Raw genomic sequence first — 68984 nt, 5'->3', positions numbered from 1 at the left:
CATACCATAAAAGATCTTTTAATACTCATAGAAAGTAATTAAGGATTTAAAGTTTCACATTACTTTTTTAAAGTTTTAAAAACAACAGGCAGCTCTGTAACTTTCCAATTATCCAGCTCAAAATCTGAAGGACAAAGGTACACGAACAGCTCTTCACTTCGACTCTTCTTTTCTCCATCATCCACCATTTGAATGGCCAACTCTGAAAATTTTTCCATAAATCATGCACTTGGAGCTCCCGATAAATCTGGATAAATGTATCCTCCCGAGTGAAAAGAATCATAGAGGTGTGGAATGACTATGGGCTCTGACTCTAGTTCATATCCCTTAAGATTAGCTATCCTCTTATCTCTTTTCTCATTCACCATTCTTACTCTATCCCCTCTTGTCGGCTTATATCCCAAGCCAAACCTGTCTCTCTTTTCATATATGGTCGATGGCTTCGTAATTTCTTGCAGGTTCTTCCTAAGTCCGACTTCAAGTCACCATCCCATCGTGGTAAGCTGTTTGACTACCATTTTAGTAGTCGTAGATAAGTGTGGTGAATACAATTTAGATCTTTCAGCTATATATGTTGCATTTGCAATCTCGAAGGATTTATAAGAGCATTCTAAAGCTTTATCTGTTGATTTCACATAAGGAGTGTTTCTCGGTTGAGTTACCAAAAAATCTTTTTCTCCTACCAGACATGTTAGCTTTTCTTCAACAATGAATTTAACTTTTTGATGTAATGAGGATGGGACAGCACCTACCATATGAATCTATGGTCTACCCAATAAATAACTGTATGAAGGAGAGATGTTCATAACTTAAAATTTCACATTGAAAATGCATGGGCCAATCTGTAATGGCACTTCTATATCTCCTAGCACCTCTCTTTTGGTTCCATCAAAGGCTCTCACTATCATATGACTAGATTTCATATAAGATCCATTAACAGAGAGTTTTGCCAGAGTAGTCACAAGCTTAACATTGATGGATGAGCCATTATCAATCAAAACTTTAGCCATTATATGACTTTTACATTTCACAGTAATGTGAAGAGCCTTGGTACTTCTTCTACCTTCAGGAGGAATCTCTTCATCATTAAAAGAGATATAATTTGAAATCGTCAGATTACCAACAAGCTGCTCCATATATTCAACAGAAGCATTGTGAGACACATATGCTTGATTTAGCACTTTCAGCAAAGCATTACGGTGTGACTCTGAACTGACCAATAATGACAATAGTGAAATTCTAGCTGGCATCTTGTTAAGCTGTTCTACCACGCTATACTGGCTATGTTTTATTAACTTTAAAAATTCACCTGCTTCACTCTCAGATACTGGCTTCTGATATTCTTTTTTCTAAGGTTGTGTCAAGACCACTCTGACTTTCATTTTTTTCTCCTCCCTTGGCTTTCTCCTTTCTAGCTTTTTCTAGAGCCTCTAGGGTATAGCACCTACCACTTCGAGTTATACCTCCTACACTCATTATGTTGGTAGCATCTAGGTTGACTATGACATCATAATCATACTTCCAAGGTACTGCTTTATCATTTTGATATGAAAAAAGGCCAGAAACTTTAATTGTCACCACCGATCGAGAGATGGGTTTTTCTTACTTCAGTGTTGGCTTATCATCATAATAGATAGTTATCGATCTACGCCCAAACTTATTCTTTGAATCAATGATAGACACTTTAACCAACTCTTCTCTCTCTTGGTAAAACTTCATTTGACCCTCATCCATCAATTTTTGTACCTTTTGACAAAATTGGTGATAATTCTCGATAGACTGCCCCAGAACACCTTTATGATAATTGCAATTTTCAGTTGAGTTAATTGCTTCAGAGTAATTTTGAGGTTTTATTAGCTTCAACATGTCAGCTTTGACCAAGGCTTCAAACACTTTAGCCATAAGAGTTTTGACCTCTTCTATTCTTCTTTTCACATAGCTTGTTTGCCCATCAACCAAAGCATTTACTGATGGTCTGGTATGATTTGGTTGAGGGTTTCCATTGACATTTGGAGTCCTTTGTTGGCTGGTATCAAAATTTAATACTCTTTCATTGATTAACCCATGTACTTTACGTTTTAAAGCAGTACAGTTCTCAGTGGAATGACCTGGATTCTCATAGTGATAATCATAATTCGTAGTGATAATCACAATACGAATTGAGGTTATACCATTTGAAAAATGGAGGTTTCATAGGTTCAACAATGACAGGAACAAGTAGATATTTTTTAACAAGTCTGGGATACAAATCTGTATATGTCATGAGAATGGGATCGAAAGTGAGTTTTTCTTAGGTATTTCTTGGGGCTCTTGGACCACTATCAGGTCTCTATTCTGGTCTTGTAGGTACAACAAGACGGTTATAAGAATAGGTGGGTATTTGAAAAGATGGCTGAAAATAGGATGGATAAGTTGGTGATTGTAGTGGTTGGTATGGCTGATATGGATGAGGGATGGATGTAACATTATTTATGGAAGGGTAATGGGTTTGATAGACTGGTACAGAGTAGGGTGTGAAACCTCTGAATTGTTGCCCTATAAAGTTTACTGCTTGGGCCTCATTCTCTTTCTTTTTGGGAACTCCACCTTTTCTTGCTCCACTTGTCTCTCCTGCATCGAGCTTACCATTTTTTATGGTATTTTCAATGATCTCACCTGATATCACCATATTTACAAAGTTTTTAGTTGCATTGCCTATCAATCTCTCATAGTACGGTGCTTTCAAGGTGTTCACAAATAAAACTATTATTTCTTTCTCAGTGAGAGGAGGTTGAACTTGTACAGCCACGTCTCTCCATCTTTGTGCATACTCTTTAAAGTTTTCAGTTGCTTTTTTTCCATACTTTGAAGGGACAGATGATCTGGATCCATATCCGTGACATGCCGATATTATGTAAGGAATGCCTTTGTAAGTTCTTACTAAGAACGAATATGAGTCATATCTAGTTGGACATACCATCTAACTACAGAACTCGTAAGACTATCTTGAAATATGTGTATTAACAACTTCTCATCTCGAGCATATGTTACCATCTTTCGACAATACATGGTGATATGGGTCATTGGGTATTTTGTGTCATCATATTTTTTAAATTCAAAAACCTTGAATTTAGGTGAAATTACCACATCTGAAACTAAACAAAGGTCAGTCGCATCTGTGGAGCCATAAAAATTCATTCCCTCTATAGTCTTAAGCTTTTCTTCCAATGACTTCATCTTCTCCCTGGCACTGGTATCTTCTACCTTTTCAAGTGTCTACATCCCTAACTTTTCTCTTTCCTTGGGATCATCCAAATCTGGAACTAAGATTGGCTCAGGTGGTTTTTCTATCATAATGGGATTAACAAAATTTTAAAACTATCCTGGAGCAAGTGTGGATGTCATTCCTGGAAAAAGATTAGGATATCCACCGAGAGTAAGAATTGGTACTCTAATTCCTTGTAAAGGTTGATTCAGTCGTGGCTCAAACCCTAAAGGATAGACAGGATCTACCATATCTGACGATTGTTCTTGAAAGCTAAGATTTTCTTCTACTGCTTTTCCCTTGTCAAATTTCTTGAGTATATCCATTATTGTGCTCAGATCCCCTCTTAGTTCTTCTTGAGCTTTCTCAATTCTCTCAAATCGACTTGCCTGTTCTTGCTTCATGATTCTTGTCTGTATCCTGGTGTTGTATGAATGACGAGTAGGTTGAGCCAAAATTTTTAATGGGTGAGCTATTCTTGAACCTTTATCACCATAAAGTTTTTATTTTGAAAAAGAAAAAAGAAAAAATTAGAATGCTATGTGTTGAAAATTTTATTTTTTTTACTTATTTTATGAAAAATTATGTATATGATGCATGAATGCAATTGGAAGATATTTGTTCTTGGACGAATTTCAACATTAAAATTTTATTGATCCTATACAACTTTTATTACATAAGATTTACCATCCTAGAGTTATATCCATAGAAGCATTTGACTTGCTCATAATGGTCATTCGTCTCATCTAGAAAGTTCACTAGGCGCTGTCCATATTCTCCTATGGGATTGACTTCTCTTCTTAATGCTTCTACCTTTTCAACCATCTCTCATGCTTTCCTCAGTGCCTTGCAAACTTGATTAGTCAAGTGCTCTATGTACTGTTGCCTCCCTAAGCTTTCTGCCTTCCATCTCATGTGAGCATCATTTTCTAAATCACATGTGAAGATCCAATCTTTTTTCCTTCTATGTCACTCATCTATCATTGCTGAAATATAGCTTTTATGGTATTGTAGTTGTATCTCTAACCCTTGGATCACCTGGTGAAATGATTCTTTTTCGTTCAGTACTTTGAAGTGCTTTCTTCTCTCTTTTATAAGCATGACTTTCAATCTTTCCTTTTCGTTTTGGCATTCCACCAATCTTACTGAGATTGTAGAGTATAATCCCTTCAAATTCTGACATTCTTGAGAAATTTTGGTGGTCTCCTCTTGCTTTTCTTGAGCTTTGGCCTTCCATTGGTTTATTCCCTCTCGGAGCTCATCCATTTCACGTTGTCGGCTAAGGTAAGACTTGATAACTTTTTCAGTTTTGAATTGAACTCGTAACCTTTTATTTTCTTAGTGTAGATCTTTCAAATCACTATTAGCCAGATCCCACTTTTTTATGACTTTTTCTAATCTGCTCCCTTATATTTCCGTTTCATATTTTAATTATCTTACTTTCTCGTGAAGTCTCAAATTTTCTCTTCTTATTCTTTTTTTTTCAGTTTCTAATTCTTTTTTGATAAGCTCAACTTCTGATAATTGCACCTTTTCTGAAAGATTAACTAATTGATATGAACTATTATCAGGAGGGAGTACTATGTCTCTAGGCCGCATTGCTTTCCAAATCTGATAATCAGAAGTGACTTTATCGATGAAAGGCCCTAACCTCATTCTTTGTGTTCTCTTCCATGCTTGGATCAACTGCTCCAAGGTTCTTGATGGATTCGATTCCCCATAAATGAATTTTACTTGGACCAGGCCATGAGTAGCAGGAACAAACTATTTTACACCAAATTGCCTAAGTACCATCAATGAAGCGTAACTTACAATGCCTTATAGCCCTAATAACGAAATCCATGGCTCATTTCCTTCACGATACAACAAGGGCATATGAGGCATCTAAGGCGTCATCCATTCGATTTCATCCCCAGTAAGCCTTTACAAGAAAATGACCCATTCTTTCTTAGTCTTTAATGTCGGCCATTGGCTTTTACAAAACTCTTCAAGCGGTGCCTTATTTCAAAGATATGGTTTCGAAAATGCACTCTTCTCACATTTGAAATGACTTCTGACCCATACGTATAATAGAGATGCACATCCTATGAATCGTCCTTTCTTATTTCATCAATAGAAATTCAATGACCTGATGGTTTCAGCTAGGACTGCTGGAGCGGGATTAATTGCTTAGATTTTAATTTGCTCAAAAAAGTCTGTCACAGTTATCTCAATATAACTCAAAGTCTTCGAAAAGATTACCATGCCATACAATGCTAGAGCAAACACATCCATACCTTAATCATTATCCAAATGCTCCTGAATGAAGTTTCGGAGAAAGTCCCAATGAATGTCGAGATGTTCACCTTTAGACTTCGTAAAGGAATCAATGGTTTCTACTTTAACCCTCATAAGCTTGGCTAACTTTTTACGATAACCTGATTTTGGCTTTCGGGTAAATACTTTATCTGGACATTGTAGTTCTATCCCGAGCAAAATCGAATACTCCTCGATAGTTGGCACCAAATCTTTCTGATTAAAAGTGAAACATCTATAGGATGGATCCCAAAACTATATAGCTGCTTTGACCAATTGTTCATTGATGACTACTGAAATGAGGGATGCAATCTGCCCATATTTTTTACAAAAACTTTCTTTTCTTTCTTCACTTAACTGACCTCAGACAGTAGATAACTCTTTTAAATCATTCTGTGTGATATCTAAATGCACTTTTTTAGGTAATTCAGACACATAACCGGTAGGCAAACAATCTCCGTTCTTTTGTTAAGCTTCTTTCGACCAAACATGTACTTTATTATACAACTCACATGGCACACTGACTGAAGATGAGCAAATCTGTAGTTATATGGGATCCATGAAAACTTCTTGAGAGAAATATGTCCTAAAGCAAATATCTCGATGCAAAACTGTATGATATGATTAATGCAAAAAAGAAAATGAAACAAAATTGAGTTAGTGTGGTTCGAAAAAAACATTTTTTGTTTTTTTAGTGTTTTGAGATTTTCTTTTGTTTTGTTTTGTATTATACTATACACAACTTTTATTCTTAGGTATTTTACTACAAGATGATGGACAAGGCTTAACATAAGACTGGTTTCCTAGGCTTATTATATGCTGGATTTGGATTAATAGAGTCTAAAGATTCTCAAATTATTCCTCACTGTCGTTCATGTTGGTCTAGTAAGGCATCCCGATCCTCACCCATTACAGGCTACGAACGAAAAGGGTTCAATTCGAGTGGAAGTATTTCGCTTGCCATTGTGGAGGTTATCACCTCACGAGAGTATAGGTACTTTACTTCCTCTTATAAAGGACGGAGCCTGGGTATAAAGCTCATGTATGAGATGCATCGTGCCATTGTGTGCAAATATATCTTAATTTATTGAGAGCAATATATACAAAAAAAATAAAACATAAGAGGCATAGTAAAAGAAATATGTGTGAATTTTTTTCCTTTTTATTTTGATTTGTTTTTTTTTTTTGTTTTTTATTTTTTTTACTAAAAATGAAAAATAAAAATTTAAGAAATTGATTAAGACTGTTTTAAATCAAAATTTAAGGATAACAAGTAGTTAATTTTGGCCTGACTCTCAAAAACAAAAGGCGTCCCTAGTGGAGTCGCCAAGCTGTCGTAACGGTTTTGTGTTCGCCCGACGAATTTGAAAACAAAATAAAAAATAATGGAGTCGCCACCAATCTTTTTTAGCTAGGTGCGATTGGACACCTATTAAAACATATCTTTTTAATTAATTAAAATTTATTAAAAAGATAATTTTAGGGTCTGCGCAACTGTCTGGGTTCGGGAGTCAGTTACGTGTGAGGAAGGATTAGCACCCCCACAGCGCCCGTTAAAAAATGGTACCAATTAACGTGTTATCCTTTGATTATGATAAAAATAGTCCAATTTTCGGTGTTTGAAAAATAATTTCCTTGATTTTTTTATTTATTAAAAAATTTATTCTCGAGAAAAATAAATTAAAACCTTTTTATTGAAATAATTCTTAAAATGTTTCAGTACGTTAGTAACATTAAAAGAACTCTTTCTCACCTAGAGATTTCTTAAAGCATCTCTACTCGGAATACTTTTAGAATCTCATCTTTGGGAGGTCTAAATTTACTTTTCGTAAAAAATTATGTCATGTATGCAATGCAAATAATAATATGTTGATGCACACATCTTTTTCAAAAATTTTATTAATTGTTTTATTAATTTTTTTAATTAAAATTAAAATTTTGAAGAAAAAGGAATTTAATTATATTGAAGATTTTCTATAAATATTCCAATACGCTGTAATATTTTACAAAAATTCTTCTCACCTAGAGATTTCTTAAAGCATCTCTACTCGGAATACTTTTAGAATCCCATCATTGGATTAAATTTCTTTCCTTCCTATTTTTATTACATATTTTTAATTTATTAATCAATTTTTATTTATTATTAAAAAAATTTTTTTATAGTATTGAAAATTTTTTTTATACATACTCCAATACGCTGGTAATATTTTAAAAAAATCTTCTCACCTAGAGATTTCGTAGGCATCACTACTCGAAATTCCTTTGAATCTCAGCGTCGGATAAAAATTTTCTTTTCCTATATTTTATATTACTTTAGTATTATTATTAAATTTATTTTTATATAATTGTTTTTAAAGTTTATTAACATAATTACATAAAAACAATTAACCACAATTTCATCAATTAGTCTAATAAATATAAATATTTTAACATACATAAATATTAATAAAATATTATATATAAAAAATAAAAAAAAATTTAAAAAAAATAAAAAAATATTTTTTTTACCTGAATTGGACCGGTCAACGATCTGGTCAACGCTCGGTTCGGTTCGGCGATTCGGCTCGGTCTGGACGGTACAATACCGGTTCGGTTCGGTCTGGGCGATTCGGTTTCGGTCCAATCAGACTGGTCAGAGGCTGATGAAGGAAACTGATCGCGGGTCAGGTGCGCGGATCTCGAGTCAAGTCACGGGTCGACTCGCGGATCCTCTTTGGTCGAAACGACATCGTTTTGACCCTATGCTCAAAACGACGTCGTTTTGCTTTTAATGATTTCTATAAATAACTGAAAAAAAAAATTTTGCTCATTCTTTCAGTTTTTCAAAAAAAAAAAAGGGAAGAGAGCTCTGGGGTGAGCTCGTCGGTCGGTCGTCGGACCACTGTGCCGACCTCCGTCTGGGTTACCGTCGACAGTCGTTGCCGGTGGTTTTCGATCATCAAAAAAGGTGAAAATTCTTTTGAAAGTTCTCTACGATGCGATCTTTCCAGATCCGATGTCCTTTTTACCGGAAATAACCTCGATCGACGTAAATTGGGGCTCAAAGTTTCGGTCTCCTTTCTTTTTTTTTTTGACAGAATCAACTGATCTCTCTCCTTTTTTTTAGGTGGCTTTCTGGCGCTGGATTCCCCGTTTCAGGGGACTGTTTTTTTTTTTTATGTTTTTGTAAAATTTTTTTTTTTTTACAGAAGCTGCCCTTTTTTTTTTGGCTTTTTTTTTTTGCCTCCCTCCCTTTTTGGTCTGGTTTGCAAGCTCTATTCATAGAGCATGTTGGGATTCAAATCTCAGATTTTTTGAGATTCGAATCCTATTTTTCAACTAAAAAATCACACTTATCGTCCGTGATTGGTGGCTTGTCGGTCGTTGGCAGCTATCGGTGGTGCTTTTGACTTTAGGGATTGTGTATTTAATGCAATAGATTTGAACCAGATAAGGATGAAGAAAAAGGAAAAAAAAAAGGAAGAAGAAGACAAACGCAGAAATGGGAAGAAAAGAAAGAGAAGAAGAAAAAATTAAATAATAATAATAATAATTAAAAAAATGGTGTTTAAATAATAATAAAATAATAATAAAATTTTGGGTTGCCTCCTAAACAACGCCAATTTTGGTTAAACTTGACCATTTATAAAAATCATCTTGTCTCTTTAGAAAGGAGTTTACCTTACTACCTCATTCTTAGAGGAATGACATAAACAAAATTGATTTTAAAATGTGTACTAACTATCCTAGTAGGAATAATATAGACAAAGCTTGAGTTCTTTATGGGGTTGACATTGCTGAAGCTAAGGGTTGCCAAATGGTTTTGAATCATAGAGTCAGAAAGCTTATATACTAGGTCAAACTCTCTATATTTACATCATTTTCATCTTTAAGAACACCATACTCTTCAAACACAAACTTCAACATTTTGTTTTTAAATATAAGGGTAAAGCTAGAGTCATAAATATCTATTAAAACCTTGGCAATCAATAGGAAAGATTTTCCTAACAATAATGGAGCTTCATCATCCTTCATTTCTAAAACAACAAAATCTACAAGGAAAGCATATTTACTAACTTTCACAAGCACATTTTTTACTATCACTTATATTAATTTAGCATACTGATTAGTAAATTTAAAGTTGAACTTTGTAAGCTTCAACTTTTCACACCCTAGCTGCATAAAAATATTCAAAGCCATTAAAATTATATTAGAGCCAAGATCATAAAGAGCATCATCAAATTTTAAATGTTCAACTTTGTAAGGAATAATAAAACTCCCTGGATCTTTTTACTTTCTAGGCAAGAGTTGTTGAAGTTCAAGGTTTTAATCATTTACAAATGTGGCTTTTCTTAATTCTAGTAGTTTTTTTTTAAATAAGCATTGGAGAAGGTGGTGTTATGTTGAAATATTGTCTGTATATTCTGACAATCATTCTTGGTCTTGTTTGCACTTCTTTCTCTACTTCTTCCTCTCGATATTCTTCTTGGCTTGCTTCTTTTTGGATTACCCCTTTTGACTTGCTTCATTTTGGATTATTTTTTCTTGAACTATCCTCTCAATCTCAAGCTGAATGCTTTCTAATAATGCTCTCCCTACTTACAATAGCATTTGCCATTTTTCATCAAACCCTTTAACATATTTTTCAAGATCTTCCTCATGTCCATCTTAATATTTTTTACCTTAGGATCTTCTTCATAGGGTTCAATGTTTTTAAGGGATTCCAGTGCCATGGGATCAAATTCCTCTAGAATTTCTCTTTCAAATCACAAGAGTTCTCCATATTCTAACATGTCTTCCTTTCTCATAAAATCTATCTCAAGTTGTTTTACAAAACTGGAGAGGTTTACCACTATAGGTTCATCTATAAAATCATTTTTCTCATCAGAATCTTTCATTCTATCATTTCTCAAAAAATAGATAGTATTACAACCTTCCTTACCTTGTCTTTTGAGGCTGGATTCAATGTTACTGGTCAAGGTACCTTAAAGTGGTTGGCTATAGCTTGGGTTAACTGATCTATTTTGTTCTCAAGGTTTTTAATTGATACAGCTTGACTTTGGATATTGGCATTATTGACCTGCATCAATTAGGTCAACATATCCTCAAGAATGGATTTCTTTCGTAACGGTTGGTTGTAAGTTGATGGATTAGGGCGATAATTGTTGTTTTAGTTGTTCTTGGATTGGTGGTTTGGTTGGTTCAAAGAAAAATTATAGTGGTTTCACCATCTAGGGTTATAGGTATTACTATAGGGATTGGGGTTAAACTTAGCTAGTTGGATGTATAAGATGGGTTTTATCTTAAATTAGCAATTTTCAATGCAATGGGGTCCTTCACATATATCACAAGTCACAAAGTGGTTTAGGATTACATTCACATGGTTGATCTGGGGTTGGGCTCTTAAAGCTTCTATTTTTTTTTTTTTTTTTGGTAAGGGTGGCTAATTGGGAATTGATAGAAGTGATAGTATCTATCTCAAATAAACCAGTAGGTTTTTTTTTTATTTTTCTCTTCATGTCCCATTAATAGTTGTTAACAACCGTCTCTTCAAGCAGTTCATTTGCTTCTTTAGGAGTCTTGTTCATAATTGTCCCTCCAGCAACTGAGTTTAAGGTAGTTCTCATTGGTGGTGTAAGACCATTGTAAAAAATATGAATTTAAAGCCACTGGGTAATCTATGGTGTGGGTATTTCATTAATAACTTTTTGAATCTTTCCAATGCATCGTATAATGTTTCACCATCTATTTGCAAAAATGTGGTGATCTAATTCCTTAACTTGGTGCAAAAAACTTTACTATAAACTTTTGTACCAAATCATCCCATGTTGTGATTGAGTTAAGTGGTATGATGTCAGCCAACTTTTCACTTTGTTCCTGAGAGAAAAAAAAAATAATCTTAGTCTAATAGCATCATAAAAAACATCATTATAACGAAAAGTATCACATAATTCAAGACAATTGAAAAGATAAAGGTTAGGATCATCAGTAGGTTGCCTCTAAACTACACAGAAGCTTAAACCATTTGTATGATTGAAGGCTTGATCTCAAATTGTTGGCTTGAATGACTAGTCTTCTAATGAATGATTGAAAACCATCAGAATTGGGAACTGCATAGTCCCTTAAGGTTTTTTGAGCTTCATTATTTGCATTTGTCATTAGTGTTGATGTAGTGCTGTTAATTTCTCTTTTCTTCTTCTTCTTAATGTTCTTTCAATTTTTTGATCAATTGGAGCTAAGTCAACACTTTTGGATCTGCACATGCAAATAAGAAAAAATCAAAGAAAAATTAAAGCAAATAAAAGAAAAAGAGTCTAAATTATAAAAGTTTTAAAAAATTTTAATGACATTGAGAACACAGCTATAATCCATGGGTGCAACACCAAAAGCTTAATTGCTACTTTTTGTATAGCTTGCAACAGATCAAGTAATAAATAGAAATATTCTAGTATTATCTCCTAAAGGATTATAGATTGCAATGTTGGATAGCTCTCCAAGTACCAATGGTGAAAGCTTAAAACTTTATATCTAAATAATTAAAAATTTAGGGGTTGATTGCAAAATAAAGAAAAGAAAAGATTAAGAAGCAGTGTAAGCTTAGATCTTGATTTCACCAACTCTTACTTGGGAAGTAAAAAAGTATAACCACAACTAGATCTAAAAGAACAATAAGTAAAATCTTAAAAACAAGAAAAAATAAGATTGTTGAATGCTTGTAAAGATTTTGAAATAAAGATTGCACAAAAACTAAACTTGTATATCATCAAAGAAGAACAGCTTAAACTCATAGAGAATTAAAAAATGCTTAAATCAAACTTGTAAAAGAAAAGATTGCTAGAAAGTAAAAACAATGCTTAAGACTAGAACAATGAAAGAAAATATCCTAGAAAAATACTTCTTGTATTCAAATAAAAAAATTTAAAGAAACAAAATTTTGTTATTGATAAATATGTCATCTAAACTAATAATTAAACTAAATTAAAAAGAAAAGAACTAAGAAACTAAAAAGAGAAAAGAAGAAAGAGATAAGGGATGGGGCGTAAGGCTTCCCTATTTATATTAAGGAATTCGGAAAACAGTGATTTGGAGATGCTTTTTGGGTTAATCGGGAGTGCAGTAATTAAGGAATTTTGTCCAAAATATGCTTTTTTCACTTCAGCGTGATCTGGATCAAGGCAGAAGCCATTGTACTAAAGTATTGTCCCAATCTGTAAATATAAGTAACTCAATAAAAGCAGCATTGCAATAATTTAGTTTTCTACAAATTAAAAAAAAAAAAGGCTATTAAAAAAGCCTTTGAGCAACATCACGATTGATTTGTTAATAGTAACAAAGGAGTAATTTAGGGCTCAAAGATTATTCTCCTCTTCCTGGATAAATTACCCATTTTCTGATTTGCATCAAAATCCTACTCTTTAGCTTCGCTTTGAGGAGCTTTGCCTATAATGGATGAAGGCCTATTGAGTTAATTACCAAGATTTCTTTCAACTTTGAACCCGAAACCAGAAATTATACTCCTTCAATATCAAACCAGAACCAGAGAAGGATCTATAAGAACCAATGATGATGATCAACCGTGTATGAAAAACTAAAGAAGAAAAAACTCCAGCACCCAATGTCCCCAGTGACAAAGCAAATTCTCTTTTGGGCTGTTAAGTGAGCTAGCAATACTGCTTTATCAGTACTTTGTAAACTGGTTTAATCAAAATAAAATGACTCTACCTCTAAAAAAGCCACACAAAATTTTTTCGATACTTGCAGTTGTCATAAATCGAATCTGGTAAATGAAACTAAAAATTTATTGACAAAAGCCATGCGAAATTTGCAAAATTTGCTTGATGATCTTTTTCCAAAGTTTCGCCCTCTCTTTTTTTAGTTGATTCAACGGCTAAGCTGCTTATTTACTGGATCCATACATGTAAGCTGTAACGTCTTCCGTTAGGATTAATCATTCAGGCTTTCTGTCGATTCTTGATTTTTATTTTCTTGTGTCGATGAATAAACACTAACTACAATAAATTGATCTCTTTAGTTTGTTAGCACTCTGTCTTTGACTTTCATAATTTTTTTTTTCCCAAAAACTAAAAATATCGAAGTAGAGAAGCTCTGAGAGGTTCAATTATACTGATTGAGCAACAGGATCAAGCACTGTTAATTCTACTTCAAAAGGTCTAAAACAAAATTTTTAAGTATACCAATGAAGCTGATTCCAAAAAACTAGACTTTAATTAAAATTTATGCAAACCAAGTTCTACAAAATTCAAGTTTTCTAATTAGCCAGTTAGCTAATGAAAATTATACAATGTTTATTGTAAACTTTTGTCATTAATCTCATCAACCCCATAAGGGACCAGATGAAGATTTCGAGAACCTGAAATTATACCATGTCAAATAATCAAATCTTATTATATAATGAACTTAAGGTTTAACTCAATTATCCGTATCACTTTTAAGAGATGACATTCAATATATCTTAAATTAAATTTTAGCACTTGCAATTTTTATGTTCATATTAAAAAAAATTTTATATAAAAAAGAGTTAATATTACCGATAGCCATAAATTATAGTAAAATATTTAATTTATATTTAAATTTTAAAAATTTTATAATATAATATCTAAATTATAAATATATTAATTAATTTTCATTCTTAACATGATTAATTTTATATAATGATATGTGATAAATAAATAAATAAATGATTTTTTAAATATCATATTAATTAATTAATTTATAATTCATATATTATATTAAAATTTTTCTTAATTTAAATATTATAATAAAATATTTTATTATAATTTAAGGGCAATTTGTTCCCTTATCCCTAAAAATATCTTATTATATAGTACATCGAACATAATTACATCGTTAGAAATTTGTAAGACATTGGTAACTTGCAGTGGCAAACATTAGTAATAATAGCAAAGACTTTTAATGGTTATAAATCCCTCCATCTTTAGGGTAGGCCCAAGAGCCTCATAAACCCTAATAATGTCCAAAACCCAAAAAGGAGCTGAGAGTCATGTCTGATTATAGTGTTGCTGTCTCCAATCATTTGCTAGCCAACCCAGTTATCTGAATTTTCAATCTTTAGGCTATTATTTTGACGTATCAACGGATCAGAAAATGAAAGATTTGGAGAAAAAAGAAAAAAGTGTTCTTTAGCAACCCACTTTGAGGCTAAATGGACCCAAAAGGATAGATAAAAGAGCCAATGCCAATTGAGTTTAGAGGAAAGCATAAGCACATTCACTAACCCAAAAAGCTCATTTTACACTTTTTTTTTTTTACTCAATGGCCCCAAGCCCTTTTAAGGTAATAACTTTGATCTTGAAGATTTAATTAAGAGTACTTTTATAAGATGAGTCCAATAATATAGCCTTTTTTTTCTTTTTGTCATAATATAAGAAAATGATTCAAACTTAAGATTTTTTTACCCAAACTTCAATCTATTTTTCGTATCTAATCTAGACCGTGGCCGAGTGGCAAATAATGAACTACTTTCATGTATAATAATGTTCTTTTAGGATGCAAGATATATTTCTAATGCATGCCTCCTTCTCTAATAAATAAATATATATATGCACACAAGTAAAAGTAAGGTAAATTACATAATTGATTATTCAATTATAGTTGTATTTTTAAAATGGTTAATAAACTAATAAAATTTTTAATTTAATCGCTACAATTTGAATTATTTTTTATCATCCAACCGTTAATTTTTAATGATATATTGATTCAAATTTTAGTGATTAAATTAAAAATTAATAGTTAAGTGATCATTTTAAAAATATGACCATAATTAAGTGATTGATGGTACGTTTTATCCTTAAAAGTAATAACTAATATATAATAGTAAAAGTAATACTTATATCTGAATCTAAATTTAATTAAGTTAGTTCATAAAATTATTTTTAAAAAATAATATCTAATAAGTTTAAATTCAAATTTTAGTACCTATAATAAATTATCTTATTTTCAAGTTATGATTCTTTTTTTTAAATATATAACTTTATTAGTTAAAAGCATGATTGGTTAGATTATATTATGAAATATAAATATTTCTTTTATGATCTCTCAAATCATTTGATTGTTGATGAATGAAAAGATCCATGTGCATACAAATAAGCAAAAAGCATTGACATTTTACCTTTTATGATGCACCCCCAAAAAAAAGTGGCAATACATACAAATGTTAACCTTTTTACTTGTTGTTTTTACCTATTTGAGCAAATTAAATCTACCTACAAATCTTGGTCGGTTGTCCCGCCTTCCTGCCACCCACTCCAGGCACATTATTCACTAAACACCCACATATTTACATGTACCAAATACAAACAAATATTACATCCCATCATGTGAAAAATCCAATTAGACCTACTTTTTTAAAAGTCTTCTTTGTAATAATTTATTAAAAATATAATCTATGCCTAGGTAGCCTTTAATTTTTTATTAAAATAAATCTTTGGGGCTGCTAGAGAAAGATGAAATTACATCCTTGTTCCAAGTGAAATGACAATCACACTAATTGAAGTTGGTAATTTTTTTATAAAAATATCCTAATTTGGGAATAAAAAAATTATTAGTATTGGGATTAAAATCATAAATTTGTTGAATGCTATTTTTTTAAAGTGATTATACGAATTAATTGAGTTAAGTTGTAGGTTCAAAGTTCATAATTTTAAATACTACATTTCGCTACTAATTTTATTTGCTAAATCAAAATTAATATGAATTAGGATCTTAAAAAAAATTGTGAAGTTTCATGAGTTAAAAAAAATTACTTTTATTTAGTTTGTAACAAACAGTACTATATAATATTTTCTAGTAATTTGTTTATTTTTGGACTTTGGTACATAATTATGTATATCTATTTTTAACAAAAATAAAACAATTTTCAATAACTAAAACCAATTCCGTAATTGATTTATTGTTAATATATAAATACTTTATACTGTCAATGATCAATCACATAATGATATTTCATAAAAAAATTAATTTTAAAATTTTAAAATCCTAAAAAGTAAATAAAATTTCACATAATGTATATTTATTTTTAACAAAAATAAAACGATTTTCAATAACTAAAACCAATTCCGTAATTGATGCATTGTTAATATATAAATACTTTATACCGTCAATGATCAATCACATAATGATATTTCATAAAAAAATTAATTTTAAAATTTTAAAATCCTAAAAAGTAAATAAAATTAATCTTAAAAATATATTTAAATTTTTTTATATGATATGTAATTATATAATTAATTGATAATGTATAGCATCTATACTCAGTAATAATTAGGTTGGCACCATATATAATAAGTGTTTTGCTAGTTTTTAAGCCTTTATCTCTAACTCATATCACCTAATTAACTCTCATCTTATTTGGTTTAAGCTTTCCTCATGTATTCTGGGTCTGAATTTGTGTTTTTAAATGCATTTTCGGAGAATTACTTGCGAATGTAGTGAATTTAAGAAGAGATTGTAAAATTTAATCGATTAAAAAAACACACACATATATATATACCTAGCAATTAATTAATTTCATATTGGCCAATAAGTTTAGGGTTCTTTTCCTCAAATCTACTACAATAATTATGAATAGAAACCTAATGTATTCTCTTGCCCTAAAGTACTATATTATAAGTTCTCAACTTAATCGGTTCAATAAATTTGTACCTTTTTTCTATTATTAAATTATGATATTTTATTAAAAAAAAAAACTCAACTCATAATTTAAAATTTTGGGGATTTTACATAATCTAAAACTTTCATATTTTGTAAAAATGAAAAACTCATTAAATTTTTGTTTGGTAAAAAAGATGAGAAGGATAAGATGAAAAATTTTTTAATCTAATTATTGGAATTGATAGCCAAATTTATTATTTTATAACTCTATTTAATTGAATTTTTTTTTTCTTATTCTTTTTACTAGAAGAGTGTAATTAAGCTATTACTTATTAGAATATGAAATTTAATTAAATAATTCATATAATTACTTTAAGAAATGACATTTAGCAGTTCAAGATATTCAAATTTTAATATTTATAATTTTTTTTATTATTTTCATATTATTATCTTTTTTATAAAAAAAATTATTACATACTACACAATAAAAAAAAATACTACGTTACATGTTCATAAAAAAAAAAATCATCTCAATTTTAAGTATATTTATTATTTAATTATTTAAACCAATTTTTGTAAATGATGAGATTTTAAACCTTTTATCTCTTATCCTTGCATTAAAAACTATACCACTAAAGGTGCATTTGGATTTGGTTGAAGTGTCGCCACGATATAATTGGAGTGCTTTTTTATCTAATCGTACCGTAATTTGTCATTTGACAAACAAAAAATCAGTGCAATTGATTCACTCGAAATGCATTGGAGGCAAAAAAAAAAGAAAAGAAAAAGACTGAAACCTTCTTGGTCCACTGAAAATTTTGGATTCCACCGTACTCATTCTGTCCAAAGATACCCATACATCTTTTTTTTTTCTTTTTTTTTTTTTTTCTATACCGTTGGAACTACAGTGCAGTGAATTATTTCCCTGTCACTTAACCTTTATTTTTATATTTCATTTTTTATTTAAATTTGTTTAAATAACTTTATTAATTTAACATAAATAAATATAATTATATAATTATATAATAAATTAATTAATAACTAAATAAATTTTTTATTAATTTTTTTATTATTTATGAAAAAAAACCATTATTTAATATAAAAATATTTTAATAATTTATTAATATCATAATGTCAAATATATTAAAATTTTCATTACGTACAAACTTTATTCTAATATCATTAATAGTAATTTTTTTCTCTATATTTCATCTCATCACCAACATTGTATTTGAATCCAAACAAATATTTCACCATTAATTTTAATCTCATTGTTATAATACTTAATTTTACTATTATAATAATTAATTTTACTGTCATCATTATTTATAACCTCATCGAAATTAATTTCACTGTCCATCTAAATGGAGATAAATAAGATGCATGTTTTGTTAAATATTTATTATATTTACTATTTATTAAATACAAAAATCAACTATTTAATCTTTAAAAATCTTTCTAATTAGACATAAAAAATGAACCGAGAATAGTGTTAAGGGCATACGCCACACTTGAAGCCCACAGAAGTACATTAAAGAGTCCATGCATATATATTGAACACCACTTAAGGTTAAAAAATTAAATTATTGGGTTCTTAGGTCTTCCATGTATATACGAGACCTCTTACTCACATTTTTTAGTGAAGTAAGATTTTTTTACTCACATGTGAACTTATCCTAACAATTTTTTTCGTTCACTTGAGAGTTTTGCTCAAGTCCCATCTCGAGATTCTTGTGTAAGTAAATCCTATCAACACCTCCTTTAAGCCAAGCAACCTCATGTCTTAAATAGTCTCAATACACCTTAAGCCCTACATTCAATTCAACTTTGCCTCTGTGTGAGTCTAAGTTCTCTCAATGTCCCTCAAGCTTATACTTAATCATAGCATATAACTTTACTGCCTAGGTTATCTCAATACCCCCTCGCTTAAGCTTGCAATCAATCATAGCCTTAACCTTGCACTCCAACATAGGTTGCCTCAGTGCATTGCTTTTGTACTCAATTACAACACACAACATTACCACCTAAGTTGTCTCAATGCTTTTTTAAACTTGCATTCAATCATAGCCTTAACCTTGCACTCCATCATAGGTTGCCTCAGTACATTACCTTTTTAGGTGTTTTGCTTCTGCATATTATTATACTCACTACATCCAAGTCGAACCTTCGACTCTGATACCAATTATTAGAGAGATACACCACACTTGGAGCCTACAGGAGCACACTAAAGAGCGCATGCATAAATGTTAAACACCATTTGAGCTCAAAAGTTTAAATAATTAGGTTCTTGGGTTCTTCATATATATATATATATATATAGTACATTTCACTCACATTTCTTAGTGATATGAGATTTTTTTACTTGCATGTAAACCTATCCTAACAAATAGAAACCTTTCACGATTCATTCTCTAATCTAATCTTCAAAATATTGAATTAGATGGCTCAAGAATAAAATTAAGGTTTCTAATATAAAATGGTTAAAGTAAAAAATATTCATGCAGCATCAATGGCGAGCACTAAAGTGTTGAAGCTAGTGGTTCATGCGTGTTAACAAAGTTACATCATTTGCCTTTAAAATCATATGAGGAAAGAATTAAGTCCAGACAATCAAAAAACAAGAAAAAAAATGTTACATTCTTTGTTTTCGTCTTTTAATTTCTTTCGATGACTAAAATCAAGTTTCGGGATATGTTGGTGCCGAGCTCAACCTAAAAGGCAAAAATGTAAAACCTAAGGAGATTTGAGATTGATCAAGAAGAAAATTAAAATGATTTTTAGCGTTTATGTTTTAACATTCAAGTTAGTGTTCGAAAGAGAAAGAGATAAAAAGAGAATTCTAAAAAGAGATGATGTAGAGAATTACTTGCCTATACCTAATATAAGAAAGGATATTTATATTTAAGGAGGGAGGCGTCCAAATTTTAGTGATTCGAGCTCTCAAAACAGTGTTTAGGGCTAATGGACCTGAAATGACATGGGAATACCCAATAAGAGAATGACAAGTCAATATATTCACATGTTGTCAAGTGAGATATAGGATGTAAATTTCGAGAAATAAGATGGACCTGACCTAATGACAAAAATGGCACTTGTTTGATAATGAGTCACTTTCTCATTGAAAAATACTATTATACCTTTTTAACCATAAAAGGCCCATAATTATCCCCTATCAAATAGTCTAAAAGTTTAAAAAAATGTAGAACTAAGATATTATATTTGTTTTAGGATTAATTATTTTGGCCAAGCTTTGGAATTTTTCACTTAATCTTAACAAGGACTTGAGTATCACTTTATTAGTGATGCAAGGGATTCAATGTGCCAATGTGGATGGATAGTATTAATGATCCAACCAACATGAATATCTATCAAAACCTTAGCTATTTGGGTTTTGTTTATTTGAATCTTAATTTCAACTAAAGTCATTTAGGTGTCTGATCTAATGGCCTTTTATTTGTCTAAATTTGTTCATCAATAGTATGTTTGAGGTAATACTTGGATGTTTTTAAAATAAGATTCCAAATTCATTTGAATTAGCATTTAATAAGGAAAGAGAAACTTCAAATGAATTCTAGATAGTTACTTTAAATTTGGGTAATTTTTTTAATTTAAAAAAAAATTGAAAAGTCATGTTCGCTTTCTAACATGTGACTGGCTCTATCTAAATTGTTTATTTAATCTAAATTTTGGTTACATAAACCTTTATGAAAACTTTATTTTTCACTCTTGTTTCTAAGCTTCAAATTTTCTACTTTACATTCAAATTTTTTTCTATATCCGACCTACTTATATAGTATTTGTTCCAAGCTTTCTTTGTTTATTCTCTCTTTTTTTTTCCTTAAACATATCGATCCACTTTCTTACTTTTTTAAGTAATAAAAAAATTATCAAGATAAAAAAGCTATTATCAACGAAATATTTTATCGATAATATCCTATTTTTTTTCTTGTAATGATATATGAAGCCTGAAAAATGTTAAAATATGAATTGAGCACAAAATTTTTACTTTTTTTAATGCCTAGTACCCACAATTCCCCAAGACACATGAAATTTAGAAGTTGGTAGTATGTTGTTTATTCATCATTAAGATTATTGTACCAATGTACAATTTCCACTATAACAATTAACCCAATTTTTCTTTCTTCTTTTTTATTAAAAAAAAATACTATAAAAAAACCATCTTAGACCTAGAGAGAGAGAGAAGCATGGGAGAAGTGTCTACAAAGATAAGATAGAGACATCAAATAGCCTAGAGAAATGTGATGCATTGTGGAAGGAAATGAAAAAAAAAAAAAAAGACAACAAATTTTCAAAGAGAGAGCAATGCAATCATTCCATGTAATTTGATCAATTGTTTGATGATAGCTTGGAAACTCGGCCATCCAATTCATGTTACTTGATTTCTTCTTTTTTTTTTCTTTTTAATCTCCAAACATTTAGAAAAATATATAAAGATTTTACACTTTTCCTTTTTTGTTGCCTTCACTTCACCTCTTGACATCACTAATAATTTATTCAATCTTTTTTTTTTATTTAGATTAAGTTCTTATAATTTATCTCCACATAGACACCTAAGTAGATAACATTTAGAATTAATAATCTTAGAAAATTAAATTTTATTACATAAAAGAGGATTATTTGATTTTATTCTATAATTCAAATTATTATGTGACCATTAAGGTTTTAGAACAAACTATTAAAAATGAAAACGAAGTAATAAATAGCAGATTAAGAGGCAAAAAAACCCTTTAAAATTTATTTATACACACACACACACATATATATTTCTGATACCCAATCTGGTTAATTGGGTTATAACAAAATAAATTCAAAGTAAGAATGACAATTTTGACTTATGGTCATTATTAATTTATATTTTTAATGAGTTAATTCATGTTGTTTTTAACTAGATTAATGTTTTTTGTACATCATAAGTATAGAGTTGACAAAACTTATACAAATTCAAAAAATTCGCTTCACTCAAATTTGAGATCAATCTAATTTGATTTGATAAAAAAAAATTAACAATTCAAACTCATTCAACTCAAATATGAATTGATTCAAATTTGAATTAATTCAAATATGAAATGATTTGAACTCAAACAACTCAAAAGATTAACTTAAAATGACATGAACTTAAGTTGATTAAAAAAAATGGCATTGAAATTATCTAAAATCAATTAAGTACTTTGAGTGTCAAACTTGAATAATTCTAACTTGAAATGATAATTTTTTTTTTCAATTCGAAAAAACTTGACTTGAAGTAAACTAATCCAACATTTTACTTGAATCAAAACTAAAATGACTTGAATTTTCTTTGATCCAAATACTCTTATCCAAATGTAAGTTAATCTACCTAATTGACTACATTAAACAATACATGAAATTTAAGGAAAAAGTGAAATAAATGTTCTCTTGTTATGTTAATGTGATTATTAACTTAAAATTTAAGGGGACGATATTCAATCAACGAGTAAAATTTTATATGTACATGTATATATTTATGTGCTTAATTACCACAATACTTCGAATATCCAACATTAAATGCAAATTTAAGACTTTAATAGGTTTGGTTAGGTATGTTTTTTTCTGCACATTTTATATCTTATATAAATATATAAAATGCAAAACTTTTGACAAAAAAGAAAAATGTCTAATGTTGATAGCTTATAATATTGACATGTGGATAACTTTTATCAATCGCCATATGTCCTATATTAAATATATTTATTCATATATTTATTTCTCTTTAAATTGATATGAATTGATTTGATTTCATAAAAATTTTAAAATATTTTAATGCATTAATTATATTTATTTTCTTTTAAATTTTCAATTGACTTGTTATTTCCAATAAAAATCCTAAATTATAAATTAAAGCTAAATCAATCTCATATAAATTTATAAAAGCCAAAATTTTTGGCAAAAAAAGATTTGTCCAATGTGAATGGCTTATAATATTGACATGTGGATTAAATTTATCAATCGTCATGTATTTTGTATTAATTATATTTATTCATATTTATTTCTTTTTAAATTTATATGAATTGGTTTGATTTCATAAAATTTTTAAAAATTTTAATGCATTAATTATATTTATTTTCTTTTAAATTTTCAATTGGCATACCTTTCCAATAAAATATCCTAAATTATAAATCAAAGCTAAATCAATGATACATTGTAATCAAAGAATTTTATAATAATTCATAGAATTAATTAATAATATAATTATAGTCATTAAACATTTTTTAATGATTCAAAGGACTTCTATTGAAATCTAATCAGAAATATTATAAAAAATTTAACAACCACTAAAATTACAGTCAAGAGTTGATTCTTTAATCAATTATTTGATACATTCATATTTAATAAATGTAATATCCAAGTGAGTAATAATTAAACTTATTGATTGTTTAAAATCCTTCACATGTCCGAATAATAGACCATCCATTTTGGATCTTTTCTTTTTTTTTGTCAAAAATTTTGTTTTTATATATTTATGTAAGATTCTTGTTTATTTTATATTTTAACAAAAAAAATTAAATAAATAAATATTTTTATGAATTTAAATATTTGAATGGATAGTACTTATTTAAATAGATTTAGATTTAAATAATAATATTAAACTTAAAAAAATATTAAAATATGTTAAAATATTATAAATATTAAATAAATTTAAATTCAAATATATTAAAAATAATAAATATTTGTTCCGTCATCATTCTTAATATTGGATATTTATGTTTCTTTCTTCAAAAGTAAAATAAAATAGAAAAAATTATATATATGGTTGAAAACAGCGGTTTAGGAATGAAAAACAAAATTTAAAAAAAAAAAAAAAAAGGCTCCTATTAACGGGATTGACAGTCGATTACATCATTCATCCTGAAAGCAAAATATTTTAGATTGGAGCCTGGATGATCTGTCGTTGATGCTGTTCAAAATATAAACACCTGAAAAACGTAGCAATTTATTTATTTCTAAATTTTTTATTAAAAAAAAGAAAAATCCAAAAATTGGTAATTAATTGATAAGCAGTGAGATGGTGGAAAAGAAGAAATCTAAGTGACATAATGGCCACCTATAAACAGAGACAAAATGAAATGATGGAGTTTGCCACCCCCCCCCCCTATCTCCCCCCATATTAGGCCCCATTATGTAATTAAAGAATACTGATAGTCTGATATAGTATATCATTACCATATTTAATTAAATTTATTTAAAAAAAAAAAAATCAAAGACCCCAAAAAGGGTCACCGCATTTTATGCTTCGATATTATTCCCACTGTACGTACCATTGTGACATCATCACTACGTTAGTCCCACGCCAGCTTCAACACCAAAAAAAAAAAAATGGATGAGCAAAAATTAGGCATTGCTTTTTGAGAGTTTAAAGTACTGTTAATTACTATTTAAAATTTAATAAACTTTGGTTTAAAAAACTTTCTTTTAGCAATTAGTATCAACAAAAGGTTTCTTTAAATTTTGGCCAATTTTATTTATAAAATTTTACAAGATTTTGTAAATCATAAGGTCCATCAATTAACCCCAAAAAAAATACAAGATGACTTTTGATTATACAATATAATTGATATCTTAAATTTTTAAGACACCAATATTTATATAGTTTGTTAATAAATTATTAAAAGCTTAATTTTAATAATTAAAATTTAATCTTTGATAATTTGACAACCTTTATTATAAAAAAAAATTAACATTCAATATGTACTTATTTTTTAATTGATTATTAGATTTTCTTCCTTTCAATTTTTTTTTTTAAAAAAATTCTTTTAAGTGTGGTATTTAAATGAATATATATGAGTTGGAGTCATAAATCTTTTTCCTCCCAACTGATAAGCTAATGTGTGAACTCTCAATATCGTATTTTTGCATTAGATAATGGTCATGGGATCGATGCTATTGGTTATTACTCGTTACATGCATGAAGTATTGCAAGCCAACAAATTATTTTGGACTCTATTTGATTAAAAAAAATGATTGAAAATAGGGAAACAAAATAAAAAGAAAGCAAACGAGATAAAAAAAAAAATTTTGAATAATTGTTAGGATTTTCTATCACGACTTGTAAAAAATTATAATTTATATTTATTTTTTAAATTTCTTCAATTTCTATAATTTTTTTTACAAAATAAACAAACTGTAGCTCTCTAGGAGAGCATATAGAACATTTATTTTAATTATTTTAATATTAATTAAATTATTATTTCTGAGGTCTCCCTCTTTCAGTTGGCATAGTTACTATTGTCATCTCGATTGATTAGATGCTTTCAGCAATGCATGAAAGAAGGAAATATAAAGAACTCATAATTGATTCAAATTAATTTCTATCCCCCAAAGGAAAAATCAATTAAAAATTATAAATTAAACAGCATCTAATTATTGTTTTCTTTTGCATGATATAATATACATATCATTGTAGCTAGGCTCCTTTTGCTCATGATGATTTTAATCAAAAACTCCAACTTTAATCTATAACATGTCTATGATTTTTAACCCATCATATGCCGACACTCATTATTTTCCAATAAGTGAAAGTTGGTGATTTTACCCAAAATTTACCAGCAAAAGTACCAAATTAACATAATTGTTGAATAATAGAGAGATATAATTAATCCCATTAATGGTTGGATGAATTGTTTGCAATTGTATGGTCCACAAGGAATATTTTACTTAGGAAATTAAGAATTGAAAATTATCAAAAGGATTATTGTTATTATTATTATTATTATGTTAAATTGAAGAGATGATGATAACAATATAATGGGGGTGGGTTTGGAATTTGAGAAATGGTGGGTAGAGAGAGGTGTGGGGTTGGATTTTGATTTTGGTTTTGGTTTTGTTTTAAGGAAGAAGTACATGAAAAAGGTGAAATAGCAAAAGGGTGGAAATGAAGATAAAGGTGAGAAGCCTTTTTTCTGCCAAAAGTCAATAGGGCCTCTTTCATCAATCATAATGATATCTTCACCGCTGATGGCAGAGGGGCTAGATTTGCACCCAAGATTCATCATCATTGCCCTTGATATTTTCCTTCTCTTTTCCTTTTTGTCGTTAAAAAAGCCCCTAGAAAAATTAAGTTATACCCACAAAAAGAAACCCACAAAATGACAGAAAAAATTATGATTCTGGTGAATGATAGTGTGTACATATTTTCACTTATCATTATGCCCGATCATATTTAAGATTTCTCCATCTAATATTTATGTACTCATCTGTTTTCTTTCTTTTTTTTTTTAACCCTGGAGTAGGTTTAGCCAACTTTGATGACAATGGAGTGCATGGATTTTCCATGCAATCTAGCAAGGAAAGCCTCTACAAATTACCCAATTTGTCGTCTATTGTTGACCTACTTAAAACAGGAAAATTCCACTAACAAATGAGACATGAAATTTACATGCTTTTAAAGGTCAAAAAGTAAACTGTCTTATACTACATATAACTCTAAAAACGCACATTGCTGATCAATTAAAAGTCTAAACAGTAATTTCAAATAAAAAGAAGCCTAAACAGTTAATTGAATGTCGCAGTTTAGCCCTTTAATTTCACACCCTTTCTTTTGATTATACCTTGCTAACCACATTATCATAGTTTATATGTTGCTTTACACATGATCTTGAATTAGACAATTGTATGTGCAATTAAATGATCAAGTCAGTATTTATGAAGTATAAAAAGATGAATGTCACTAAATATATAGTTAATCTCTTTAAAAATTTTTTCATAATGGATTCTTTTTTCTTTAAATACGTTATTGATTTTAGCTTCAAAATATATTCTGCAATCTTAATTCTTCTTACGTCTTCTGACTTTCTTTTCTTGACAAGTATGATAAATTAACCATCTTAGCTTTTGGCAAGTCTTGCTTCCATCAAGTTAAGAATTACATAAATTTTTTTTCTAAAATATTTCATTTAAAATTCCAGATAAATGTAGATAAAAGTTGTTGGATATTAAACAAGCAATATCCTTCCAAGTAAACACCATCATTTCTTATGCTTATAGTAGTTTTTGTTTTTCTAAAACATGAGACAGTAAACTTTTTGAAGGATTTTTAAGTTTTTAGTAATAGAAGTAGTTTTTTCCACACATAAAGTGGGGAAAAAGAGAAAGAAGAGCCAAAATGAAAAGTGGTAGGTCACATTAAAGGTATTTGGTTACTACTTTCATTTCATAGTAACAATAACAAATCCTAGTAATATAATTCTCTTTGCCTATCAATCCTAGAAGTTTGAGAGAGACCCTCGGCCAATTCTTTTAATCTAGACTCCTTCTATTTGTATTCGATCATTTAAAATCCCTAGTACCGAAATTTCCTCCTATATATAATGGGAACCAACACCTGAATTAATTGGTTTCCAGCCTCCAGAGAGAGAGAGAGAGAGAGAGAAAGAAGATGTCATCAACCTCCCAAGCCATGCTAAACCAGGGCTTGTTTGAGGAGCAAGAGATGCCTACTCAGATGGGTTTCTTTACTTTTCCTTCAAACTTGAGCTGCCCTCCATTAGGATTAGGTTGCCATCAATCTCTCAAAGCCTTCAATATAGCTGCAGCAGCTCCCCTTGCAGCTGAAGCTGATGCATCTTCTGCTGCTAATCTGACTGAAACCCTACTCTCATCTTCCACCGCTCAAAAGCATAGAGAAGACCCTGCTTCTGATTTTGGAGGACCCCAACTCCTTTCCTTGCAGAGATCTAGTGCAAATTTCTGGTAAAAATATTGCACTTTTAAAATTATAATTATGCAAAGATTAATTTCCGTTTTTTCATTATTATTATTTTACTTTTTTCTTGGTTTTATTCTTTTATTCTTTCTCTCTTTTCTTGGCTTGCATGTAAAATGAAATAGTAAATATTTACTAACTCTTCATAAGTCAAAAAAAATTTTAATTATATTTCAATCACCCAAGAAACAAAAAATTGGTTTTCCAAGCAGATATATCTCCTTGTATCTTAGTAAATGATATTGAGGTTTTGTTTGATATGGTTTTAGGGCATGGGGAGAGGTAAACGAGTGTTTGGCAAGCAAGAAAATTGGTGTAGATGATCATTTAGCCGTTTCTGCAATGAAAATGAAAAGGATAAAAGCAAGAAGAAAGGTAAGGGAACCTAGATTTTGCTTCAAGACCATGAGCGATGTGGATGTATTGGATGATGGATACAAGTGGAGAAAGTACGGCCAGAAAGTGGTAAAGAACACCCAGCATCCCAGGTATATATCAATTACACATTTTAAATTTTTTTTTGGCTTTTTAACAATTAAATCTCAACGAAAAGTTACTAACATTCACATCAAATTTTACCCTTAGTTGTACCCCATACACCTGCTATGTTTCCTTCCTTTTTTTCTGTCTTGTAATTATACTTGTTATCATGACTCTTAGGCTTTACAGGCCTGATATTGCATGAGATCTCTGAAAGGATAATTAAGGGGATATTAATCATGATAATTATTACCTTCAAAAGATACAAAGTTACAATGTGGAGATAAAAAAGAGGTAAAAAAGTATACAACAATTGATCAATTATAATGCACCATAAAAAGGAAGCCAAAAGATCTTTAACAATGCCAGAATAAAAATGGTATATATGTTCTTTAATTAATTAAAGGTTCACTATTTCATGCCTTGAATCAGGAAAAATTAAGCAGCCATCATAACAGGATGACAAAAGTTAAACATAATAATTAGAAAAATTTTAAAATGAAGAAAATTTAGACTAGAACAGTGACATTTTTAAACCGAGTTTGTACAGATTCAGTACCACAAAGAAGATTTAGGCTATGTTTATTTCTTTGAACATTGACGATATGCAAAATATTGTACCTGGAAGGGCAATATACACATTGATTAGATATATTTTACTCCAAATTTTTAAGAAACTATTTTTTTTAATTATTAGAATAATTTTCTATTTCAAAGGCAGAAGAGAATATACTTACTTGAGGATATCAGCCATCAAGGAGTCTAATTGTATACGGTAGGTTACTGACTTACTGTGTAATCGTCGTCAGAAAATATCATCTCTTTAACAGCTTTTATGTCTTTCATTTTTATTGTTATCGGTACAAAGGAGGCCATAAGCTGTAACTTGAAGATATGCTTTTCTTTTGAGTAAGAGTTTTGGAGTTCAAATCCTTACTTAAAAAAACTAATTAAAATATAAGAATGTAGACGTGGTTTCAAAGTCGTTTTATGAACTGATAATTCATGCTAAATTGCCTCACTAATTGGCATGATATATAGATATAAATTAACTATTGATAAGATTAAAATGTTACATTGGTATTATCCTACATCTGTTATAAGTATTATATTTTATATGATTTTATATTCAAGTTGTGTTCTTCCACATATTATTAATTGGTTTTAGATTGGATATTGGATGTTTAACTTGATACAAAGCCTAGGTTTTGTTCTGTTGTTATTGTTTGTTACATTTCTAAATTTATTACATGATAGGTTTTTGTCTCTTTTTATACATGATGAAAGATTGTTAAAATGGTATTAACTGACATCTGTAATATAAGATTTTCCGTGATTTTATATTTAAATTGGACCCTTTCACTAATTACCTATAAATTTTAAGTGAGATGATTAAAAAGATACAATCAATGTGTAGACCATAGGAGTTTTATTCCCGAGTGCTTTATAGAGTTTGAATCCTAAGCATTTTGCAGCTGCTGCTAAGCTAAACAGTGTAGTTTACTCATTTTTGTTGACAAGATTTCACTCTTGATTTGTCACTATGTAGAAAACCACCAGACTTTCTTACAAAGTAGGGAAAAAAAGTCAAGGCAATGATTTCAGCTCTAAATGAGTAGTTAAGACTGCATAGTTATGCACCTATTAATATGGGCTTCTGAGAATGATCATGTTCTTTGAAAAATTATGGGGTTGACGAGGTGATCTATGTGCTGGTCAAAAGCGTGCTTAGTGTCCTCAATTTTCATTTCAAATTTCAGCCTCGCATTTGTGCTTAATCATATCTCATTGTCCTGGATTTGTGTGTTTTTCAACTGTTTATTTTGATCACTTTTTATTTTACCATGTTCTACCAAAAAAAAAAAACCTGGTTTACGTTAGAGGAAGGATGAGTCAATAGGAAAAAATTAAACACTAAAAAATTCTTCTGTTTGCAAAGCCCTGTTAGAGTATGTTGTCGATTCAAAATATGTTGAAAGTCATATTCAAAACTAAAATCTTTTCCCTTTGGAGATGGGGATGTAACTTTGGAACTCATATTCTGATTCATGGTACATTCACTGTTGTTAGGGTATTTCTAGAGTTTATTTACTACAAACATCTTTAAGGAAATTAAGTACTAGTTATTTTGACTGGTTATGGTTGAACCAAAAAAGACCTAATTGCCAAGAGTTCAAATGTAATAACACTTTTGCCTTTTAATAAACGTTAATTTACTTTAAGACTGATTTTCATTGGTAATTGGTACATGGCGGATTTTAAGTAAGTTATAATGTAATTAGACCCCAGTTATAAGTGGTGAATTTCCTCTTAATTTAATAATATATAGTAGCTTTTCTGCTATTATTTTTTTAGAATTCGCTGCAGTTTCTAAATTCTCAGAATAAGCTATATAGGTGGAAAAACAAGCCCCTGGAATTGTATATCAATAGCAGACCATATCTCCATTTAATGTCGCATTGACATATATATTGTCTTGGCATGAGCAAGTTAAATCAATTTCACATGCATTAATTGAACCAGAAACTCTCTCTCTCTCTCACATTTATTAAATGTATTTGTTTTTGGAAAAATAATTGTATGCAGGAGCTACTATCGTTGTACGCAAGATAGTTGTCGAGTAAAGAAGCGAGTGGAGAGATTAGCAGAGGATCCTAGAATGGTAATAACCACATACGAAGGCAGACACGTCCATTCCCCGTCTCACGATCTCGATGACTCCCAACCTTCTAATTCCCAGCTTAGCAATTTCTTCTGGTAGCCGTCAACCAGACCTTATAGTTACTATTACTAAGTTCATTTGGCACTATGATGGGAGGAAAGTCCCGTCATATAACGTAGTTATGACAAGATGGAAGTTCCTCCCATCACATTGCCAAATGAACCCTATTATTCAGACAACCATATTAATATATATATATATATATATATATAGAACACTTCGAAAAACATTCACAATAAAATTGAAAGGGTGAACAATTCTTATATATATATGTCGATTGGTACTGTATAATGAACAATAAGTTGCATTTTATGTTTTTTGTAAATTTTGTAGAATGTATAATATTGCATGTCCAAGTTCCACTGTTGTCATTAAGTGCATGAAAATTAAATGATGGATTGGCTCTTTTTATTTTTATTTTTTTGGTTGTTGAATTGAATGAGTTGATAATTTGTTGATGATCACCTACCGAAGCAACCTGGAAGTAATTAACCAGCTAGTGTGGAATAGTTTTTTTCCAATCTGGAAGGAAGGAGCACGTAGCATCAATTGTTTTTGTTGCATTCTGCTGCCTTTTCCATGTTTTGAAATCATCACTTACCGTTGCATAAAAATGAAATTTCAAGACAAAAAAAAAACACACACACGCACAAGGATTTAATGAATTGGAACAGAAACCTTGCACGTGAGCATTAAGAACAATGGCATAAGCCATTTAATAATAAATAATCTCACTTAGCTGGCTTTTCTTTTACTTGTTTTGGATAATAAATTTTTTAAAGGATAAATTATATAAATATACTTTATGATTAAGTGTAATTTGAGTTTGCACCTGAAATTTAAAAAGTAACACTTAATTATTTTATTTGTTTTATTATTTTTTTACCTAAAATTATTACTTTTTCAGTTACTTTTTATTTTTTTATTTTTTTCTTCATCATCGTCAATTTATTCTCTCTTTCTAAAATCAGAGAAATTGTCTCTCTCTAAAACCAAAAGTTCTCCATCTCTTAATTTTTCTTACATCTTTGTTATAAGATTGAATCTCATTCTCTCAAATTTGTACTAACATGAAAATTGAATACCTATCAACATCTGCAAACTTAGGTTGAGGGATGGCATTATGCTTCTTTTACCATATCTTTTGACTAATGGCCGATGGGTATGGTTCTTTTGCCCTCAAAACATCTTTTTCCTTTGTTCTTCTGATGGTCTGATGGGAATGGTTCTTAGGGACATTTACCATTCATGTGCCACAACTAAGTTATGGGCTTTGAGCGTCATTTGAGTTTTTAGTGTTAGAGAACTTGTTCTCATCAAAAAGGCCTTCTGGGTGGTAATTAGGCCTCATCTAATACAACAATATAAAAATCAATCCTCAAATCTCAACCATATGAAAAAAATGCTACCAAACAATAAAGAGGAGGTGAAGAATAAACCTAGATTTTGTGGTGTTTGAGAAAGATGATAAAAAGCTAAAATGATAGCTTCAAAAACCTTATTTTCACAAAAAAATTTAACCGCCCATCGATTTGATTGCTATCAAAATTGTTACCATTTGTTTGGTTTTAGATAATTTTATTTGTCTAGTTTTTAGACAGAGAATTTGCTTGGTTTTAGAGAAAGAAAAAGAATTGATGATGAAGAAGGAAAAAAAAATTTTCTTTGAAAAGTTTGAATTTAAGGAATAGCAAACAAAAAAAGTTTTGGGAAAGAGTTGAGGTTCATTCGATTAGGTGTTAACGCATTAGTGAAAATTAACGGATTGACATGGATAAATATCTCATGATAGTGAAGTATAACTTTTTAAATCTCAAGGGACAAATTCAAATCTCTTTTAACCACAAAATATATTTATATAATTTACCCATTTTTAATTTATCCAAAAAAAGTTACTCTCTTCGTATTAAAATATTTGTAATGTATTGACTTTTACGAAGTTTAAAAAAAAAATTTGATTTTAATGATTTAATATTAAATTTTAAATTTTTTTATAAAATTAAAATTCCATGATTTTTAATGTCAAAAAGTAAAAAAATAATCATAAAAAATAATTTTAAAATATTAAAAAGTAAGAAGTTAAAAAAAGAAAATAAGATATAAGTTTGGGACATCCCCAAAAAAAAAAAAATGGATAAAGAAAATGAGATAGAGGGAGTAATAGTATTATTTTTTTTCTCTTTCCATACCCTAATCATTTTTTTTTTAACATATGAAGAAGAATAAGTAATTTATCTAAAGAAATAATATTAGAAATTTTTTTTAGTAGAATGGAAGTTATAGATAAAAAAAATTATAAGTATTGAAATTTCAATCTCAAACCTTCTAAATGTCACTTTTTAAATATGATTATATAAATTAATTAAACTAAATTTTAAATTTATATTTTAATTTTTTTATTTCTATATAAAAATTAAATACTCTATCTATCACCAATTCTCTATATATTATTAGAGCTAAACTCCAGAGGCCCTCAAATTTCAAATTATCCGCACAAAACTAATGAAGAAATTTTCCTCCCTCGATCAAGATGTTAGGGATATGACTGATTCTTCAAAAGTTAATGCTCAGAAATTATTTTTGCCAATTATAAAACAACAATTCAATTTTTTTTTTTTATAAAAGGATGATAACATGTGTTTCATAAATGCAAATAATATGTATAGTGAATTTCGTCCAAGTTGTTCATATTATGATAAACCACCATCATTTTTGGAATCCACATGGACATTTTGTCATTTTTTTTTCCTCTTGATTTGGTGAAGGGAAGCCTTATTGGATATATTTCCATTTAAACTGAAAAAGGTTTTGGTGGGCTTTTAACAAATTGATGGGTTCATTTGGATATTGGGCTATTCTTGTTGAGTGAAAGTGGCCCTTGAGTTCAGCAGATAGGCCACACAATTTTTGGAGATTGACGTTCTGCTGCAAGCCTAAAGCCTTAAAATTTTTTAACCCAAGTGGAATCAAGGACGTTTTGTCTTTTACAGCCCAAATATGAAGAAATACAAGTCTTTTCTCTTCAATTTTCAAAGAAAAACAAACATAGAAGAGACAACATGAAAGATGCTTATTCTGTAAAGAATAATTCTTTTCCTTCTTGCTCTTACTGGAAAACTAACAGAAGAAAGAAAACACTATTATTATTATTATTATTATTATTATTATTATTATAACTATATCTCCTTGAACAACTGTGATGCAATCATAATCTAATTGAAGTACAAATATTCAATGTTGTTTGCATATCTTTAGTGATAATAATAATAATGAGGAATGATTACAATCTCAGATATGTAACATTGTTATCTGATATATTTCAACTTTCTGTACACCGAAAAGAAAAGCAGGCAGAGCTCCCAGCCCTTTTTTGACTATACATGGTATTATTGGTAGGTATGAGCTTATTTGTTTGCAATTTTTGTCCTTGTTTGTTTGTTTGTTTGTTGCTACTTCATGTCATGGGTCTTGAAGTTCTTGATGTTAACTTTGATAATTTGAATATGAGTTATGCTGATGTTTTTCATAAGGCTATAGTTTTTGAAGTCAGTGATCACTAGCTGCAAGTTGAATATTTCTTCAGAATTTCGTTCGGGGGTAAAATTTTCAATAATCTTAATTTCTAGTAGTACTTAACAATCTAGGAAAAGAGCCAACCAGTGGCTAGCTCATTTGGTTGAGTTTGCTCCCCTCGTTACGAAATTTTTGGGTTTGGGTATCGTAGGTGGTTTCTCTTCGTCGAGATTTAAATTTTTAACTTAATTAACTAGATATCCTTTCAAAGATAATTCCATGAATAAATAAATTAGTCTCTGAATTCAAAAACCTAAATTATTTCAATACGACTAAGAGCAAGAGATTTAAAACTTGAGCTAGGCTTTCTTTAATAAGAAAAGGGAAACTAGGGCTGGGTTGAAGTAGCACAATCTACGATGGGTTAAGATTTGGGTAAAGAATTTTGGATCAAGAGTACTGATACTTTCTTCCGAAATCCCAAATAGAAGATAAGAATTAAATCATTCCAAGTTCCACATAAATATATAAATATATAGATGTTATATCAATCCATGATCAATTTAATATATATTGAAAATATTTATTTAAATATTTTTATTTCATTTTTCTTTAAAAAAGAAATAACTTAATTCAAACACAACCTAAATATCCTACATGTTTGGTTCATATAAGAACCGGCAAGAGTTGGGTTTAAATGCTCTTTGAAATGATAAAAATTAAGTTGATTCATGCATGTGATTTTGTGGACACATATTTATGGAATGAACGTTTCAAGAAGGAATAAAAATACTTCTACAACTACTTTGTTGAGGCTTATTGTAAAAAAATAATAATAACTTCCGCTGTTTTCAAAGAAGATACGGGCATAGCTGCAGAAAAAAGAGTTGCTCACAAAACCCTAAAAGAAAAAAAAAAAAAAAAAAAAAAAAAAAAAAAAGGGAATTCCCTTACCATGGAAGTTTGTCAAAATAAAAGCTGTACCAAAAGAATTTTGCTTGTGCTGCAATCTTTTATAATGTCTCATGCACTCTACTCTCTAAGATCTCATGTAGCATATATAGATAAGCAATTTGTTGAAGGGGAAAGGATCCAAATTCAATAGATTAATTGCACTGTAGCTTATAAGTAAAGGTAAATCATTTCCCTGTCAAGGAATATTTTTTCAAAACATAAAATCTTGAGAGAAGTCACGTCTTGTTGCAAAAGAGGACAATGCCCCCGTGATGGATATAGTTTAACAATTCTTACATCAATTGACAACGTCTGTGTCAAGTCATACCAACCGCTTAGAAAAAACACAATCCACACTTTTACTTAGGTGGGCTAGTGTTTGGAGGAAAGAATCCATATTTAATAGCCTAATATTAAGCAAGTCCAACCCTTATTTTCATTAATTTTCTTCTCAACCAAAACTATTTTGGCAGAGGTGGAGTTTCATATTTCTCATTCACCAGTTTTGTTTTTAAAGGAAAACCTATTTTCACAAAAGTTGCTTGAAACTTAATGAATTAAACTTTAAATCAAGTTTGTTTATGAATTAAGAAGCCTATTCGTTATGTTTAATTATCAAACTCAATGTTGATTATGGGAACTCGTTAAAAAAAAAATTGGGCTCATTTATATTCATCAAGAACGAAACACACAAGTAATTTTTTTTAAAAAATTAAACTTAAATTCTCAACAAACTCAAACTAAATTGAGTTTTTAACAACTTTAAAAGCAAACTATGATCAAGCCGATTAAAAAAATAAACAAAGAAACAAACTAAAAAACAAGAATCTAGTTTCAGTTTAATTTGTTTATAGATTACCAATCTTCAATATGAATATGATGTGCAATTGATTTGACCTAATAAGCTCAACCCAGATGAAATTTTGGAAAAAAAATTTTAATTCGAGTTCGATTTGTCTCATAATGTTGTACTATTATTAAATAAATTTTTGTTTTATTCTAAAATGTTAATAAAAAATTATTTTTAATATAATAAATTTATATTAAATAATTAATCAAATTGAACTATTTATAAACACCCAAACGTGTAAAGTAGCCCTAACATACGGCACGGGATTCGACGGAGAGTTGGGATTTTAAGGAAAACAAGGAAAGCACGTGAGGGCCATGCAATTTCTTTTTTAAGTCCCAAAAAGCTTTTGTTTTGTAAAATGGCAAGGGGATTAATGAATTAATTAAGATGGGTCCTTGTCTCGCAAGGCTGAGACAAAGAGCTTTCTTGAATTATGCACCATGGGAGTTATTCCACCACGTTCTCCCCTCGTCATCCGCACGTTCAAACCCTAATTTCAAGGACTTTGCCCTAATTTTGTTAATGAAAATTTATTTGTTTACTAACTCATGCATTATTATCTATAACTATATTATTATATGACAGCTGCTTTTTCTTTTTTTTTTTGAGTTGAAAACGTGACTTTTGGGCTTCTAACAATGGAATTGGATATTTTAGATTAGCTATTTTGGTGACACTTTGGGCTGTCTACAAATAAAAAAAAAGGATCATCAATGTCGACAAATCCAACGCCGGCGTCGTTATTAACGGCGACGAAAATTAACAATAAAAACTTCAAGAAATACAAAAAAAAAATCGCAAATTGATCTAAAAAATTAGAAGATTTGTGCTAAAGAACAGAAAAAATACAAAATAAAAAAAAGTGAATCCATAAAATGAACAAGAAAAATTTTTTTTAAATGACCATGATCTAATTTCCATGGAACGAGGGAGCTATCCAGCATGGTTCAAATGTTAAAGAACAAGCTCTTAAAAAGCTTTAAAAGAGATAAATTATCTCACACACACATATATATATATATATATATCGATGTGATGAAATTTTGAAATTTTATTATGGAATCAGGAGATTGATATATATTTTATTAAAATATATTTAAAAAATTATTAAACTAATATAATAGGGAAGGAATCAAGTTATATAAAAAAAATTTACATTTTTTTAATCATTGATTTCAATTGATTTAATGAATAAAATTTAATGATTTTTTTTATCTCATCTTTTAAATTTATTGAAATCAATTATTAAAAAAATATGAATTCAAAAAATTTTATACTATTATAAGTTGATCCTTCTACAATATAATAATATAAAAAACATATGATAATATTCTAACCTCTTTTATAAAGTATAAAAATTTCGATTACATATTACATAATTTTCCTTGAATAAAATAGGACTTTTTAATATTTCACTCCCATATTCATTGAATTATAGAAATTAGTATTGAAGAGAAAGCATTATTTCCAAAACAATTTGCACTTCATTTGTCCCATATATGTATTACTTAGCTTGTAATTTTGGAGAGATAGATAGATATATATTAACTTTTTTTATTTTACTTAATACTAATAATATTAAATTTTCTAGAGAAAAACAAATTACAAGTAACCATGGGTTTAGTCCCTTACATTTAAATTTTAATTCAATTCAAATTTTAAAATGTCAAAACGATTAACTAATTATAGTAATAAACAATTACGAACAGCACCAAAATATAAAAAAAAATTAAATGTTCATCTGAAAGCATAATCAAAAGAATTTTTATTGCATCCTAATTATTTTTTACGATCGAACATTTAGAAATTCAAACATAAAACATAAAAATAATATCATGTCACTATAATTCTTCCAGTACTATCTCAAAATAAATTAAAATCTTCGCTTTGGGAAAAATAAAATAAAATCTTGGCGTGTAAATCGAGCCAAAAGAAATCAAGCGCGTGCATTGAGATAACAATGGGGTGCGATGAAGAGTTGTTAGATAATTAAAAAAAATTTTAAATAAAATGAAATCAGGGCCGTCGCGTTGGTTAGATTGTGGCATCATCGTCACTATCCATAGGCAAAGGTTGGTCGGGACCACCACTTTGTAAGCGCACGTGGGCAGATCCACCTACTGACTTTGCGTTGCTTCGCTGAGAGGGAAAGACTTTGTTCAATTATTTCTTCTGCCCCACCTGCCCCCATGCATTGCCCTTACCTTGTCTGCTGCCCCGGACTTGTCCGGTCAGCTTCCCACGTGTTTTTATCAAGCCATTCTGACACTTGCCACATTGGAGAACTAGAGTTTTTTTTTTTTTTTTTAATGAAATTTTATGGGCTTTTTATAAATTACATATTTTATATTTTGACAGGGAATTTTTTATTTTAAATAAAATAATAATTCATATTAAAATTTTATTTACATATAAATTAAAATTTTTATTTGAATATAAATTAAGAATTAAAAATTTATTTAAATACAAATTAAAATTTTATTTGAATATAAATTAAATTTTAAAATTTTATTTAAATATAATAACATAGTTTTTAAAAATTATAAAACTTAAAAGCTTTTTTGTTATTTTAACCTAAAAAAGTTACATAACTTATGAATATTTTGTTTCCCATTTTTTAGTGTAAAAAAGTTACATAACTTATATAAAAATTGAACATAATTAAATTAAAAATTATCATAAATTTTATTAAAATATATTAATTTTTGACAATATTATAATCTAACTTATTAAATCTAAAAAATATAAATCAACATATAAAAACTTATTTAAATATAATTAAAATATAAAATATTTAAATAATTTCATAGTTTTTTAATATTTTAGCTAAGCTTTCTAGTTTTTTCTTTATTTTGTCTCTTGAGGAGGACCGCATGTCCATATCACATACAATTTTTTTGTTATAATATTATAATTACTTAATTAAAATTAAAAATTATGTAAGGAGCTATTATTTAAAAATGTAAGCTTTATATAATTTGGAGTTTGAGGGGTTTTTTTTTTTTTTTTGTTTTTTGGCATGCGGAAAGGGGTTCCCCCAACTTAAGCATGTGTTATTAGGCGTGTAAATGAATATAGCTTTTGATAAATTATTTGTAAATACATTTGATTTTTGTTTATTTATTAAGTTTAATAAATAATTTTAAATAATATTTTTATATTTATTTATTAAGAGAATCGAGAACGAACAAATATTTGTTCGGTTCGTTTATATTTGTAAATAAATTCGTTTAAAATTTATTCGTTTATTATTTATTTGTTATTCATTTATAATAATATTAACAAAATTATATTTTTATCATTTATCTTAATCTTATTTTAAGGTTTGTTTATGTTCATTTTGGTTCGTTTAAGATTTATTTATTTAAATTTATTTGATTATAATTTATCTATTATTCATAAATATGTTCATATATATATTTGTGAAAATATTCGCTTAATATTCATGAACGAATTCGTTTAATTTAATTAAATCGAATACAAATATTTTATCATTTAAATGAATTGAGCTCGAATGAATAAAATAATTTTTTTAATCGAACATGAATCAAGTCCAAACACCTTTAAAATTAGATAAATAAATCACATAGATACTTTTACTTTTCATATTCGATTCGTTCATCGTCCTATATGCAATGTAAAAATAAAAGCATATAGGGGAGGGTAAAAGGGATGGGATCCAATTTCTTGGAAAAGTTGAATCCCATAAATTAGCTATTTTATTGATCGTTAACCATTTAATTTAAGGCAGAATCTAGGATCATTTTGTCTAGGATCATTTTGTCTTCCCTTCCATTTCACGTGGATCCACTGCATTCCATTTTGGCACTAGCCATATCTTAACCGATCGATGCATATACATTGCAATTATTATATTATAATAATTAATTTTATGTAAAATTTATTCAAATATTAACAAAATATACTTACATTACTTTAGATAAAGATTTTTTATTTTGTCATTTTTATTTAGCATATATTTTTTATAAAATTTATCAAATTAAAAAAATAAAAAATGAAAATGACACATAAATACTTTAAATAAAAAATAAATATTGAAAATAAAAAATTTTAAATTTTTAAAGATAAGAAAAAACACTCACAAAAGGTGTCACATTCAATATTGAACTTAAAATATTAATTTATTAAATTAAGATAAAAATAATATTATTAATATAAAACATATATATAATTAAATAAATAATAAAATATATATTATTATATATCTCCGAAAATGAGTCAAGATAAAACACCCTAAATATATTTTCATCCCAAACTCGTTTCCCTTTAAAAAACTTGACTCGTCTTAAGATATATTATTTGAAAATAAAATGATCAAATAACCACTCAATTCATCTTAAAGTATAATATTATAAACTGTATAAATATTTAAAATAATAAATAGAAAAATTGATAAAAAAAAAAGAAAGAAAAAAATAAAAAGAAGAAAATAACTTAACATATGAGATACTTTTAGCATGGTGAGACAAAAAAATTTTAAAATTTTAACAAATATTTATTAAATATATAAAATTAAAACAATAAAAAAAAACAGGCAACATATCCTCAATATCAAATGCCTATAAAAATAAAATTAAAATATTGTAAAAATAAAAAAAAAGAAAAAAAAGTTTGGTTTAAAGCGCATCCACTTTTCAAAAAATAAAATCTATATTAAATATTTACTAAATATAAAAATTTAGAAAAAAAACAATATTAAAAAAAGATGCCACATGGCATAAATTTTGATCATGTATTATTGACGTAGACGAGCAAATTTTATGTTATGGATTATGTAAAATTCATGTTTATAAATGATAAATTTTTACATAATTATATTTTGATTGAAGAATTACATAATTATTGAAAAAAAATACATGATTGTAGTAAAAAAAATTATAATTGAAATACTTTCAAACTAATTGATCCAAGTTGGAATTAATATTACAAGAGTAATTATTATCGAAGATGAAAAACATTTCGATAAAAAATAATGCTCCTAATTAGTAAATTTTTTCTTGTAATGTATCGCAATTTATATTTAAAGAGTTGGATTCCAATTTATTTTTTAAGATTTACTTTGTTATTTGGAAAGATGACAAAGAGGAAAGAAAAAGTATTGATCTAATAATTAAGGTGTAACATAAAAAGTGATTATGACCTAATCATTAGATTAAAAATAATTTTCATTTTTTTTAATGAGCAAAGCTTAAATAGTCACATTCCATAGATTTGATGAGATTTTGAGGAATTAATGATCAGACGGTGGAGAGATGACTTTAGAGCTTAGAGGACCAGAAAGCGATAGCGTGGGATTACGGAAGGCAACGTTGTAGCGAAACCGAGACAAAACCAGGTCGCCTTGTTGGCCCACATGTCGCCCGTGCGCGTGCTTGCATGAAAGCTGTTGTTAGGATTGTTAGAGCCACTTGATTGATTTGAATATGAATTCCTTCGCCATTACTCATAAATAAATACGCAAACAACAAATTAATGTACTTTTTGAAAAAAACAAAAAAAACCCATCGTTGCTTTATATGCAACTAAGGAAGGCACTATATGGCATTGATTCTATGCATTTTGGGTTTCTTTTTTATTCATTAATTTATTCATTGAGTGTGCTCTTCTTGTCCATTTGGACTTATATGAAATGCTTCTTTGATCATTCCTTTACTTCTCCTTCCTTCAACACTTTGGTCATGTATGATCCCATCAATATTAGTTCATTAGGCTTAACATATAAAGATAGAATTTAAATTTAAATATAACAGCTAGATCCTCTCTTTCAAATTTAAAATTTTATAATCGATAATTCATTTAATTCTTTTTATCATTAAAATAAAATTTTTTCGATATCTACACAAACAACTTATAATATGTAAGACGACACAAAAAAATTTAATCTATATCATGATTAGAAAAATTAAATTAAAAACAAAAAAAAATAATTTTAAGTTAATGTAAGTTGTAACTTATAAAACAATTTGTTGTTTTTGTTCAGCACTTATAATACAATTAAGATATTGAAAATAATGAGATGAAAGTCTAGTACTCGAAATAATGGTGGTAAAATTAAGGTACGTACCATTTCCGCACGGGAACGTCCTTACCAATCCACAAATTGAGATCTTACATTAAATTCTTAAGACTAACCATATGTACTAGTATTCTCTGCGCATTAATTACTCTATTAATGACAGATTATAATTAATTAATTAATTAATTAACTAAACAGATATGCATTTAAAACAAATCCATTGCTGAATTAGTTTCTTTGATTAGTTTATAAATACATTTTATAAATTCATGGTGCATTAGTTTAATTGACAGTGAGAGAAATTCAAAAAATTAATAATAATAATAATAATAATAATAATCTATGTGTGATTAATAATTAAGCATTGTAATTTAGAATTTGTAAATCATCACCCACCATGATTTGCGATTGAATAAGAATTGAAAATGTCTTCATCAAAAAAATTGAAAAATGTACTATTATTTTTTTCCTCATTCACAATTTGGCCCAAATTATTCCTAGGTTTTCCAGCATCTTTTCTACATTCCTTCAATCAACTTTCAAATTTTCTTTTATTTTTTTAAAAAGGAAGCTGCCGTGATACATAATTATGAGTACTTTTCATCCTATCTTCAGCCAAAAAGTGAGACCACCTTTGTTATAGAAGTCAGTTCATTCACTTTACCATACAAATAATATTCCATCAAATGATCAACTCTAAATTTCATACACAAGATAAAATCCCAGAATCTGCCCAACCAATTTGCTCTCTTCTTTCATAGTTTTAAACCCCTCATCTGATGCGAACAAAGATTCTAATTTCCATCTAAATGTCACATATAACATCAACTGACTTTTAGTTTCAATAATATCTAAAAAGTCCTCATCAATTTTATCTTTCTCGTTACAGCCTTACTTGGTATAAAAAAAAAATGAAAGGATAATGATGAGAAATTTTTTTTTTTTTTTTAATTTGATTATCAAATCTTATTACTATATAACTTTCTATTCTTCTTTTATTACGCTACCATTGGATTAAATAGTAATTTTATTTACCTGACTGATAATTAATCTTTATTATCTTGCATAACCAATATATCAATCGGTTTTTTTGTCTAAAAAAATCATATTTTCGAGTTGTTTTTAATCAGAATGTATATATATCTTATGAGTTTTAAAAATATAAATTATTATTATTATAGAGACTTTTGTTAATTTGGGACTTCGGAAACATCATAAGATATAGGGAGAATGACTCATGAATTTAATAGAATTGAAAAAAAAAATTGTGAAATGGAACGGATCAACTTAACTAAAATGCAAGAGTAATTAATTAATATCTAAAATCCCAATACATATATTACACTTTAGTTTTATTTTATTAACATATATAGTACATTTCACAGTCTTTTAGGCTCCTTTCAAATACGAATTCACTTAAAATTTGGAATGATAGTTAAATACAAAAAAAAAAAAGTTGGATTGCTTCGAGTTAAAACAATTTCAAATTTAAATTATTTTAAATTTAAATTGTTTTAGATTCGAACTATCATATGTCCAATAATGTTTTGGGTAATATACTCTAAAAATGTAGCATCATTATAATATTATACTTCTTTTTCTCGAATTATTGGTCTCTCATTCATTTTCACAAAAAAAAAAAATTTTGACTTTGATATATATAATATTAAATTTGTAATATTTATAAATTTGCTGTTTTATAATTTTTAATGTCAAAAATTAAAAAAATCATAAAAAATAATTTTATAATAAAATAAAATTTTAAGTATTAAAAACACAGACATAAAAAAAAAAAAAAGGAAACACAAGGAAAAATAAAAAGCTCTAAGCTGAAAAAGGAGGCAGAGAATTGGCTGGGTAGCTAGAAATCCAGAGAGGAAATTGTCCATATGTATGGACAGGAGCACGTGCGGTTGATGAAAAAAGACAAAAGTTAATCAATTTTCTGTTTGGAAACCAACAGGGAAAAAATCGTTGAGTTGGGTAATTAATCTTGAATTGTTGACTCAAGTGAGTGTCGCCACAATTTAATGTGTACGGTTTATAATTGTGAGTGTTGGATTTGATTAAAGATGGGATGGTCCAGCCATTGCCTTTGGATTTATGAATTGTAATGGGAAAACTGAAAGGAGGATGGAAATGTTTCAAAGGAAAAAAAAATGGTGCGTGAATCATCGTCATCATCTAAATTCTAAACCACAATGATTTTTGGGACTCGAAATTCTTTCAAGTTGGCCCTGCCCTTTGGTGGGATCATTGCCTTTTAATTCTTGCCACACCTCCTGTTTGCTTTGTTACAAATTCCATGCTTGCTGCCATGCAAAATAGCTTCCCAATCAAACCAAAAAAGCTTGCCCATGATTGCACAAGTTGAATTGACAATAATGGGGGAAAACTCTGCATTCTCTTTTCCTTTCTTTGGATTCAAGAATTCTTTTGAAGGATTTTTTTAGTGCATATTTCCAGGAAAAAAAAAATCAAATTTGAGTTATATATGTATTATCTTGGTACATGTATTTGGAAGAATGGATGACAAGCAAAATTTTAGGTGTTTTCTCTATGCTGTCATTTTCAAATATTAGTTAGGATAAATCTGGGGTATTATTCCTTATCATTTTAAGTTCAAAAGTGGAAAATAAGGAATAAATAAAATAAAAACGTCAGTCTTAATCAGATAATTTTAAATACTGACTTGTTTTGGTAAATAATTTTAAATACACACTTTTTCTTGGAGAATTAGTAGGCAAGAGAATGAAAGATTTTTGGCAAACATTACCAAGAATAGTCCATAACTTAGCAGATTAAAAAAAAAAAACACTTCTCAAATTAGAATCTGATGTGTTGCTCTCTGCTGTATATATAAAAATATAAAGACAGCTTCGACATGTATATTTGTATGTATATTTGTATGATAAAAGAGAGAATGAAAACAAATGTATAAACCTGAAGAAGGGGCCAAAAGAGCCTTCACTTGGTCCCCATCACTGAGGTCACTGATCTAATCTAAGAGTAGATCTGAAATAAAGTTCTCTTTATAGAAGAAAAAACTGGGAAATGTATATTTACACATTTATAACAAGTTAAACAACCCTTTTTTTATGTATAACAAGATTTTTGGGAGGGGTACAAGATACATACATCAAATGGTAGAAGATACAAAGGGCATTTTGAAGTTGTCAAGGAGAGGGAAAATTTTGTGGGAGCTGAATGGATCATTACCACCTGCTTCTTTCTTCTTCAAAGAATTTTTGGTGAAAATTTGGTTGAACTTGTTTCATCTACTGCTTACCTTCAGGGACTTCTTTTATGGTCATGTCTACCATTTCGACTGCACTAAAACCTCCATCATCAGTGGCAATGGTTGATTGGGAGTCAAGTCCGGACCCTGCTTGTATGTTCTTGAACATTGCCATGACTTGAATCATTGTGGGTCGTCTCCATGCTCGATCATCCAAGCAAGTACAAGCTACATTTAAGTGTTGTAAAAGCTCAATCTTAAGGCTAGGATCCTCTTTCATGAGCTCCGGATCAAAGACATCACTTATTCTAAGTTTTGCATGCTGTTTCACCCATCCCACAAGATTGTTATCACCAAAATCAGCAGAATCTGTAGGCCTTTTCCCTGTTAGCAACTCGAGCAAAACTACACCGTAACTGTAAACATCACCTTTCGTGGTACATCTAAAGCTCTGGTAGTATTCAGGAGGAACATAACCAGGAGTACCCGCTAATGTACTAACACTCAAATGCGTATCCATTGCACTCATAAGCCTTGCCATCCCAAAATCTGAGACTCTGGCCTCCAAATTCTCATCAAGCAGGACATTGCTTGATTTCATATCTCTATGAATTATATGAGGATTGCAACTATGGTGAAGAAACGCCAGACCTCTTGCTGCTCCAATGGCAATCTTTCTCCTTGCTGCCCAATTCAGTTTGATCCCAGCTTTCTTTTGATCATGTAAAACATCATCTAAGCTTCCATACCTCATGTACTCATAAACTAGAAGCCGTTCTTCGCCCACCTTACAGTAACCCAAGAGAGGAACAAGGTTCCGGTGCTTGATCTTCCCAATGGTTTCCATTTCCGCTGTGAATTCTCGGTCACCCTGTCCACTGATATGTATTAGTTTTTTTATTGCAACAACGCTCCCATCTTTCAGTTGGGCCTTGTATACATCACCAAAACCACCAGAGCCAATAAGGCTGTCATTATGGAAGCCATTAGTGGCTTCAAGAAGATCAGCAAAGGTGAGCTTCCGGAGGGGCTTCTCAAATGTGGCCAGGTTGATGCTTAATGCTTCTCGTGCACCAGTTAGCTTCCAGCTGGTATTTGCAGTGCCTGAGTGGGAGCGACTGTCCATATAAACATCACGAGCAGAATCTGTCTTCTTCCTTCTTTTCTTTGTCTCTACAACAGCTATGATAAAACCAAAGATGCAGAAGAGAGAGAACAACAATCCCATTGCCACACTACCAGCAAGAGAAGCTTGTCTGCTATGAGACTTTCTATGCCCAGAATTTGAAGAAGCCTCTGGATCTCTTCTACAGGGAGGAAGAGGGACCCCACAGAGACCTGAATTATTTTGGAAATCATTAGCTGGAAATGTTTCCAGCTGACCCATTTCAGGAATCATACCAGAGAGAAGGTTGTTTGACAGATTAATCTCACTGAGCAATGTAATGCCAGTCATGGATTGTGGAATTGACCCTTCCAGCCTGTTGTATGAAAGATCAAGAATGCCAAGACCCTTTAAGTTCCCAATCTCTTGTGGGATGGTTCCAGAGATATTGTTGTGGCCCAAATTCAAGATAGAGAGATATGACATTGTGCCGATCTCCTTAGGAATTGTCCCTGACAGCAAATTGTATGAAAGATCAAGAAAAACCATAGAACCATGATTGTTGAATGCGGGCTGTGTGTGACCCCCATAAACTCTCGTAAAATTGCAAGGGTTCCTGGTGGAAATTCTATCCAACTGTTCCTGTCTAATTCCTGCGAATTCTAGTAAATTTCCTGACCCGTGGCACTCTTTGCTTCCATCATTCTTGATATCAATAAACCTCTTCCCAGCAATAAAATTGACAGCAATTTTACCAGATTGTTTGAACAGCACAGGAGGGATAGTCCCATTTAAGTTATTGGTATTAAGATCCAACCATATCAGGCTTTGACAATCTCCAAGCTCTGGTGGTATTCGTCCATAGAAGGAGTTATTGCTGAGTTTGAGAATTGCAAGATTGGAAAGTTTGCCAAGCCAAGCAGGAATCTCACCAGTCAACCGGTTGTTGGACAATGAAATCCAATTCAACTTGGTACAGTTGCTTAGACCAGAAGGTATTATTCCTGTCAACTCATTGAAGTCAAGAATCAAGGTCTCAAGTGTCCGAATGTTACTTAGCTCTTGAGGGATTTCTCCATGGAGCTGATTCAACCAAAGCTTCAAATCCAGAAGCTTGGAGAGAGAACCCAAGCTGGGAGGAATTGTGCCCGTGAGGTAATTGAAGCTCAAATGGAGTGAAACAAGCTGAGAACAGTTACTGAGACTAGCAGGAATAGACCCAGTTAAGTTATTGTTTTGCAAATACAAAAATTGTAACCTGTTAGTCGGATTTTCACACAAAGAAGCAGGAATTGACCCCGAAAAATTATTTGAACTGAGATCTAAAACCTCCAGGTTGGAAAGACTAGACAAAGAATCAGGCAAAGGACCAGAGAAATAATTAAAAGCTAAGTGAAGCTCCTTCAAGGAACTCATATTCTGGAATATCTCAATGGGCAGTTTACCCGTGAAGTTGTTACTAGATACATCAAAAGACTCCAAAGAAGAGCAAGAACCAAAGCCACTAGGAATCATACCAGAAAGATTATTTGAAGAAAGAGCCAGCTCAACAAGACCTGAACAAGCTTCTGTGAGATACAGAGGAATCTCTCCTTGAAACTTATTTTCAGCTAAATAAAGACGCTGCAAATTGGATGTTGGCAAAGCTGGAATCCGACCAGAAAACTGGTTATTTGATAGATTCAAAAATTTTAAGTTCACACACGAAGAAATTGCAAGAGAAATATCATCCGAAAATTTGTTGTCAGAGACATCAAGATGTTCCAGAGCTAAACAGTCTCCAAATGAAGGAGTCTCCATCGAAAAATTGTTTGATGAAAGATCCAAAAACTGCAAATTTTTGCAATTTGAGACATTTATTTCACCAGCAATCTTGTTTCCTTTCAAAGCCAAGAGCTTTAACTTGCTGCAACCGCCATAAAGAATGCAAGGAACCACGTTTCGACCATAAATCTTGTTGAAAGAAAGATCAAGTACTTCCAAACTTAGCTGCAAACTCCTGGATTCTTTACCCGAAAACTCAAGACTATTGCTTGATAAATTGAGAACCTTCAAGTTTGAGCAAGTACCCAAGTTGGAAACAGTTGAAAGAGGACCAGACAAGGTGTTTTGAGATAGATCTAAGGTGGTTAACATGAAGCTACACTTGGATCCAAAAGGGAAAGAAATGTTGCCAGAGATGTTGGCTTTTAACAAAGAAAGGGATTCCAAGTTTTCCAGGGCTAAAAGGAAGGCAGCAACAAAGCGAAAATCTGTGCTTAAGGAGGTGTCACTGAGTTGAATAGAGGAAACTTTGGAGTCTTGGCATGTTACACCTTTGAAGCTGCAAGGGTCTTGGTTAGGAAGCCAGCTTTCCAGAAGAGATGTGTTAGGCAAGCTGGCTTTAAATTTGAGCATTAACAGAGAATCTTTGTTGTTAGAAGAAGCAGCAGCAGCTTCAAGGGAGACAGGAAAGGTGGTGATGAAGGTGAGAATGAGGAGAGAAAAGTAAGCTCTTGAGGCAAAGAAAGGTCTCATTTTTGTGGGGAAAATTTTTTGTTTGGATAAGAAACAGAGTAAGAGAGAGATGAAAGAAGGTGTTTAGGGTTCGAGCCCAGCCATTCCAGAGCAAACAGAGATCTTTGAGCCCTGGTTTTAGAGAGAGAAAATTATTGGGAAAGATTTGGTTCTGTTTTCAGTTTGACTTTGGGTTATTGAAGGGGAAAGAGGGAGTCAAAAAGAGAGAGTAAGGATGGTAAGAAGGGTATTTATCAAAGTGGGGGAGTGAACACAGCTGTTGCTCACATGCCATGTGACAATCTCTTTCTCTAATCTTCTCCTAATCCAAACAATTTAATTTAATAATTAAACAATGATTAAAATAATGTGTTTGTCTCTTTATATGGGTGATTAAAGCGTGAATGAGATTAGGGGGTGGATCAATCTTTAATCTTCTAAAATACACTTTATTTTTTTCTTTCACTTTCTGTTTGTTTCTTGAGATTAAAGCTGGTTCTGGGTCATCTTTATTTTAATTTATTATTGTTCTCTCTCTCTCTCTCTCTCTTTCTCTCGCTCTCTCTTACAATGGAAAACTGTGAGTCTTTGTCCCTATAGCTTATGGAGCGTACGTGTGATGAAGGATTGATCCATCAGTGTCAATTAATGGGAGATTCCCAATCTATTAATTTAATTGGATTCTTTGTTCAGGATGATTAATCCAAGTCATTTTGGCATTTATATGCATTCCCTTTTTACGTAAGAGCTCTTCTTTTAAGTTTAAATATTAACTTTGGCTAAACCCCCCCTCGTGCAGCTCTTTACCGTGCACTTCTTCCCCCTTCTTTTTTCTATTTTAAACGTAAGGTGCCATTGTGCCAATGCTTTTCCTTTTCGTTCTCCTTTTTCCCACATTAAAACAAAAGATTTATTGATAAAAGAAATTTAAACCCAATTAACCTTTCATTTATAGTAATTTTTATATTAAATGCATCTGTTAATAGTTAATTTATGCTTTTTAATATATTGAAAATACTAATTTACTCAATACGGTAATTTTAAAATTTGTCATAAAAAATTAATGAAATCTTAATTTAATAATAAAGAAGAGAATTTTAAATTTTGAGATTTTAAATTCAAATATCATTGTTTTTAGGTTTGATTTTATGTTAAATTTATCTAATTATGTTTTAATTTGTTAAATAATTTATTATTTGATTATTCAATAATTATAAAAGATTATTTAATTATAATTATAACTTATATTTATAATTTCAAAATATAACTTTAAAAAATATCATTTTTCAAAAAAACTTATCATAATAACACTCGTTAGCAAAACACTTTTTTTATAACTTCACATAAATGCCATGTTTTAAATTTGTAAGAAATAATAAGAAGGGTTTTCCAAAATTTTAGTTTGCAAAAAAATTTTCATTATTTTACCCTTTTCAAAAATAGTGAAGCAAGCTTTCAAAAATATTATTTGATTGAATTCTTTACTAGCTTTTCAAACTACCAAACAGACCATTGTCAAACTCCTTTATGTCATCCTTCATACTAACGATACTTGTGGCTGAGTGCCACGACAAGCCTACGCAATATTTCACATTTTTCTCAACTCCGTATAATTATTTTTAACTTATCTTATTTAACATTTTTTTAATTAAAAAAAATCTAATTGGCAATACCCATGAGATCACAGTTGCAAGACTGTCCAAACACTGTTTCTTGGCGCTCGTGTATCGGGAAAACAAGGCGCCATCACGCACTGACAATAATTTAATATTTCCCGACGGTACCTCCCACTCTCTGGTCGTAGCGTTTACCGCACTTCCCGACCAACGTTGTACCGAAGAGCATGCGTGTTACATAAAACGACAATGCAGATTTTCAAAAAGACACTACCGTCTCATTACGCATCTGTCAAGGTCACTTGACTCTACATCAATTCCCTAAATAATTGGCGCTTATGTTCACGCGCTATCCTCCCGGCGGGTTTGGATTTTCGTTTCGTTGGACACTTATGGTCGTACTTGATGCTGTTGTACTGTACGAACGAGCCCACTGTCTCTCTCAACACCCACCGTCGATCTTGTTTAAACGGTCGTGATTGCATTTATTACTTCAAGGTGGGACCCTGTCGGAGACGACGCAGTTGTTGTCATTTCTGTATCTTACACAGGAAATCTAAAGTAATATAGAGGTTAAAGTACGATTTTCAAGGGGCATTACCGTAATATCGTCTGCCAGGTGGTTTTTACTGACATCGGAAATTAAAATGGAACGATAAATTGAAGTTTTTATTTCCTTAAACGGTGGTGAAAAGCAAAGTTATTAACTTCTTATTTTTTTTTGAAAAAAAAGTATATTTTGCATTCATTTTACTTACAATTTTTTTATTATAATTATTCACAATTTCATATAAAATTTTAATAATTTTTTTATAATTTTAAATTATAATTAATTAATTGTAATACAGTAATGATAAATTATATACTCTCATTTTTATATTGAGTTTGAAATTATACTAATCTGCCAAGGAATTAGTTTGGTCCAGCTACATGCTTTTTTTTTTAACAGAATAAATTTTTGTGTTTAAAATTATTAGAAACTATAATCAATTAAACTAAAATTTTAATACTATATAAAATCATACAATTATCGACCAAAATAATATAATTTTCATATTTATATGATTTTTGTAAAAAAAAAAATCTTATATGATTCAACCCTGTTTTCAATTAGTGGAAAATAAAGGCAGAGTAAAATTAGCTCAAAATTAAATAAAATGCAAAGAAAATAATTAAAACCATTAAGATGGAATTCTTAGAGCTAGTTTAGAAGCAAACGCACTCTCAGTGCGATTGCTTTTTTGCATAAAAAATTATGTAAATCACACAGAAATGTTATTTGGATCCCGATGCCCGGTAAGAATAATTGTTTTTTTAGTGAGGTTTTTAGGTGCAGTCAAGAAATGCACCAATTTCTTTTCTTTTTACAATTTTATCCTTTCAATTATATTATAGAGATAAAAATATTCTAACATTTCAAATTTTTATTTTTATTATTTTTTTAAATTTAAAAATGATTTTATTAATTTTTTAAGAAATAATTTAGTTATTTTAATATAATGAAAATATTATTTAATATATTAATATTTATTAATAAATTATTATTTGATAAAAATAATTTAATAAAATTTTAATACATTATTAATTTTATAAATATTAAATATATTAAAATTGGGTAAACTTAAAAAATATATCTTATGATTAAAGCTGAAATGAAAGTGTCTCCTGAGATTTAAAATGTAACATTTAATTATCCTATAATTTATTTTATCTTTTACCTAAAATTATTACTTTTTTGTTTCTTTTTATTTATTTATTTATTCTTATTTTTCATTTGAATTCATATATTCTCTCTAAACATTCATTTTCTCTCTCTAAAACCAAATCAATTTCTCTTTTTAAACCTAAATCAATCCACAAATAATAATATTCAAATTACCAAAATCTTCACATCACCACTACTACTATTATAAATTTACATTACCACCAGACTTCATGTTTTAACTTTCTTCATCAAAGAATCAAAATCCTACTTATGCCATAAGTAACAATAACTGTCATTCAACATATGAGACTTCTGTGCCTTCTTAACCTTTATCTCTTAAATAATCTGAAAATGAAATACCTTCTTCTACATCCCATGTAGCTACTCTTAATCATGGCATAAGGATTGTTTGGCATCCTAATGGTTCAATAGGCTATCAAAAGCATTTATACAAATCAGCCTATGACAACATGTAGTTTGAAGAATTGCCTACTATGACAAAACACTATATTGATTATAGTACAGAAAACTCTGAATCGGTGGGAAAGAATGAGGTTCTTATATCTAGCCAGAAAAAGATTTTGATAGTGGAAAGCAAATTTTCCATCAAACATACAATTGATGATCATATAAGTTCTAATTTAAATGGTTCATTGGAATCTGAAAAAATTGAACCAAGCCTTTGTCCTAGTATTTCAAATAGTATATGCACTTAAACGTTTTATGCTGAACCAAATAAAGTTTCACCAATAAATAAGTTAGTGAATGTGCAAGTAATGTTGAAAAGTCTGGTGTAAGTTTTGAAATGAGTAGGAAGACAAGCATTAATACAGAGAGCATTAGTAGTAATGTTAGTGATGAAAGCAACTTTAGTTTTCTAAATAGTGCCATCTACAAACCCCACAAAGTAAATGATATAAGATGAGAAGCAATTCAAGTTGTTAAATCTTGGAAGGGAGACTTGGACTTTAAGCACTTTAAGGTACTGAAGAGACTGGGATGTGGGGATATATGCAGTGTTTATCTATCAGAATTAACTTAATGATGGTGGTGGTGTGGAGATTTTGGTGATTTGAAGTTACCATTTATGGATTAATTTGGGTTTAGATAGAGAATTAGTTTGATTTTAAAGAGAAAAAATAAATTTTTAGAGATTGAGTATGAATTTTTAGAGAGAGAATATGAATTTAGACAAAGAAGAAGGAAAAATTTTAAAAATAAAAAGAAAAAGTAATGATTTTGGTAAAAAAAATAAAATAACTCATAGGGTAGTTAAATGTTACATTTTACATCTCAAAGGTACTTTTATTTTGACCTTAACCATATAGTATATTTATGAAATTAACCTTTTACATTTAATGGGTTTTTTTTCTTCGTACAATTCATTTCATTGCAAAAATTGTGTAACAGTGAGAAAAAAATTGAAAATCAATTTGAAACTGTAGTATTCGGCTCGATCCGATTTAGATAAATTTTTTCTTATTTAATTCGGATTAAGTTAAGATATCAAATGTATATATTAGGTTTAGATTAGATTTTGGATCCGAAAATGAAACATTGAAAAAAAACGAACTGAATCGAATTATATATTTTTATTAACTTTTTTATATATATTTTAAATTTTTATAAAATAAAAATAATTATTTTATACAAAAATTTATTTAAATATATTAAAAATCATATTAAAATAATATAAAAAATAAAAAAAATAATTTTAAAAAATCACTTAACCAAACTGATAAAATTTGGTTCGATCATATGAAAGTTCAGTTCTGATTCAGATTGGATTTTAAAAAATTATAATTTTATGTATTATCCAAAAAATTAAACTAAATTCAATTCGAATCATAATCATCTTTATTGCTACACTTATTTAATATATATTTTTTTCATTAATTTTAATCTTATTAATATAATAACCAATCTTACTTTTATTATTATTTTTAATTTTATTAAAATTAATCTTATCGCATATCTAAATAGACTCTTAGTACAATTACTTAATTAAAAACATATGCAATCAAATGATTTCCTCGTAAAAATTAAAAAAGAAAAGTCAGGTAAGTGATACAAGTACCTTGGCTTTATATATTATATTACTACTGCTTAAGTTTAGATTAAGGTCAAAAAATGGTGACGAAAATTTTTGCAACTTATTTTTAATTACTACTGCTCACTATGGGGACCATTTGCCTAAGGCAATTAAAACATAATTATGCATTGCTATTATATAAATTTTTTAAGGGAAAATTATTTGACGTATTATGAATAAATTTTTTAATTTTATAAGTAGAATTAATATAATAATATATATCTTATTTTTTATTTTTAAAATATATAATGTATTATCTTATTAATTTTATTTATGAAATTAAAAAATTACATTGATAATATATTTAATAATTTTTCTACATAGACTTATTAAAAAAATCATTAACTGTGCTTATAAGTATTGGCTAAAGTAATATTTATAAAAAAAAAAATTGTAACTAAGGAGTTTTTAAATAATTGATAAAAAATAAGTAAATGTAAAATAATAATGTAACTAATTTTAACTAGTGTTTATAAAAACAAATTTGATAAATTATTATCTATATCTTAATATCATTATTGGGCAGTAAGACAATCAAATATTCAAACAAAATGAGTATCATTATTATTTTTAGAGAAAGAGACTAAGTAGTTTGCAAGAGCAAAATTATCTTGATTGGTATAATCTCCTTTAAAAAATATATCTTAATAAATTTAAAATTTGAATTTTAGTATCAACAAAAATTTCCATCGTTTAAAGCATAGTTTAGTATTGTTTTATTAAAAGCAATTTTTGCCTTAAAATTTTTTTTGATCCAACTTCAATATTAAATAAAAAAAATATAGCTTTGTAGTTTAAAAATATGATTTTTCAACCCAAAAAAAATTATTCAAAATATAATTTTATGATGAAAAATATTTTTAAAATAAAAATTATTATGTTATCTTACATTTTAATTTTTATTAAATTATGTATTTTTAAAATATTTTAATTAACTATAATATTTTTACAATAAAATTAAACCCTTAAAATTTTTAATTACACTTTTTAAACATACTTTTTTTCAATAACCATGTTAAATTAGCCTTTAATGTTTGCTTTAAAAAAAATTGTCTTAACTCTGGAAATAGAATAAAAAAAAAAAAGGGAAAATAGTGATTCTTCTTCCCAAAAACAGAATGGCATATAATCAGTTTTTACGGTTATTTTTGGATCACTTTGTTTACAACATCACTGTATTTTACCTTAAATCCTCTGTCATGCAACACGCTTTTGTCTGTGAAAACTTTCAGTACTCGCTCTCTTTTGTTGCCACGTCAGTCAGGGATTTTCCTACAACTTTTTACGGACAATGATGAGATATTTTGACAGGTGTAAGTTAATAAAAGCGAGTAGCAAATGAATCATGAGAAAAATGAAAATTCTTACAGGGAGAGGTGGATTGTGATTCTGTCACCGTCACTTTCTCTCTCTATCTCTCTCTAGGTAATAATTGGGACCACAGAACAAGTGGGGTCCCACAATTTGAAGGGCTCCTCAACCAAAAAATTTAATAATTTGTACTATAAATTTGGGCACTGAAAATAGAGAAACGGGTCTCTGAAGAAGTCGGAGGGAAAAGAGGTTGAGTCTCCCCTTTGATTGACGAAGGAGATGAAAAGATGTGGTGATGACGTGGAAGTGGCCAGGAGATGGGACCCAATTTAACTGCAATCGACAAGTTGCATTGTCCAGAATGCTTAAGTGTCCCAGAATCACACGTGGAGGTGTGGTGTTGCAACATCAAACGCTTTAACCATTTGGTCACCGACAAGAGCTGGCCAGCCTGTCACTGTTACTCTAACCTCTAATATTACATTCCTAAACAATTCCCCCGTTTCTCATTTTTCCTTTTTATTTTTCCCCATTCCTTGTCTCTGTCCTTCAATTTTTTTAAAATTACAATTAAATAGATTATTTAATCTTACAATTACATCTGTTCATGGGTTGGATCATGGATCTGGCCTGGCTTGAACTGGACTTTCAATTAAAATTTTCACATCTAAGCTCAATTCACTTTTGAATATTATTTATTTAATTTTAAAATATAATTAAAAATTAAAATATAAAAATAAAATATTTTAAATAGTTTAACAACATTTTGATGAATGGATGAATCTATATTTTTTTTTAATCTTTAGTTGTATTTTTGTTTTATAAAAAATTTAGGGGTGGAGAGTTGGGGGCAGAACACAAGAAGAAAAGAAGTGGGATGGGAGTTTGCGAATTGACCCTTGAAAACCAACAAGCAAATGAAAAGGAAAGGAACAACACACGTGCGCCAACAAGCGCACGCAATAATTGGGGGCCCACTATTTTGGGTTTGTTACGTTTATAAATAATAGCAAAAAATTTTGGTACGGGGTGCGTAGGATAAGAAAAGAGGGTGCATAGGATAAAGAGGGGGTCTCACGCTCTTTTTGGTCTTTTTCTTTGTTATCAAAATGGAAAGTATGAGAAGAAAAAAGGAGAGATGAGAATGAAAATCAATACGCCACACGAGAGAGATGATGACATGAAAGGAGAGGGCCCCCCCTTAATTATTTTGCTATCGATGGATAAAAAAGAACGAAAAGACATATATTTGAAATAAAATTGGATTTCACATTTTGGGCTTATACAAATCTCAAAGGCCCAACATGATTTTAAACCTAGTAATGACAAATAAAATCTTCAAACTATTTATTTTTCAAATAAACTGAACTTATTTTTTTTATTTGTATTCAGATAAATCATTATTTTATAAGAAAAATAATTTACATTAAAAGATTATTTTAATATAAATTAAAAATTAAAAATTTATTTAATTAGAAATCAAAATTTAATGATTTATTTGGATGTAATAAAAGTATAAAAATTTATTTAAATAAAGTAATAAAATTTAAGAGTTTTTTGTTATTTTCATTCAAATATTATGATTTTACAAACTATTTTTTAATAAAATAAAATTCTCAGATTAGACAATAATATTTTTATTTAAAATTATCAAATGTTAAATTTTGATTATTAAAATAAAAAATTTAATACTATGACAACGTACTAATATTTCTTGTTATTATACAGTGCAAAAAATATCTTTCACTTCTATATGAGATAAAATCTAAGACCAAAACCATATATTCAGGCGAATAACCACTTAAAGACACAACACAGTCGACACAAAGACGTGCTACACAGGGACATTGATGTTGCAAGCCAAGGCTAATTTTTCTGTTTCTTTTCTTCTTTTTTGGAGAATGTACAATGAATCTTAGACGTAATTCGAGCCTTAATTAATATATCTATAATAGGGATTAAGATCAATTTCTATTTTATTATGAGTAAATTTTGAATTTGTCACTGTATCTAATTTCATTAAATTTTGTTAATTTTTTTAAAAAATATAACTGAATTCAACGAAATTTATCACTAATATTTCATGAAATAATTTAACTCTATTACTTATTTGTTTAAAAATTAACAAAATTGACAGTATAATAATAAAATTTAATATTAAATGTTAATGCAGTGGCAAACTTGACATTAATGTCATAATAATAATATATTTAAACGACATTTAACTCCACCAACAAAACAATTTCTTGCAGCTGTTCCCAGCCATCTATTGTTGAAAAATGTTAGGCCATAGCAAGACTTATTTTATCCACAGGGTGGAATGGAGGGACCCAAATGCAGCAGTTTTCGAACTAACTTCCCGGCATTACGCCATTACAATTCCTCCTTTGAATTTCTTGACATCAATGCATGAGCATCGGACAACTTTAGCATCTTATTTTATTTTATTAGATAAGCCAGTTAAGCCAAACATGATGGCCGGACAAGTAACCTAAAAGCTACCTCTGATCCTAAGCTCAACATTTCTCTTTAGTCCAATGATATGATTTATTGGTAACTTTCCTTTTCAGGGGACACGTGTGTATATAGGAGCAAAAGTTTATTTTTGGTTAAGCAGCCATTTTCAAGATGTCAAATAACGGTGGGAAAGGCCGCCAAATCCAAGCCTAAATTATGGGATCAGTGCATGCATCGAAGTAGAATAAGTCAGGAGTGCATGCTTTTCGAAGTGTAAGAAGGCAGTTCGATTTAGACTAGGATGCTTGCCCGAGTTGCCAACCTTCGAACAGATCAACCACTCCAATGCAGCAAGTTTATGCGAAAAATCCTCGGTTTGTCTATTTTCATCACATGCTCAGTACAACACCCAACAGTGAGTTTTACGTGAAAAATTCTTCGTTAAACACTTACAAACAAACGCACATGAACAATGTTTTCAATATTCTATAACAAATTTCAACTATTTCGAGTCCTAAATTCATTCGAGGGTTTTAATATCAATGTCAATACATCTACAGCAACAATGAGGAGTCGATGATAACGAATCTTCATTCATATTAATATTGGACTATGAACAGTAGCGAATGCATGACTTACGGTAGGATATTCATGAATTTTTCAAAAATTAAAAAACCAAAAAATTTTGAAGGAAAATTTGATAGTATTAGCAATGATTATTGGTTGAATGATTGTTTAATTATACTTATATATATTGAAAATAATATATTTGATAATATTAATAATGATACATTATGATTTTTTTTTAAGAATTGAAAATTTATCGTGGACAATTAAAATAATATAATAATATATATTTTTAAAATTTTTGTTTACAACTTTTTATATATATTATATATTATATATTATAATAAATGAAATGGATCCGCCGATTATTGATCACGATAAACAATGAAGTCAATCCTGATTTCCCTGAAGTTACCTCCAAGGTAAGCATATTCAAGCCTAAATGCTATAAATGCAAGAGAGTTTAAAACGCATGAAGAGGTTTTTCCAGTTGAGAATAGGGACCAACCAGCTCGAAACCTGATCAACGTCCACGTGCACCTGTGCAGCAGGTTTCGAGCACCATTAATGGCTGTATTAACCACAAAAATTAACCCTTTTTTTGCCATGAATGCAGTATTCCCTGCATCCCTAATGAGAGAGGTTTATCAGTTATTAAAGGGTCTAGTAAATTCCCCAGTTGTTTCAAGCATTAATGGGCAAAAATCAGTGGCTTCGGGACCACCATGAATGAGCATACAAGAAAACTCCTGTTGTAAAGGGAATTCCCTCACCATACCAAACAAATATCAGCATTTAGTAAAATGTTTTAAGTGTTCTGATCCATGGACAGTACTCTCATTTGTTTGCCCAAATACCAATACTAGAAAATAGCCTCAAATTTATGTTGCATGTCTCACATGCAACAGCAATTTATTGATGGAAAGCCAAGAGGAGAACCCGATGTTGTATCTCAATCAACCCCAACGTGCGGCTACCTGAATTATTTGGACAAATGGACAAGGAATTAAACCTGGTTTTAATTATCAACACAAGGGAAAATAGATTCAAAGTCAAGGGAATAAATTACACTAGAAAATATTATTCGTGGGGGGAAAATGCTGTTTTACAGGGAATAAATTAAAGGACAAGAAAGAAAAATGATTAACCATGATTTGTGAGAAAAATAGTAATAATTTGAAACTTTGATCTTCTATGTGTAAATAGATTCCTAGAAAATGACTTAGTTTCTCTCTCTCTCTCTCTCTCTCTCTATATATATATATATATATATCATTTCTTTTTACTTGGTTAAACCTGTAAATGAATTTTTAGACCCTCTCGTCTGTCTCAGTGGAATCTGATAACTCGTCCTGTTTTTGTAATTTGTTGCTTGGAGCTGAATAAATCCATCGCTCCTTTCCACCTGGCTTGGACGAGGCATTGCCATACCAGATCATTCCAGCTACTGCAATGATCATACCCAGAATTACATGGAGATTAAGACCTTCTTTCCCAAAGAATATGAACCCTAAAATCAGGACAAGAATAGTCTTCATATGGCCAAGCACTTGGAATGATACAGCCGTAAACCTGCCAATGCAGATGAACTGGCTGAGGTTGGTCCCCACTGCTATGGTGCACGACAGGATTATGAAAAACTGCAAGGAAAGAGCATCACATATCATTTACAGTAGTCATGATTACCTGCAAGCAAAATCTATTAATATTCATACGTGAACGAAATGCATTTCAGAAAGTAGTGTTTACAACCATGGTCCTACAATTTAAAAACAGTATTGGACAAAATCTCTGATGACTAGAAGGATGTGACTCGTGTGAGGGAATGAGGCTTGGGGTAGATATTCTAGGTCTGAGCTGTAATGTTGTTCACTTGTACCAGCAGACAAAGACCTGCAACTACCTTTTTTTTTCACAATCCTGATTTTAAGCATAATATATTAGAGGCATGATCTCACTCAATTCTTTCAAATTCTAAGAATGACATCTAATGTATTCCACGAAAAGGATAAAAGCAGCCAGCTGGTTAAAAAATGTAAGCAAACAGCAGCAAATAGTCAAAATCAACATAAGGTTCTTGTTTTCAAGGTTCTCTAAGCTCTGTCTAGTTGCATATTGTATTTTAAGTTTTATGGTATAGGATTGACATGCTTCATTAGCATGTTCCAACGTCTAGTTAAGACTAAAGCATGTATTAAGATGGTAGGCTGATAACAAAATCAATCCTAGTTGCAGGAGGCAGACCCAAATATACTCTGAAATAGCTGACTTATTAAATGTTGTGGATGAACAAATTTTGCATATCATTTCTGCCAACCAATGAGAAGACAGGAAACTAAATGTGATTAAGCTATCGTTGACTTCAATTTTAAAGGAAAAATCATGGATAACTACATCAAAATTGGCAGAACCACACTTTAAAATTGAAGATAAAATTACTCTCTCGTTGAGATCATTTCACCCAGGTGGTTTTTAAAGCAAAATAGATATCCATGAGAGAGAGAGAGAGAGAGAGAGAGAGAGAGAGGATACTACCAATATATAAAGCACTTAAAAAAGTGTACCAAAAAATGAAGCTTCATCAAGAACATTATAAAAGCACTTCATGAATCCATGTAGTTTGATGAGGGAAGCTTCAATGCCATGAAATTGGCACTTTTTCTTCTTCAGTCTAATATCAGGAATTTTAATAAGCTAAATGGGTCGAAAGTAATGAAATAGCCATCCTAGGCAGGTAGGCATTGCTCTAGAGGTATTCCAGCTCTTGCTTGGACAGGGGAAAAGACAGGACAATGCGCACTTGAAGATCAGAAGTAGGTAAGATATTTAAATCTTCCATGTTTTCCTATTTGTGAATCCTTGTTATAACCAGAAGCAAGAATGGAAATAACCTCAGTATGAACACAAAGACATTCTCAAATTATTTATGGCTACCACAGGCCTGTTTCTGGGTCTGTCAGGTAGATAATTTTGCCCTCCTTTTTGATCCAATTAGTTGTGGCACAATTGAATACAAAAATAAAATGTTATAGACATATAATGGCACCAACTTTAACAAAAGACCTAGATTTCTTAATTTCCAATTCAATAAGCTGATGAAGATAATAACAGCAATAATAGGGACTGTCATCTATTGCAATGACAATGAAGGATGTTTAGCATTTTATGAACACTTAAAGGCTGCAGATAAAGAATGAATGCTCATTACAGGTGGAAATCTATCCATATATATACCAATATAACTTAATTTAGAAGCATAAACATGGCATGGATTAAATAATTGAATTAACTGCAATGACTTCATGAGAATGCATGCCTGTTAAATGGAGCAGTATCATTACCAACTAGATTATGGTCAACTCTGATAAGAACCTTACCATTGATATCACAGTGTAGTTGTAGGCATAAACCTTTTTCTCTGTTAACCAGTAGTCCACAAAAGGACCAACTAACAGCAGGCTTGCAGCTTGTACTGGAGCGGTATGTCCCAACAAGTCAAAAGATCCTAAAGAATGCTTTCGTTGAAGAAAGTGTACATACTGCAAAAAGATAAATAAATAAATAAAAGAAAAAATAAATACTCAAAATATCAATCCCTGAACAAGATTAGGCATCGCTGGTGTCTCATTTAGGGAATGGATCAAGCCACGACAAATGCATTCTGAACCTTGTGCAATCACAAAATTATTTGACATTAATATACAAATTCTTCTTCCAACTTATTGAACCTTTGGTAAATACAGGATACTCTTGCAGATTTACTTACATACTGTTGGAGGGCTGTGCTCCAGACTGCTATTACAGCAGCTAGAAAACCCTTGATATTGACACTCACATCCGTCACAGTACAGACAGCAACTCCAAGGAGAACTACCAGTATGCTAAGCTTCGTATCCCTCGAGTAGCGGACCTTGTCGAAAACAACTTCCAGAAAGCAAGATACTGGAATCATGCTCAGCTTTGCAATCTGAGAATAATTTTTAAAGAAAACAATGTAACATAATTTCCAAGACAACAAACATAGAAGATAACAATAATCTAAATCACTGAAACTGACCTGATAGAAGCCCACAGAATTCCACATCAAACTCACATTCATTCCAACAATAGAAAAGTTTGCAAACAAGACAAACTTGAGAAGATCGGGTAATGGTAGATAAGAGTCCTGAATGTAACCCTGCCATCTAAGAAGAACTGTCAACAAGGTTGTTGTGGCAAAATGCAAACCTGTTAATGTTGTAGCTGCAGCACAGTAATAAATGGGACACAACATCAGGGCTACTGAAAATGCTTGGGTAAATTTCGTTGACATTTGACTTACTTCATCAGAATTAACATAGGCAAAGCAAGTTGTACTTTTCATAGGTAAGATTTTTTTGGTATTTAAGGAATTTGAGCTAGACAATGGGAGGTAGCTCTCTCTCATCCTACAAATCCCACCCTGCCCATCCTAGGATTTGAACCAAGATCTTCAAGATGAAGGCTCAAGTTATAACCGCTGCAATGTCCCCTTGGGGACTGTTCATATGTAAGCTGAAGAAGAAAAAATTGCTAATGAAAGATGACTTCTTTGCTTATCCAACTTTAAAAAGTTCTGTTCACTTCTTAACCTTCATAAGAGCCCTCCCATCAGAAAGGCATTATACCTCTGCATATTGGCAATGCTAAAGTCTACTTTGGAATATTCCAATCAATTTCATATATGTACCCACTGTATTTTAAAAATATTTGTTTATAACATGCTTAGATTCCATACGAGATAAAAAGCACCAGATATACAGATCTGCAATGACAAAATGCAACTGCAAAACTTCATCAAATAACTTCAAGCACCTAGATATGTCCAAAGGCTTCTTAAGCAATATAAAGCATTTAACTTTTCAACAATAATGCCATATCTCTAAAAAAATTGTATTGTCCTATGTAGAATGGCTTGACTTATACCTTCTTACATTGTTCACTTATCTGTTCACATCTGTAAGAGTTAGACAGCCTTTCCTAAATTTTAAGGTCTTCTTAGATTTGGAAAGTATTTTCCATTTTTCATCTTCACTTTTACTCTAAATATAATCGATGAAAGAAAGGAAAACAACTAAATCTCTGGATTCTTTGTCTTCTAGTTTTTTGGAAAATTGAAAAAAAAAAATACTATCCAAATTATTTATCTTCTTCCAAATATAAAGTAAAAATCGAAATGGAAAATGAGGATAATTTTCCAAAACTAAACAGGCCTTGAGCTGTTTCCATCCAAAATCTAAACCAAAAATGGAAAATGAGAAATATTGTTCTAGTTTAAGGGGGTAATCTCTTAAGATAGATTATTTTTAAGGTTTGAGATTTCTAACAATTAGCTGAAAATCAAAATTTCTGCTACGGGTCAGAAAAATCCTACTTTAATAAAGGATTGGACTTGTCAAAAATTTTTATTTTTTAAGATATAAAAGGGATCAAAGAATATAGAAAGATCATCATTACTCGATAAAATTTCTGGATTTCTCTTTGCTTTTCAGTTTCTAATCAACAAACATAACCTAAACAAATCAGAAAACCATGACTGCATGATACTTCATAAATTATTAGTCTTGCTACTCTGTTTCTCCCTTTTAGGTTGATCATATGAAGTCAGACCCATAGAACAACAAGGCTATATGGAAACACAATGACATAAAGTGATTGATCTATTAGATATGTAATGCAAATACAAAGCTTATTATAGTTTGCAGGTAAAATAAAATGTTCATTCAAAACATACCAAAACTGAAGCCATAAGTTGCCATCAAGGCTTTATTAACCATGATTATACCCACAGATGTGACAACATTGAAAAACCATGAAGCAACGTCTAGAGTTGCCTTCCTATCAGCCTTGCTTACTGATGACATTTTTAACTATAGTCTCCAATTTATCAAGCAGAGTCTTTCTTTCTCAATTTTCATGCGAGTAAATATTAAGCTCTGGTGTCAAAAAACCAGTAGCTGTACCTGTATCAACAAATTGTTTGAGAAAAACAAAAAGTTAAAGAGTGCACATGAATTTGACCTGCTTTCTAAGATCTAAAGTTATAAAATTGATACTAAAACTTTCAAAATTGCCTGCCTTACTAACAGTTTTTCAGTTCCAAGAAAAAGTGATCAAATTTAAATTTTAGGCATTGACTGAAATTCTACAACACCGATCACATAAAAATTAAAAAAAAATGGAGAATTATTTTACTATTTATTGCAAAGTAGATCCATCACTCTTCAACATTTATTTAAATACGCTTCATTAATAAAACATAAAAAAATTCCAAGCAATTCAATCTAAAAATAGCAAATAAAAAAAGTTCAGTAAAAAAAAAAAAAAACCAAAGCACATCAAGCAAAATTAGAATGAGAACGTCGTAAAACGAATCAAATCAACAAAGCATTAATCGGCAGTAAACAAAAAGAAAAGGGTTCCAAACATACTTCCAAAATAAAAGAAAAGAAAAACAAAAAGAAAATGTTTTTTTCCCACGAAATGATCGGAGGCGAAAAGGAATTTTAACGAACCTTGAGCAAAAAGAAGAGGAAGAAGAACGAAAAGGAGTCCAATGAGTCCCTCGGGATTTGCGCCGTAAATAGGAATAGCTTTTTTCTCTTTTGAGAATGAAAGAAAGAGTAAAAAAATTCCTTCTGTTTCCGCAGCTATAGTTTGATTTCAAATGAGTTGCCTTCGCTCGCCATTAAAGGAATGGAGAAGGAAAGAGACGTAGACTCAAGAGAAAGAAAATAAAAAAATATATATCTTAATACATAAAAACCAAATTAAAAAAGTAATTAAGCTATGAATAATAATTAGGAATTTGGAAAAGGTAGGATTTGGTCCATAAAAGTCCTTTTTCTCACTCCATTATTTACGATTAGATCTTTTGCATAAATGTGTTTGTTTCATTTTCTATCTTGTTTCCAGTATTCTCAATGTGAATTATTCTTGCCACGAATCTATATTATTTCCACTTAAATGCGAAAATGAAGGAAAATTAATTACCATAATTTAATGGCTACTTTGTTATTATTTTCCTGTTCTAACTGGGTTAATAATTTTTTTGGCTCTTTTAGCATTTTGAAAATTCTTTTCAAGGATATCACCGTTTGTTGATTTAAATAATAAAAAGTATGATTCTTTTTAAATAAAATTTTAATTTTAAATTTTATAAATAAAAAAATTAAATTTAAAAAAATATATCTTTTTATAAAATTCTATAGCTGATGGGTCCCACTTGTCTCCACCTATTAGCGGTGATTTTCCTTAAATAATTAAAGATGGGATCAGAACGTGTTAAGTTTTACTTTTACATTAAAAATATTAAGGTTATATGACTTGTATCATGGTAGGTTTTGATTGATTAGTCTCAATATATTTATAAAATAATATATTTTATTAATTTTTAATATTAATTAAAGGCATTAATTTAACAATAAAAATATAATTTATATTAAAATAATTTATTTAATTGAAAGTAAAGATTATTTACTCCTTTTTAAGACCATTAACCTCGGCCTAAATTTTGGCGCAAGAAATTCCTAACTTTGCTTATCAATAACACAATGTTCTAACAAAGTGTCACCTAATTAATCTTCCACAACTTATTAACTTACTAGTGACAAAATTCCTTACTATCTGTGTTCTTTTTTCAGTTTTGTTTAATTAATTCGTTATTTTAAAGCTAAAGCTTTATTTTTCATGCATAAATACTTAATATGTTTGTTGAAAGATAATGATTGAATTTGAACTTTTTGAAGAAATAAAGTATTTTTCTTATTAATTAAGATATAATTTTGATGTCAATAATTTTTTATAGTGAAAATGAAAGAAAATAATTCATTATAAGTTTTTTTTTTTCAATTATAACACTTTTTTTTATGAAGTAACATATAATATACAAATATATCTTTATACTACCTAATTTGAATAAACAAATTTTTCTAAACAAAAATGAGCATGTTGAATACAATAAAATGAATTAGCTAGCTATTGATTTACTCTTAATTTTGAGTTTAATTCAGTTTTTAATTTATTCTGACAATAATTTACTCTTTTTGTTATTAAGACTTAAAAAATTATAAAACGTTTATAAACTATGATATTATATAAAATACTCAATAAAAAAATTTATTTTTGTAGGAAGTGTCAATCATATAATCAAATCTAATGTCATAATAAAAATATTAATATAATAATCTTTTTATAAAAATAAAATTTTTTAAAATTTCCTTTCTTTAGTTTTTCTCCCAAACTAGGGTATTCAAAAGTGATGATTACAAGAAAAACTAAAGGATATTGAGTTTTCACAATTTTCTTTTTCTCTACGCAATGTTTGGATAAATATTAATAAAAGAAAGGAAAATAAAGTTTTTTAAAGAAAAAGAAATGATATATGTACCTCTTATTTGGATAATTAAAATTAATAAAGGAAAAGAAAGAAAATTAATTCTAACAATTGGATAAAAAGTGAAAAAAAAATTCATTATAATAATTTTTTTTTCAATTATAACATTTCATTATTTGTGATATTAGAGCACTATTGGATATAATAGTCTTTTTATAAAAATAAAATTTTTTCAAATTTTCTTTCCTTAGCTTTTTTCCAAAATTGGGATATTAACTGTGTTTGGATTAAGGGGAGATGAAGGAAAGGAAAGTAAAGTAAAAGAATGTAAAGGAAACAAAACCCCTTTCTCTTGTTTAGATAAATTTTTAATTTAAAGAAAAAGAAAGAAGTGGAAACCAAATCACCTTTGGTTTTCCTTGTAAACTCAATTTTTTCAATTCCCCAATTTGGAGGGAAAGTTAGGGAAAAGAAAGTTGAAAAAACTTTCTTTTATAAAAAGACTATTATGTCCATCTTTTTATTAATACTAAAAACCTAATAAAAAAAAACCTAAGTAGATCATAATCATCCTTTTATTTTTTTAAAGCCATATCTTTTTTCAAGTAAGTTTCACATATCTTTTCTAATATAAGAATTTTTTATAATTTTTTGGTTATTTGGTTTTGATGAATGATTGAATATGAATAGATATTTTTGGGGGTTTATAAGATGTCAGATTAGCTCAAAATCTATCAATGCTTGTTTGCAAAACATCTTTCTATTTGACTTGATTAAAACTATTGATATAACAACAATTGTGAGATCAGACAAGATAGTAAACATATCAGGCTCCAAGAGTACTGTAAAATTACAGGCAATGAAAGGTTATAATTAAAAAAAATTATTATAATGAATCATTTTTTTTTTTAACTTTTTATCTAAACAATGGTTGTTAGAATTCCTTTCCTTTCCTTTATTAATTTTAATTATCCAAACAAGGGTTATATATATCTTTTCTTTTTCTTTAAAAAACTTTTTTTTATTTCATTTTCTTTCCTTTCCTTTATTAATATTTATCCAAATATAACGTAAAAAAGTGAAGATTACAAGAAAAACCAAAGGTTATTGAGTTTTCACCTTTTTCTTTCCTTTAAATTAAAAATTTATCCAAACAAAAGAAGGGTTTTTTTGTTTCCATTACTTTCCATTATTTTCCTTTCTTTTCTTTTGCCTCCCCTTAATCCAAACATATCTTTAAATTAAAAAGTTTATCCAAACAAAGGATAGGTTTTTCTGTTTCCATTATTTTCCTTTCCTTTCCTTCCTCTCCCCTCAATCCAAGTATAGTGTTAGTAATAAGATCACGACCTTGATAATTATATTATCATAATAATCTTACAAAAGATACCAAATACTATCTTAATGCATTTGAAGTGGAAGAATAATTTTTAGTATGAATAAGAAAAGGAAAAAACAATATACTTGCTATAAGGAAAAAATTCAACAAAGAGCCTTTAAGTAATCGACATTGTTAGACAGACAACCATCCTTTTAATTCCTCAAATTCGATACTACTTTTTTTTGTCTTTTGCTGAGTATGGCTTAATTGTTAC

At 29.5% G+C, this 68984-nt stretch overlaps 3 protein-coding genes and 1 non-coding gene across 6 annotated transcripts; 2 read left to right on the top strand and 2 right to left on the bottom strand.

Moving 5' to 3' along the window:
- The first annotated feature begins 11193 nt into the window (after nt 1-11193).
- On the top strand, nt 11194-11300 carry LOC149513804 (small nucleolar RNA R71). Its single transcript, XR_016330174.1, has one exon. It is a non-coding gene; the product is annotated as a small nucleolar RNA R71 (small nucleolar RNA).
- A 16067-nt stretch (nt 11301-27367) lies between these two features.
- Nucleotides 27368-31483, top strand: LOC111300655 (putative WRKY transcription factor 13). Its single transcript, XM_022896277.2, has 3 exons — nt 27368-27874; nt 28157-28375; nt 30954-31483. Exons 1-3 carry the CDS (start codon nt 27561-27563, stop codon nt 31126-31128), a joined length of 708 nt encoding a protein of 235 aa, XP_022752012.1. The 5' UTR covers nt 27368-27560; the 3' UTR covers nt 31129-31483.
- A 13980-nt stretch (nt 31484-45463) lies between these two features.
- Nucleotides 45464-49512, bottom strand: LOC111299813 (protein BRASSINOSTEROID INSENSITIVE 1-like). The gene has a single exon (XM_022895273.2). It carries the CDS (start codon nt 49304-49306, stop codon nt 45725-45727), a length of 3582 nt encoding a protein of 1193 aa, XP_022751008.1. The 5' UTR covers nt 49307-49512; the 3' UTR covers nt 45464-45724.
- A 10167-nt stretch (nt 49513-59679) lies between these two features.
- On the bottom strand, nt 59680-65713 carry LOC111299812 (UDP-rhamnose/UDP-galactose transporter 4-like). Of its 3 annotated transcripts, none has more exons than XM_089747779.1 (7): nt 65570-65713; nt 64789-65017; nt 63094-63278; nt 62803-63003; nt 62414-62575; nt 60333-60676; nt 59680-60013 (listed from the first exon to the last, which is right to left on the bottom strand). In XM_089747779.1, exons 2-6 carry the CDS (start codon nt 64916-64918, stop codon nt 60347-60349), a joined length of 1008 nt encoding a protein of 335 aa, XP_089603905.1. In that variant the 5' UTR covers nt 64919-65017; nt 65570-65713; the 3' UTR covers nt 59680-60013; nt 60333-60346. The 3 variants fall into 3 exon arrangements, with proteins under 3 accessions (XP_089603905.1, XP_089603907.1, XP_089603906.1); XM_089747781.1 differs by having other exon boundaries at nt 65486-65570; XM_089747780.1 differs by lacking the exon at nt 59680-60013 and having other exon boundaries at nt 60190-60676; nt 65570-65709.
- Nucleotides 65714-68984: the final 3271 nt, after the last annotated feature.

Source organism: Durio zibethinus, chromosome 18 (genome assembly GCF_047325235.1).
Source record: "Durio zibethinus cultivar Kanyao isolate XHJ-2024 chromosome 18, ASM4732523v1, whole genome shotgun sequence".
Lineage (NCBI taxonomy): Eukaryota > Viridiplantae > Streptophyta > Magnoliopsida > Malvales > Malvaceae > Durio > Durio zibethinus.
Note: the sequence above shows the minus strand (reverse complement) of the source record. Positions and strands in the feature narration are given on the sequence as shown.

Excerpts from the sequence above, each read along its gene's own strand:
- LOC111300655 (XM_022896277.2), top strand. The coding sequence starts at position 27,561 with ATGTCATCAACCTCCCAAGCCATGCTAAACCAGGGCTTGTTTGAGGAG. Across the intron at positions 27,875-28,156 it reads AGATCTAGTGCAAATTTCTG|GGCATGGGGAGAGGTAAACG; the intron begins GTAAAAATATTG and ends ATATGGTTTTAG. Across the intron at positions 28,376-30,953 it reads AAGAACACCCAGCATCCCAG|GAGCTACTATCGTTGTACGC; the intron begins GTATATATCAAT and ends AATTGTATGCAG.
- LOC111299813 (XM_022895273.2), bottom strand. The coding sequence starts at position 49,306 with ATGAGACCTTTCTTTGCCTCAAGAGCTTACTTTTCTCTCCTCATTCTC.
- LOC111299812 (XM_089747779.1), bottom strand. The coding sequence starts at position 64,918 with ATGTCATCAGTAAGCAAGGCTGATAGGAAGGCAACTCTAGACGTTGCT. Across the intron at positions 63,279-64,788 it reads AACTTATGGCTTCAGTTTTG|CTACAACATTAACAGGTTTG; the intron begins GTATGTTTTGAA and ends ACTGTGCTGCAG. Across the intron at positions 60,677-62,413 it reads ACTACACTGTGATATCAATG|TTTTTCATAATCCTGTCGTG; the intron begins GTAAGGTTCTTA and ends CTTTCCTTGCAG.